Here is a 62,898-nt window from a genome sequence, read left to right on the forward strand (position 1 = left end):
CAAAGGCAGAGGATCCCCAAATCTGCCATGGCGTCCTTGATAATAGGATCTTCCTCGATGTCTTTTTTCATACCCTCCGCACTATCGAGTTGAACAACATTACCTACGGCCTTTGCGTACATGCTAATCGCATGTGAAGATAGTGCCTTGGCGGTCTTTTCTCCCTTATCGTGGAGCTCTCGTTGAACATAGTCGGCGTACGCTTTTTTGATAAACTCTTCTGGAGCTTTGTCGGTAAGAGATGCTGTTTGCCTTTGCGTATAGCATCCTTCAAGGCTTGACGTTTGTCGATAGGTTTTTCTTTGGGTTGAAAGGCTTCCGCAGGTGTGTCATAAAATATAGCTGTAATCTCACTCATCTTTATTAGAAGCCTTCTATAACGCAAAAAGCAGAGCACGATCAAGACGTACGGAAGAATTATTGCTACAGTGAGGCCTATGTCGTTCATCATTTTTATTTTTCAAAAAACTCTGGACGGGGAAACCTCACTTTTTTTTACAGCATGAGTGGGGATGTGTGTACGCCGTCCTCGTGCACGACTCTTTTATCATAGAACGCCAAGAGCTTGTTTTGTTCGTACGTAACCATCCCCTGGTTGCGCACCCGGAAACCTACGTTTTTCGCAGTGTTAATAGAGCCATTCAACGCGTTCTTATACCTCTCCCATGTCATAGCGTTCTGCTTCTTTGACATACCCTTACATGAGAACTTTGTGCCCTCTTTCCCTTCCACAAAGTAACACTTGGCTGTCGTGGCAATCATTCTAAATCCGATAAATTCCGGTTTGAATATCCCTCCTGTTCGACTTGAGTACTTATCAGTGACGAGCCAGTTTTTCACGTCTTTGTCGTACTCGTCAAGCAGTTCAGGGCGAACGACATCTCGCAACTCTTCTCCAGAGATGGCAAAATAGCCACTGTCCGTATCCATGTAAATATATTCAAAGTCTCGACGATCCACGTACTTGTCGATGAAGTCGTAGTAAAATTCCAACATGCGCAATTTGGCCAGCTGGTACACCGCAATGCCGCACTGGTATGCTCTGTCGATATGCACCTTGTGTTTGCCTTCTCTGATCTCGTACGCATCTCCTATCTCTTCAAGGTCTTCGAGGTATGGCGATCTCATCGCTGCATCGACCTTCCTTTCATCTCTGGTAAACGTAGTATTAGCGTGCCTCGCTAGATCTTCGATCATTTTCCCATAGAACGAGTTCCCTTTCAACTTGGCTGTATCTCCCGCAATACGCTTGTCAGGGTCTTTATCCGCTTGTCGTCGTGCATCCGCAATCTCTTTCGGAAACCATGCAAATGGCTTACCTCGAGTGTACTTGATGAACTGGTGAAAAGCAGTCACTTTCACGCCATGGTACCACTTTAGCACCGGAGTGTACAACAAGATCTTTTCAGCTTTCATCAACCCTAGGAGCTTACGCGTACCTGAAATACGTTTGCGCCCTGTTCCTTTTAGGTACTTGTGCATGTGCTCTGGAATCCGGTCTGAGGGTATCTCCTTGACCACGAATAGCGGAGCCATCTCGCTGAATTTGTCATACAGTTCCAAAGGAACCTCGATGTTGACCTGCGCAAAACCGAAGAGGGATCCATTTTGCACACCTTGTGTTAGTAGCTCGAGATTGTGTTTTACTGTCGGTGTAGGCACCTTGATCAGCTTCTCCTTCCCACAAGGACAGTCTTGCATCAACGTACTCGGGTACAGCATGTTCGTGTCAAGCCCCAGAACAGTTTTGCACTTCCGTGGCTCCTGGTAGATGTGAGATCTGATACCCGTCACGTCTCTCTCGTGGTACCTACAGAACGCGATGGCAGGCCCTCCCACCATGCCCGTCTGCAAGATCTCGTAGGCCTCATTCTTCGTGCACTCAGTGCAAGCCTTTTGCACCTTTTTGCACGCCTCGCACTTCTTGTTGAAGCAGTCTTTATTACACTTATGCTTACAAGGCTCTCCTGGAGCGTATAGCTCTAGCTTTGGATTCAGTCGTAGAGACTTGTTCAAGACGTAGCGCATCGATACGCCTGGAATGCTTACCGCGTCTTTCAAAATGTCTATCTCGTCGTCGTAGTACTGCAACCTTGTCTTGTCCACGGCTTCGATAAAAGGTTCCACGCCGGCTAGATTGTACTCGCGCAACCAGTTCATCATGGTGACGCAGCCTCGCTTGTAAAACTCTGCAGGAATGTTTCGTACTCTTCAGGAGAGAGGGTGTCACTAAGACTGTTATAGAAATGTTCGTACGCCACGGGTCCGACGTGGGTTAGCTTGTCATAGCTCGACAGCCACTCGTATGGGAACACTAGCTTTTTGAGCTTGCAATCCAGAGACTTGCACCATCGGTCGTAGCTCATACTAGGAGCGAGAAAATTTTTGATATCGAGAAATTTGAACCTCGAGGTCGTGAGGAACATGTAGTCGTTGTCTTTCTTCGCCACGTTGATCTTTTTTTCATTGTCTTTGGCAATTTGATTGACAAAATACCGCTTTATCATGTTCAGGTCATACTTTCCGCTGTTGAAGCCGATCACGGGCACTTGGCCCACCCACGCGTCCCATGCCTTCTGAGTCTTGTCTGGAAGCATGTCAAAATCGTCAGGTCTCGGGTACATCCTTTCCACTTCATACACGATGTGGGCGTGTCTCTTTTCGAGCTGCTCCACAAATCGTTCAACCAAGATTTTTGGATCATCGTGCTCCAAGAACGTTGGATCTCCATTCAGACTATCGTGAATGGCGACGCTGACCGGTACATGCTCCAAGATGTATGTTAGATCGGATGTTTGCCGCTGGTGTAAAGGTGCTAGGAGGGCCTCGAAATCAAACACGATGTAGTGAGGGTAGGGTCGAAATTCTTTCTTGAAGTACCTCTTGGCTTTGAGTGGGCTCTCACACTCCCACAATGTCACGAGGTTGTAGCCAAGTTTTCGGATGCCTTCCTCCTTAGACTTGGTGGCCGTATATTTATTCGTGTTTGTTCCTTGGCAGGGGCATCCGTGCCACTTGCACCCGTGGTACTCATAGACTGTCCTGGTCTGAGGTTCATAGCCGTCTACAAGGTAGACTTGGTTTTCCTTTTTGCCATAGCGTATGACTCGTTCTCCTCCATGCCCACAGAGTGCGTGATGGATGTGTCTTCCCGATTTTAGCGACATGTGCTCGAGCCATTTACAAACGTCATAGCTGAAGCCCTCATCGTAAAAGACCTTCTCTGACTTGCTAGGCATGCGCTTGACCTTCTTGCCTTTGCAGATGATAGTCGGCTTTTTTCCCTCGCACTCGTTCTTTGTGTGCCTTGTTAGGTTTTCAGCTCTGGTGAATCGCTGTTTGCAGGCTTTGCATTCCCAGTGTTGCGTTAAAACATCTATCTTTTTAATGTAAAAACAGTGTCCATCCAACATGCCGAGGTTGATCGTGTCTAAATCTTTTTTGTATTGATTCTGACCGTACACGAGTCTCCAGGGTGCCTTTTCAGAGTTGTTTTGGGTTCAAAGACTCTGATGTTGATCTTGAAACGCTTCGCTATGCCTTCAAAGGCAACGAGCTTCGTAGCACGTACTTCTTCCCGCTCTAGTTGGGGATTCTCGTAGTACTCGCGTGCTAGTGCGAGAGCTTCTCGCATGATATGTTTTTCACGCTGCTTTCGCTCTCCCCGGTAGTGTACGGCTACACATCGCCAGACACACAAATTGTCGGTTCTTTCATCCTCCTTGTCAAAGCTGTAGATGCACCTCTTTTTTCGCAACCAATCTGGCAAAGGTCCACATCCAAGGAAAGGCTCCCTTGTAGAGATGATCTTGATCTGCACATGCTGGAAGACTATTTTCCCTTCGTACGACCCTGGGGTCTCGATTGTTCTTTCTGGTGGCAAGTACGCCTTCCCCCAAAACTCGTTATCTCCTAGATCTAATCGCTGAATTTCGCATTTTTCGAAAAAAGCTTCGATGTCAGCTAGGCTCGTAAGCGATCCTTCGCTTCCCTTGGTCTTGTGATGCGGAGCCGTGCCACCTCCTGCTTCGTAGATGGTGCAAGCAAAACTGTAGACTACCTTGACTCTCATGTCTATGCAGGGCGTAATTTTTCGCATGATGGCCTCCGTTAATGGGTGATTAAGGTTCTTGGAACTATGTTCCGCGTTACTGTTGAACCGCCATGTCTTGACACGATTTCCGTCTTCCAACATCTGTGTGTCATTTTCGTCAAAAATGTGCTGAATGTCTTCGACGCCTTCGGATCGGTTTTTCTCTTGTGGGAACATGTGCTTGATGTCTTCGACTCCGCTGTATTCGTTTTGTATGTCTCCAGCACCGTAAAAGTCCTCTTGCGCCTCGGCTTCGATTTCATCGTGCAGCGTTGCCTTTCCAGCAATTTGCTCCCTCGCCCTGTTATAATAATGCCTAACAGTGTCTCGTACACTCTTCAGGCGATCGGCAAGAGCATCGCGAGTTGCTGATACTGGCGCTGAGACAGCGCTGTATAATTTACTGATTGCATTCTTGAACCAACTCATCTCTCTTTATTATAAGTACATTCAAACTTCAACTAACACCAGTCGTAATTTGCGTAGGGAATTTCCCTTTTCTAATCAAACAGATTTACGCATGCGCGTTTGTTGATGTCAGCAGTTTTGTCGAGTGCCGTCATTTTTGATGATGTCAGCAAATTTGTTGAATATCACGTGACTTGTTTACTCATTTGAGGTATGATGAAATCTGTAACGTCACAGATTTTTTTAGGGGTCTAAAAGCAGCGTTTTTTAATGAGGGTTTGACCGTGGAAAACCTAAACGTACTTTAATTACCTCCCTACTCTAGCTGCTACATATGAACAAACTGGTGGTGGAACAATCTACATCTAATCATTTTTACAAATCATTAAATAGAAAACCGTACTGAAGTACAGATAATAGAAATTGAGGCTTTCAACTAGAGGAGAAAGTTCAAACAAATCATGGTTTGATTATCGCTACGGTGTTATCACAGCTTCAGTTTAAACCGTAACATCTCTGCAATAAATAATTCAGTTGCTAAGATATTGGGCTATAGCTACACCAGTTGCAAAGTCTGCATTACTTTCAAGGAGTAATAAACATGAAGTTTATGCTAGAAAGAGATATACATAACAAGAAAAGAGTTTGCACAGAGGTTTCCCTTGTAAAGATGCTGGTCTGAGAATACATCATGAAAAACTTATGCTAATGGTCTTATTTTTTGTACATGCGGTTTCGGAGCTTTGGATATAAAATGTCCTTATAGTGCTCCTGATAAGGCATAACTCTTGCATTAATGTCTGATACATCTAAGGTTGTCTATATCTTAAAACCTGGCCATCCTTATTTTACACAAATTCAGCATCAAATGTATTTAACTGGAGTAACTTGGCCTTTTAAGTGCATTGTAAGGGCTTCGTTAATTTAAATTAGGATATTGACGTTACATTAATGTTATTAGGCCGTGCTGTAACGTCAGAAAATTTAACATTTAAGACATAACTTTTTCGGCTACATCAAAGGAAAATGAACATATCCACTTTGCCTTTTCCAGGCAAACACACAGAAACTCTGAGTATGAGACAAATGTCTTGTTGAATTTTTCTTTACATCATATAAACTTTTTTGTAAGAACATTTGTTTTAAGAATATAATCTACAAATAAGACTGAAAGGGGTCAAAAAATAGGAACAGCGAACCTCGTGCCAGATTTTATTGCTTCTTATAAAAAAGCATGTGTACTGCTAATAACAGAAATCTCAAAACCCATGGAATTCTTGTTTTCAGGTGGATATGTGATATTTCTTTCACGCGATGTTACGAACACCATAATTCTGTTTGTTTTTTTTATTTTATTGGACAAAAATGAAGTATATATATTTGTTGCACTTTTCTAATTCTTTATTTACACGTTAATACGTAGTGGTAGTGCAGCGATGAATTTACAAAGTTTGGAAGTTCATCTTCAAAGAAGACAGCGTTATTTCGACGAGCGTTTCGCGGGACGACATTATGTTAATAATTTTAGAGAATGTGGAGTTTTATGCACCAGGAACACAAGATAGAAATCATTCAATTACCAAAGAAGCGCGAAGTACTGTTATTTGCTACTATTAGACAATATGGATAAGAAGATGAGGTGGTTTGGATTATTACGACAGTTTGTCAGCTTCGTTTATTTCGTCTTATGTTTTTCTGATAACCATTATTTTTTCTTCTTCCTCTAATCATGGTAGGATAAAAAATATATGCGTTTCCCGGTTTTTCATGACTTTTATAATGCAAGTCAAGTTCGTAACTCACATGAGAACGCTGTCATTTCTACAAAATTTGTTTTATTTTGACTAGCTAAATAGTGTGACGTGTTATCATTTTCTTTTTCAGTATTTCCATATAAAAGTTGTAAACAAGCACTGCAGTCTGAATACTGGTTGATTTTACCTTAAACCAGTTGGTCACGTAGGAATCATGGAAGCATACTGTAGAGGAAGAGGAGACCGAATATTATGTTAACGCCTATCGTGTCAGCGAATATAAAGGTCGTGGGGCATATTCCGGTCAGCTTATACACAACGCTACCAACTTGGATGCGGTGATACTATTGATCGACCAATCAATAAGTTGAAATCAATATGCAAAAATGCCATGTCACGATGCTCAACCTTATAAAATAGCTATCCCTGTCACTATTTAGAAGCTCAGTGCTATTTCATACTGGCCTGGTAGCGACACAAACAGCTGCTGTGCTTGTGGAAGAACAGGAAGTTGTTATAGTGCGCCACAGAAGTGCCACTGCGACAGCTTAAGTAGCACTGCTTGAGAAGATTATAAGAAAAAGAGAAATTGCCATTAGTAGCTGTTCATCAGGGGCGTAGCCAGAAAAAAATTAACCTCACTCGAACCATGGATCCTCAGGGTCAACATCGCATCGCAGGTGCGATAATAACCAACTGGGGGTTTGGGGGGCGTTGTGAGCCCCTCAACGGGTCCAGGGCGGAACCCTTGAAGCCAACGCCGTTTTACACCCTTTAAGCACTGAAACGCCATAAAACCGACTCTCTGACATACGCGATAGACGTTAAGTATTGATCGAATTGATCGAAAAAGGGGAATAAATGACAACATAAAATACATTAAAAGCTTTATCATCAAGGGTGTAATCAAACCAGCAATAAGACAACACAACACAATCATAATGTTTTTTATAGATTGAAAGTTATTAAAGCAATAATTAAAATGTTCATTCTTCTTTCTTCATATTTAGCACTAAAATTTTCTGCAGATTGGAGGTCATTAAAAAATAACCAAATCAAAATCTTCTTTCTTCATAAATATAATAAAAAATTCAAAAATATAATGAAATGGAACCATGGACAAAATGCCTTCATGCAAATCATTGAAAACCCTCGTGTTAATAATACGTTCCACACATCGTGTTCCAAACATTAAAATTATGGGCATAGTTGGGATTATTAGTTAAGTAAGGAACATTCTTGCATAAAATTTTTAACCTACTTTTGGAAAATTTGTAAAAATATGTTACGTTTGATTCGATTCATCGTGTTTCAGAAATAATGTACAAAGCATGAATTACAGACAACTAAATTTAAGCAATGAGAAGAACAAGGATATGTATAAAGCTAATCTGTTTTGCTTTAAAATGTTAGCATGACAACTATTAAGTTTAACAGATACATCGCCAGCATCGCCATAACATCGAACTTATCTATTCTGTATATATATCAAGAGAAAGTTCATAAGGTTTTTAAAATGACCTTTGAAAAAGACAAACCTGAGAGCCTTCACTACAATGAATTAACCTTTAGACGTCCTCTCGGAAAGTACAATGGGAAGAATAATTGTAATCAGAGGTGTAGAGCTTGTCGTAGTGAGTGCCTACATTATATTTCCCAATACCGTTAATAGAACCTGAAGGGAATGAATCTACAAATGCTCTTCAGATAAAACTTGTTTAGGTTTAATAGGTTTCGATTTAGAAATCCCTTTGACGAAAAAGATTAAAAGTTAAAGGTTTGCTTTTTACAAATGGAAGAAGTCTCGTCATTAGTGCTAGAAGTACCACATTGATTAACTAACGTTTGTGTTAATACAAAAGGAACAACTTCGAGATGATACACACATTTCCTTTTCTTTTTCTTTTGCTTTGTTATCATAACGCATGACAACCTAGCTTAAAATATTCAGCAGAACGCTTTAACGTAGCTTTACTCAAACTTAAAGAAACTGAAGGGATTAAGTTTAAATTGCCCAGAATGTTTGTCATTATCTCAAAATAAAATAGATACTGGTTGTAAATTTTTATTTGAATGCAGATGAGGAAAAATCTTCTGATTTAAAACCGTCTTGAATCATAGCTGATCACAATCAGGATAAAAAGTTAAAATATTTCTCTTAAACTGTTATAAAGGCTTATAAGAATAGCTTTATTCTGTATAGCTACAAGATCTGCTGTCTACACAGAGTTACAGAAGAGGATAAATAGCTAGCTAACTGAAAACTTGAAAGTGCTTTCTACACAGGAAAACAAATCTGAATATTTACATACAGATACAAAAATTGGATGGTTCGAGTATAGAGAATTTTCATGAAGCTCTATACAAGTTATAAAGCTAAATACGGATTCACGTTTGACAGCAACATCATGCTTTCTTCACCTTCACAACTTCGCTAGCCTTGTTTTTTTTTGCTTTTTTTGACTTTCTTGCGTATGTTCTATAGCCATATATGGAGCGAATTTTTAACCTCTCTGCGAAATTTACTAGCTAATAGGATGCGTCCAAAATGACCATAAATGGAAGACACAAGACCGTACATAGGCATAATTTTTGCAGATAATCCTGCGAAAAAGACTATCTGCGAAACAAAGTAGAGATTCAACACCTCAGCCTGCAAAACAAAGTGGATACTGCTAAATCCTGCGAAAACGACGTGCAAGCGCGAAGCTTGTGTGCGCCGCCCGAGAAAAGATTTGTGCCGGATGCACAATTGGTGCGCCCATCCTTGTGTTGGCGGGGGCGGTGGAAAAACGATGTGTTGAAATGAAAAAAGAAGGTCAGTCGATCGCAGAGCCTGGCTGACGCTGGCTACGCTCCTGTTCATTATGGCGATACAGGAGGTTCGAGTGAATTGTTTTATCTGGCGGTATAACAAGTGGTTTGCAAAGAAATATAAAATAAAGTCTACTCACGTATCATGCCTGTCGCGTCACTTGATACAGTATCATAAAAATACGTGAAGTGAGCTTGGATCAAAACGAATTAAATCAAATTTTTTTTTTCACAAACAATCAATTTTAAGTAGTTATAATTTTTCGTCCTGTTTTTGAGTTGAATGCAGCCCTCAGTTACTTTTTTCTACATATATTTTAACGAAACGACAAGTACGCTTCTACACATATATTACAAATAAGAAACATCCTGCTATAAGGGCTCTTTTATATGAGAACCGGGAAACTCGCCTATCGAGTTTCCCGGTAGAGCGGGATAATATCAACTCGGGTTTATATGTAAATTTGTCATTTTCCATCCCGGGTTTATATGAAGAAAAATTAGCGGGAAATTAAAAGTGGCGGGGTGAGTATATAAACAAATATGGCTTCCATCAACAGAAAAAAGAAGATAGCGATACTGTTGATGTTTGAAACAACTGTGCTATCACTGTTAATACAAATCAATGGATTTATTTGCTCCTCTCAAGCTTATTTGAAATTACTGAATAACTTTCAGATAATTTTACTATCAAAAAAACGAAACCAGTACTTACAACGATTGAAAAGAAAAATGATACAGAAGTCTTATCGAAAACCTCGTGAAGTTTGGTATCGTGTGGGTAGAACAGAAATGTGATGGATCAACACCTTGAATGCTAGTGTGAATGAGGAAGAATGGCAAAAGAATTTCAGATTTGCTAACTCCAAGCTAAACAAAATGATGAGGTCAAAACAACTACCCATTACTTATCAAAAAGTGCTACCTAATCGTACCAAGGTTGGAAATTATTTGATTAGTGACCCGGCATATCCATTAACACCACATTGTCTCAAGGAATTTAATAGCTGCAACAATAATGAAGAGGTTTTGCTTAACACTATTCTACGTTCTGCAAGAAACCCTTCGGCCGAATAAAAGCACGACGGGGGTTTCTCTCTAGAAAAGTGGAGCTAAAATTGGAACACATACCAACTGTTGTTTATGCTTGTTTCACCTTACATAATATATTTGAAATAAATAATTGTTACGTAGATCCACATGATGTGAAACAACAATGCATTCTTCATCAAGAGAATGAAGAAAAGTACAGAGATGTGCCTGACCCAGTGTTTTCTAATAACCTAGACGAAGGGGCAGTTATTCGAGACATTTAACTACACATATCAAACAAAACCTTCCGAACCATTTAATTAACTACTAACTTTTCGAAAAATGTGAAACACTTTGGAAAAATGTTAAAGATTTATGCAATCGTACACATATTTTGTAGAATGATGTATGATGTATCATTATGTTTCTTAGATTAACTTGTACATACATTGATCTTATGTGCATAAAATACACTGTTTTTGTTTTATAAACACTGTTATATTACATGAAAAAAATATTTATACAAAAACAAAACATATAAAGTGTTTTTTCCTGCACATATTCACAAATAACATAAGTCATGCCAAATTGCAAAACTGAATGTAAAATAAGGTTTCCATAGTCTCATAGTTCATTGTTGATTATTCAGAAGACTTTGTAATAGCTCAACTTCTCCACCATCAGACTGGAAATATACTTGCTGGTGTTGTTGTGGTTGAGTGACGGCAGGTGGTGCTGTCAAAGCGGTTGCTAACATCTCCATAGTGCGGCCAAGACAATTTGTCATTTCTACTATTGAATTACTTATGTTATTAAAAGCTTGGGTGAAAGACTCAGTTGAGTCTTTCAAAGCCCCAGTTAGGTCTCTGCGAAAATTTCTATCTTCTTTTGCTTCTTCTAACAACAAAGCATCGCGTTGTGACGCGGACAACTTTCGTTCCAGGTGCTTACGTTTATCATCGATCAGTTTAACAACAGCAGACTTCTCACCCGTTGTTGATTCAGTCGAATTTGTGTGTTCTCCTGATGAAGAGTTGGTCAATACTTCTGAATTGGTATCATTTGTTGTCAACGCATTGCCTTGAGAAAAAATAGAATGTGAATAAATATACCACTTCTTTACCAAGAGAAATTTGTCGGATTCAAACCATTTCAATATTTCTCACAGGAATTTAATTTCGAAAAAATCTTGTTGTTTTAAGCAGTGTAATTCACTTAAAAATGATCATTTTAAGACTGATGACTGAACATTAAAAATATGATGTTCTTACCTTCATCGTCATCATTGGTGCTCATGGGGATACCATGCTTGCCTCCGTCTCTAAAGGTAGCTCCTTTCTACTGACATTACTATTATCGTCATTATTTGCAGTTTTAGAATATTGATCAGTATTGAAATTGTTTATTGTTGCTGTATCTAAACCAAAGTTCATGAGTTGTGTATTAGGACAGCCACCCCAAATCAAAATCATCTGGTCACAGTAGTCAAAGACCAATTTCCCACTACCACTTCGGGTTCCTGCGACAACAGCCTTTGAAAATCCTTGCCTTAAACTTTTAACCTTCTCTATTATTTATTATTTTTATTATTATTATTATTATTATTATTATTATTATTATTATTATTATTATTATTATTATTATTATTATTATTATTATTATTATTATTATTATAATATTCCCGATTCCTTATAGGATAGCTGCACAACCGTTTCATATCGGCAACCGGAATACGAAAAGTTCATGCTCGAGCTTTCAAAATGTGAAATAGGGACCTAATGCACGAAACTTTTATTTTTTAATCAATACAAGAGACAAAAACTGTTGTAAATTGATGTAATAACACTTGTCAAATATTGATAATAATCTTGTCAAATTTGAGAATTACTGTCAAATTTGACAACAATATTATTAAAACATTCGGCCGTAAGCCGAAACAAAAATGATTTTTAATATGTTGGCCAACATATTACGCAAAAATATAAGGTGGCCAATACATCTAAGAGAAAAAATAAGTTGTGCCATATGTAAAGCAATATATATAATTAAAAACTACTGTAAAATATATATCCGATTTTAAATAAATTAAACAAACTAAATTATATAAGGGAAAATACAGTTGCCACAGTGCTTTCTCATGTTAAAATAAAAACGAGTTTCCAATCCCGATGTTATCAGATATTATCGCCTGAATCCTTTTATAAAACATCCCATATAAAAATCAGGGTGATTAGGGTGATTATGAGTAGTGGCAACCTCGTCCCCAGGGCATCCCGGGGTCAGAAAAGATACAAGATGGCCTTGGGACGAGGTTAGAGTAGTCCTTGAAAGAGGACATTTCTTAGTGAAAATGTACGGAGAAGAAATATCCCTTATGTTTAAGGTTGCTATAGTGAAAAACCATCAAAATTTTCATTTGGTTAAAAACTTTTCAGGGAATTATATTTTTGCGCACGTTAATCTTTATTCCTTTTTAACCTGCTGGATGATAAATTTAAATAAAATGCCTTTTTGACCTTATTGTTTTTAAATGGCGTGATTTTTTATGCAAAATCAATGACGAAGAAAGATATCGCGCAAGATAATTCCTTGTTCTGGCCCTACGGTTGAAATACAAAAAGTATGTATGGAAGACACCACTAGTATGATGGAACGGTTCTTTGAAATAAAAAAAATATTATGACTTAAAGGTTTTAGTACAAATGTATATTGGAAATTCAAATTGACAGAAGAAATTGGTAAGTAGCACTTGTTATTTGAAATTTTAATCTGGCTTACTCTCCATAGACAAAATAATTAAAGTATTAGCATAATTCAATTAGTTTCTTTCCCAATCAGAGTGTTGGTTTCAAGGCTTCACCCAAATTTTCATTTTGCTTATGGTAAGGGAAGTCCAAAAGACAGAAAATCCAAAATACAGAAAACTTATGAAGTTTTTGTCCGAGTAACAATGAATAGGTTAATAAGAGAGAATTTGAGAATCCGAAATCTTGTGAAAACAAATCTGAAAGTCAGTGGCGGATACATACCACGTCAAAGACGTTAAGTGACGAAGGTACATTGTCCTGTATAACGGACCATGTCAATCGAGAGGGCACAGTAGTACGTAAAGTTCTTTTTATGTAAAAAACGTGCGCGGACAAGCGGGAGTTATTATAAAATAGGGGACCGACAGCTCAGGGTGCCGCAGGGCCAGGTCTGGGCGTTGTATCTATTTCAATTTGCATGCTGCGTGATTATTTTGACGAATATAGCCTGTGGTCTGTTAAGCGGTAGTGTTTGTTTTTCAATTGTTTTTCGATTGGTTGTCCCTACTCTCCGGTGAAGGATTCCAAGTATCGTATGTAGAGAACGTATGTGTGTGGGTAACTTCTGAAGTTTTGTTAATTTGATTTCCAATTTATCTGTAATCCTTGTAGCGGAAATCCCCTCGTTTAGATTTTGCAATGAAGGCTTCATACACTATTGATTGTTTTAGTAAAGAAGTGGTAAGATTTGTGTATGTCTAAAGAAATTTTAAAACACATGATAAACATTTTTTTTATTCATTATTTTCAATATACACAGTCAAATAGAAATAGGCCTTCAAGAAGAGTCAAATAAACCGATGCTAACATCTTGTGGTATTTTATCATAAGTAAGTTTATCAAACTTAAATAGGATACTTCCGTGTGTCTGTCTGTGACTTTTGCAAAGTGGGTTTTCTTTTTCGTACTTCTCTTTAACAAAGTCTATACCACACCACCTCTAAAATTCTTTTGCAATCTACCGATTTTTACGTTAAAACGATATCGACATCAGAGAAAAGTATTAAGGTTAGTGAAGGCATTGTATTGCACTGTTAAGTTTTAGAAGTAACTGACTGGGTAAAGGGACTACCTAAAACTAACTAAGGACTAATTTTCTAAATCTGAGTCAACCCACCTGATTCAGAACAGGCCTGCCTAATGACTTCATCTATTTAATCACCATATGGAATGTCTCTTCCCGTTAGTCGAAACACAAATTTGTATATATTTTCTTAATCAGTCAAAAAATTTTTGTGCATTGGTGGGAAAGTTTTTTATTTTTTATAATCCTATATCTTTCTTTGCTGATAAAAACTGCGCAATCAAATACATTACTTTGTACAGTAGCTTTTCACCACACAATAAAATTGTAAAAAAGCTTTTTTGTGCATCCATAATTCATTGCTGACGGCATCAAAATTCGAAAGACGTATCATTGACGTTTATAACAAGACTGGCGTCAAGGTTGTAGTGTATTAAGATTAGTGGAAACGTTATACATCACAGTTTTAATTTTAAGCCTACTTGAAGAAACGAGTGGAAATAACTGACGCCATCTCCTGTGTGTGTAGCCATTCGAAAAAATTTTCTAAAGCTTGGTCAACCTAACTATTTCGGAACAGATAGCTAACGACGTCATCAAAAACTTTTCTGATCACGATATCAGTTCAACCGTTCGTCAAAAACATAATATCGTATCTATTTTCTTGATCAACATTTAAGGCTCTACACAATAGAGGCACCGGTTGAGCATATTTTTCAAAAAAATCTTTGTAAAATAGAAACATTGCTGATGTAAGCAACAATTCTTACATTTCTTTAAGTGCTAATCAAAACCGCGCGATCCTATAGATTAATTTGATCAGAGTTCAAAACTCCACACAATACAGGTAACACCTAAAAATATGGGTTTTACATCGACGGGTCATTGCTAAATGTCATTAAATGTCAAAGGGCCGATCTTTTTCCTAAATGAGATTTTTTCATGGGCCTTATCAACTAGTTTTTATAAAACTTTATGGAACCCATCATTCATTTTCGCGCACCAACATTTAATTCCATTCGTTAATCGATCAATTCCTTAGTGAACGCTTAGCATGGATTATTACGCACACGTTCCTACTACTTTTATCCATTTATAACTCCCTGACATTACTCTTGACACGATCATAAAATATATTTTAAGTCTAGTAGCTAAAGTCCCTCGTTCAGATTTTTCAATCGAGGTTTCATTTTAGGGGGGGGGGGGGGAGACGTTCAAAAAAGAGGGGTCTTTATTCAAATTTTTACACTTCGTCTCTATTGCAGTTTTTTAGGATACCTTATTTTACCGATGTATCAAATATGAGAGATTGTGTTTAGTTGTATTAACGAAATTTCTATATTATAATTAAATAAATCACCAATGAAATTACCTTTTAATAAAAAGAGCAAACAATAGCAGTTATGGATTTTTTATATACTTTTACTATCGCCTCGAATAAACGCAATTAAATTACGTACACGTAAAGTACTATTCAAGACAACTAAATACTTGTAAAAATTAATAGTATCTTTAAAACAAAAATCACGAAAACTCGACACTTTAAAGAAGAAATTTAAAGAAGACTAGATGCATTACTGTAACCACAATTTTAGTGTTGAGGAGGGACCTATAATGACTACCCGAGGCACCCCCATGACGGGCGCCGAGTAAAAAATTTTTAAATTTTGCATCTCTAGATTGGCCGAAAATGCCCTTCCAGACTTCAACGCTCTCATGGTTCAATGTTAAAAAAACGATGAATATTTCGATATTTTTGTAATTTAGAAAAGCTGCATTGTAGTTGCATCAAAATGTCGATAAAAATTTTCCATCAGAAGCCGAAAGATAGAAAGAGATACATATTCCTTTTTTTAGTAGGAAAGTTATTATGCCCCCTATGATTACATAGTCTTTCCGATTATTTCCGGACATGTTATTTTTACCTGAAGTTATAAATGACCTAACAACAGCCTGGCAATTTTCGTGCACAACTTAAATATTTGAATTTAAGTGAACGTAAATTATACAGACATTGTGGGAGAAGCTGAAACATGCCGTCGATATGTTGTTGTTAATTGTCCAAAATCGCCCACACGAACAAGATATGTATGGAAAGTCGGTAACAGTTGTAGAGCTAACATATATATCTCAACATAAGAAAAAAATTCATACTGCATTGATAAAAATATATAAACAAATAAAGGAGGAATTGGCAAGCTTCTTTTTTAAGGTATTGAAAGAGACGATTTTCCTATTTTCAGTAATAACGGTGCAGCTATCCTACATATTACAAAAAACAGAATCAAATCCATACATGTGCAGAGATAATTAAAATAATTACCGGTTGTGCGGCTATCCTACATATCGAAAAGATAGTAAAATGCAATTAAATCCATACATGTACAGAGATAATTAAAATAATTGCCGGTTGTGCGGCTATCCTACATATCGAAAAGATAGTGAAATGCAATTAAATCCATGCATGTACAGAGATAATTAAAATAATTACCGGTTGTGCGGCTATCCTACATATCGGAAAGATAGTAAAACGCAATTAAATCCGTACATGTACAGAGATAATTAAAATAATTACCGGTTGTGCGGCTATCCTACATATCGAAAAGATAGTAAAACGCAATTAAATTCATACAAGTTCAGAGATAATTAAAATAATTACCGGTTGTGCGGCTATCCTACATATCGAAAAGATAGTAAAACGCAATTAAATCCGTACATGTACAGAGATAATTAAAATAATTACCGGTTGTGCGGCTATCCTACATATCGAAAAGATAGTAAAATGCAATTAAATCCGTACATGTACAGAGATAATTAAAATAATTACCGGTTGTGCGGCTATCCTACATATCGGAAAGATAGTAAAACGCAATTAAATCCATACAAGTGCAGAGATAATTAAAATAATTACCGGTTGTGCGGCTATCCTATATATAAAAAACATATTAAAACGCAATTAAATTGATCTAAAATATTTAAAATAATTAGCGGTTGTGCACCTATCCTATTTGTCGAAACGATGAAAAAAACGCAATTAAATCGATAAAAGTACCGAGATAATTAAAATAATCAACGGTTGCGCAGCTATCCTATATGTTGAAGCGATGAACAAAAGCAAGTAATTAGCGGTTGTGCAGCTATCCCATTTTTAAACATCAAAGTAATTATTTTTATATCGGTAGTATAGATATCCAAGAAATTCAAGTAGTTCTGTTAAAGGGCCCAAACCCCCATAATTGTGATTTTGGATATATTAAAAAATGAAAAAATCAGGAATTTCAGAAATCATTTGTCTCTGAAATATTGAACTTTATATTACGACGTACAAGGTTTCAGATTAATTATTGTATGATATACAACTATAGCTATACTGATTTATATCTGAGGACAAAAAATTGTCGGCTGGCGACAGATTATGCGCATTGGAGACAATATATAATGTATAAGCGTTGAAGTACGTTTTCTTGAAAGTCACAATACTTGTAACAAAAAAAAGGTTTAACAAAAATTATAAACAACATAAAACAGTCAATGGAAAATCTGACAACAAAAGTAAGTTAGAAAAAAACTTCAAAAAATAAAAAAAATATGCAGAAATACACGTTCCAAATAAGAAACGTTTATATCCTGACATATACTATACAACTTGTCAAAACTTCTTCTAAAAAACAATTTTAATGCGTGTCAAGAGCAATGATTTTAATAATTTTCAGAGGCACTCTTTGTAAAGTTAAAAACATTGACGTAAGACCAAAAGTTTCTTATATAAAAAGCGTATTAAAAGAATTTAAAATCACATGATAACTGAATACGAGACGGTATAAAAACAACAACTTTGGTGTTTTTACGCGTGAATGAGGTGACTACGTGACTACGACAACGAACGTTTTGTAAATTGGTGAAATAGTTGCAACGGCTAATAAAGTCCTTATCACGATAATTTAACAAAAATAATAAAACTAAAAAATCTAATAACATCTTGGTTTATGATATGAATGTTCGAACCGTGCAAGCAGGTAGTCGTAAATCCAAATATATACATCAGCTAAAGAGAAATAAGATAGTAAAAATTAGTTACCCCTGATATAACCACACGTTTCAAAACAAAATGTGGAAAAATTACTCACCTTATTTTACCAGCCTTTTCTTGCGTTCATACATGATTCGTGTTCGAATTTGAGTAAAACTAAAGTTTTCCATCAAATTACATTCTCTCAGACAATCCCTTACTCTCTCCTCTGTTAACGCACCTCCTTCAATTAATTTACCTCCATAATGCTTTAATATTTTTATATCTTCATTGGAAAATAAACTTCGTCGCTTTATGGGAGAAAATGCAGGTTTACTCATACGACGAAGCTTGTCATACATTTGTCTGGGAGAAGCATTCAGTGACGACAGGGAGTCGCTCTTTTTTTTCACCTCACTTAGACTGATCTCATTTTTTTCATCAAAAGTATGTTTTAATACTTCGCACTCTTTTTCGGTCCAAGTCTTTTTCTTTGTTGGCGTTTTATTGATGTCATCTGTTCCATGAAACAAATTCGTTATCGAACTTGTTCCAATCAACGAAGACTTTTCTATGTTCCGTAAATAATAATGCTGGTCAGCGGTTTTTATACTATGGGACATTAAGTTTGCAGCATCGTCGATATGTGCGCTTTTTGACTCTCTCAGGCCTGTGCTTGCAGACTTTCTGACAATGTTCGACGAGAGATTTTTCCGTATTATCTTGTTTTCAAAGTTTCCTACTCGCTCCCATAACAAATGGAGTCTTTTACTTATATCGCCCGATTTCACTTTTCTTCCAGACCAGCTTAGGAACACTTCGGTGCACCTTGGATTAGTTTGAATCCTGGCAAAATCGATGTATGTTTTCAGACTATTAAAATTATCTTCAGATAATATGACTTTAGCTGGCCCATAAGTCTCGACTGTTTTATGGTTCCATACATCGATAATCCACACTCCGTCTTTCTTCTTTGCATTCAGGAATTCATTCATGGTCATGTTGGCAGTAACACCTGATCGCTGTGCCAATGTAAAGTGTATTGTAAAGTAAATATGATCTCTCACCATACAATAATCAGTTTGACTTATGGGGTAAGCACCATACTGTGCTAACTTTTGAATAATTTCCGTGGCTTTTCGAGCCTGATTACTGTTTGTGTATTTCAGTACTTGATCTTTAGTGACCAACATTTCCTGATCTTCAGACATTCTTTCAAATCGCGCTAGCTTCTCCTCCTTTCTAAAGTTCTTTCTCCATTGTTTGAGTTTACCAATCATTGTTGTAATGTCGTGGCTGGAAACGTTTGGTAGGGCAACATCTTCTGCGATTAAGAATTCGCATAAATCAATTAAAGAGTAGAGGTATTTCTTCACGCTTGTTGGCTTCGTTTTTTTTTGCTTGCAGTATTGGTTCAAATATATTTCTCTAAAGTCGTTACCACCATTTTTAAAAACTATACTCACGTCATCTTTAACATTTATAGCCCGAAAAATACGTCGAATATCTCCAGCGATTACGTACATTGAAGCTTCATCTCTTTTGCGATCAGGACCAACCATATACTCCCTAAACCGTTCTACAAGCTTTTCCACGTTCTTACCAAGAGCTTGGTCGCAACAATCATCATCACCACTTCTTTCTCCTAAATATTCGCCGCTAATGTTACTTTCATCCTCAGTAGTATCATCTGACTCCGGCACTTGTTCTTTTGCGGGCATCTCATATCTTACTTTTGGCCGTAGCCGCAACTGACAAAATTCATTAACATTAGAAGATTGATGCATTGATTCAATGACGCAACTGGATTCCTCATTTCCCAACTTCTCTTGATCGTCGCCGTGTACAAAGACTGTTTTTTTGGTCTCTTTGGGTACCACATTGCTCTCTAATGAATTTGGTCTCGATGAGTAATCAAACCTGCGTTTCCTGTTTTGCGATATATCGGCGTTATCATTACTACTTGCGGCCTCTGCTTTCTTGACGAGGATGTCTTGGAACGATTTTTTGGGAGACTGCGAAAAGTCCTTTGGCAGATACGATTCTTCGAATTTTGGCGCTATTTTAAGCATTTCGTAAAATTTGGGTCCTTTCTCTATTTTGTGAAACCTTGCTAGATGATCAGGCAAGTTTGATCTTACGAGAAAGCAGTTCGGGAATGGACACATTCGACTGTAATGGTAGTTGCTACTCTTCTTGTCCAACTCTTTAATGAAAGAAAAGACGAAAATATATACGGTTATTCACATATGCTTGTAGAAACGAGGAATTTATTTTTGTGCACAATTAATTTGCCAAGAAAGTCGCAACTTGTCCTAAAATAGTCTGACTGCGTTTTATCCCTGCTTTGAAACTAACATTTTAGAGGCTTGTCCCAATGAAATAAAAATTGGCACATTTATATTACGAAGAAAACAGAAATGTCAGCAGTTTTTCTGTGACATTACCGAAAGCTGGAAATTTATTTATAATACCACTATCTGAAAGCTAAATAAAATTTATTTAACATATATTTCGGTTTTTGAATAATTCGCCTAACAAGTTATTCTGATTTCCAAATTTTGTCGGATTTTACCCGAAAATTGGAAAAAACCTGGTTTTTGGGTAAAATACGACAAAATTTGGAAATCGGAATAATTATTGTACTTAAGGAAACGAAGTGGTGATGTAAGTTTTTCATGCTCTAAGGATAATCCTAAAAAAAGTTATTAGATTTGATAGAGATTTTTAGGAGTAGTTTCGAGTAATAGCCAATATCTAAGCCTCCTAGAGGTGTGGGATCAAAACATTTGGCATTTGCGTGCCTAATAGATAATTATTGAATCTCAGTAAGTTTCATTGCCATACAACATGGCATAAGGAAGTTATTAAAGGAAAACAGTCTGAGGCGGAATCCGCCCCCGCCCTCCCGGGACCGAATAGGTTTCAATGATATAACAAACAAACACACCTTTCTTCTGGCTATTTTTCAACCCGAATTGACTCGAAGCTGCAGCTGCACTTTCCCAGCTCCATTTATGCGCTCTACGTAAATGACGCGTAATATATTTTTGACTAATATTGCAAACTGGACATTCCTTAACGATGCTACCAGATTTTCTTTTTTTAGGTTGTTCCTTTGTATTTGTCGCATTGGCTTCTGTGGATTGAAGAAAAACTTCTTTCTCACTTTCTATTTCAGCATCAGAAACTTTCGTCGCTTCTGTTGCTCCATTTGTGACTTCAAAGTCTATTTGTGACCTTTTGTTTTGAATTTTTGAGTGCAATTCTTTAATAAAATTTTGATGATTTACCATCCCACGTTTGATGTGCTGTTGGAAAGTCTCGTCTTCTTTAAAAGTCATATCGTTATTCTCATCTATGTACGTAAGATATACTTTGAAGTGCTCCTCGGTTTTTGCTTTTGTCCATTTCATTACTGTAGAAAACAAGCATATAATAGCGTCCGGGAGTAAAACCTTTATGATGTAATCTCTAATGTAACCGTTTTCATAATGTTCTCCAAGAATCTGCCTTATTTGCTTCTCTATCATGGACATGATCTCTTCAGGTACCAATTCCAATAATTTTGTGTCATCAAGATCCTTCTGAGTTCTACCACCATTGGCAAATGCCAAGTGCCTCCAACAGTCTTCATTGCCCTCCATAGTACCTTTGACATAGCCACAACTTATGACAGTTACAATCAATTCTGCGTTAAACATGCTGATTCCTTTAATGGTACAATTTTCAGTTACTTCGTTTTCATTCCTTTTATTGACATTACTGATCACCCGATCCAAGCTAGCGTAATTAGCTCTATCAGATATATATGCCGTGTGTTGCTCAGTTGATCGATGAATCTCGAGATCTTCGAAATGTACTGCGCATATTTCACAATAACCATTTTCCTTTTTAGTCACGTCTTTACAGTTCGAATCCAATTGAATTTGCGTATTATCTCTTAATTCCTTTGGTAAAGGTTTACAAGATACAAAAGCTGGTCCCTGATCGAGGTAGTTAATAATAGGTAGAGAAAGTTCTTTACACACAACGGGTTTATATTGTTTGTCTTTGTCTTCGAATTTTATGTATCTACCGTCCAGTATTTCAACTTTATTAAACATTCTTTTCAATTGCTTGGCCTCATTCACTATCTTCTTACTTTCCAATTCTTCTTTTTTGGCGCTTGATTTTGTCACATTAACTAATTGCAAAGTCATCTCTTGCTCGGTAAATTTGTCTTTGCTCTCTCTAAATTTGCTCTTTGACGCTAAAATATTTTTTAAAAGTTCCGTTGCCGTTGATGGGTTCTTTTGCTTTGTTCCATCTTTGCTCATCCCACTCTACGAAAGAGATTACCCGCCTTTTAGACATAATTATTATAATTGAAAACTTTCTGAGAAAACATGTTGTATTTACACGGCAAAACATGCTTAAACATAAGACAACGCCGCCGGCAAAAACTATATAGCACTAGCAAAAAGGTCATGTAATTTACATATATGTAAATAAAAACAAACTGGTTGGACATTTTATGCATTTATATTAGTATTAAGCCTCAAAATGACTAACCATTTAAAATTATAACCAACCTTTTTCTCTATATCCGTATTCCTCTCCGTTGTCTGATTCTTTACGCCCGTTGTACCTTCCATTACTTTCAAACCTATTGTGAAATTAAAAAAGTAGCAAAAAATAACCAGTTGTACATAATAAAAATTAAACACCGTAAAGATCCGAATAAGCGCGCAGTATTTATTAAGCGCCCCTCGAATAAGCGCCCAGGTAGTTTCCTCAAAGTTCAATAAGCACCCAGCACTTACTAAGCGCCCCCTCGAATAAGCGCCCACCTGATGAAAGCGCCCAGCGTTTTTAAGCCCTCCCTCGATTAAGCGCTCTAAATATCTGAAAATTTAATAAGCACCCAGGGCGCTTGTTCGGATCATTACGGTATTCTGGTTCAATCTTGGGGTCAGTCGAGAAAGCTGGAATAAAAGTGTTAAATTGAGAATCTTTGTACTATCTTAGATAGAATAGTGCATATAAGGCGGTTGCAGATGAAACTGATAAATGGAGGATCACTGTTTTCATGAAACGCCCCTCTTGTCTAAACGCCCCCATATTCTTATCTTTTTAATTTAAAAGCTGCCTTTAATAGACACCCCGCTGGAATAGCGCACATCCAGCGGGAGCATTTATTCAAACCAAAAGGAAAACTCTCTTGCCTCATTCGTAATAAGAAATTATCTATGTACACTTTTTTCTCAACTTTAACTTTGCCGTAGGAAACGTTTTTTCCTCTTAGCAAGTTCATTTTTAAAAACCTCAGAAACTAGTTGATACTACTAACTAGTCCAACTTTTATTTTTAAAATGGTAACATACATATGTCCAATAATAACATCTCTTTTGTAAAGGCTTATCGAATATTTGTCGTAATTCCTGGCGTCTTTCCTTTCATCCGTAATTAAAAAAAATACTAAGCTCTCACTCACAAAACTTAATAAACGCCCTGGGCGTTTATTCGAAACATTACGATATGGATTATTAGAGACAAGACAAGAGGTAAAATAAAAATCACCGTAATTTCCTTATAAATGGTGTATGGATTATCCCGGAGAAATGGGAACAAAAGTGGTAAAAAGAGAATCATCGTCGGTTATCCAATATTTTATCTATACGTAATCCAGCTTTTAGTCCCTGGCGCCTTTTTTCTTATGATGGTCAAGAGTGTTTATTATCAGAGAGTGACTTCAATACTAGTATAGTATATGGAGGAAAGACAGTTTTCGTTTTAAAATGCATAATTACCAATACCTTTATCAAGCTGTATCCTAACCAAAATTCTTCTATTTAACTTTAAATCTTGTGTACAAAAAATCGTTTTCCAAATCAGTGATCCAATTCGTTATTTTTACTCTCAAATATAAATCCCAATTAAATCGCATAAAAGTGAAACAATTAAGGAGCACAGTTATACGTCTTCTTCTCTACGCTACATTCATTTGTCGGAACGAAAGTGCGAATGGTTAAGGCGAAATGCATAACAGGTGTTACGTTTTGTTAAATACTTAAAACAAAAAGATGTCACCAGTGTATTCAATTTAAAACTGTAAGATATCTTTATCTTTGATCCCTGTACCCTTTGTCATTTCGATATAAAGCTACGTTAGCAAAAGGATCTAGGAACGAGTTTGTAATAGCTTAGGATTGAATATTGAAAAATCTGGCAATCTTGCAAGTGAGGTACAGGAATTTATTAGTCGCAGCAAAGTCGATAAAAATATATTGCACTTTTTTTAATTGTAGCTTAAAGATTTCGAGCGCGATTTAGAAATCCCTGACGAACCCGGCCAGACCTCGCAGACAGGCAGTAGTAATGCGTTTTGTTAATTAGCGTACGTTTGAGAGAGGCGTTTATTTTAAATGCGAGCCTTTTTCATAATCGAAGGATGTTTATTAGTTTCTTAAATTTGTTGTTGCTATTGGTTATTATTAAAACAGATTTTCAGGCTATTTTGTGTAAAAAACAAAAAAATGTTAATTTGGCTGTCGGAAACTTCAAATATAATGTAAAAATTCGCCTTAAAACTTAGTAATTGATTTTTAGACAGATAGTTGTATTTTGGACAAATTTCCAGCTTACGGTGACGTCACAGTAAAAATCCTGACAGAGTAAAACTTGTCGCCCTCTTTTTCTTATATGACGTAAAAAAAGTGTGTTAAATTTTATTTATTTTGTATAAACCTATCAAAAGTCATGCATAAGGCGGAATCCGCCCCCACCCTCCCTGTCAATAAAACTCTCGGGTCGAATAGGTTATTAACACTTGCGCTAAAAATTAAGCAATATTCTACTAATGCTTGACTCTGGTTGCTTATAGATCAGATCCTTAACTCTAATACATCAAGACCCCGTTTATTTGAACATTAGGCCAAAGTGAGTTCAAGTTTACCGTTGTTTAGGAAAGTAAGAAAATTAGTAAAAAAAGAAGAATATATATTATTCCAATTAATATTAGGGTTAATTACAGAGCACTAATCAACAGTGTCATTTTCATCCAACTTGAACACATTACTGTAACAATGCAGCACTCCATATATGAATTATGTGTGCTTCTCTGTACTATCGTTAATTTTGTGCTGTCGTAAACAAGCCGCCAAAGTCTGAACCAATGCTAATCCAGTGTATCACAATTTTCTAGAAAAAAAAATTACATCCTACATGGAGAATCACTGTCATATCTTTGATAAATATTAATAATAAAAAGTATATAAACCAGAACTGTAAATAGAGAATCACAGAATCATAGAAGGAGTTAAAAACTAAAGTAGCAAAAAAGAATCACTGTAATCTCTTTGATAAATTGATGTATGGATTATGAGAGGGGGTGGAAACGAAAGTGGTAAATACACAATCACCGCAATTTATTTAATAATATAATGTATGGATTATCAATGAAAGAGGCAACAAAGAATCACTAATTTTTCAGATAAAATCATGTATCGATTACCAGAGGGAGTTGGAAACAAAAATGGCTATCAAAAAAGTGTGTCACTTTTTGGACAAATGATCAGGATTATAAAGACACATTTTTATTAGAAACACAAGAAACTTTAAGGTTGACAGTTGCCTAAATTGTTAACAAAACAGGATAAAAAACATAAATCAGGTATTTTTGGCAGTTATAATGACATTAATATGATAAAAAAATCAATTATCATCTTTCATTAAAAGAATTGCAGAGTGCAGGAAAGATATAATAATTAAGATATCTTATAAAAAGAATGTGTATGATTTTATGTACAGTACATTCCAAGTTTGTTGTATAAAAATTTTCTTACCTACAGTAATTGTATTTTGTCCAGTTCCCATACTTAATTTCAATGACAATCAACCTATTTGTGACTTTTCTGTCTAACCTTCAGCATGTTGTTGTTGAAAGCTTCCCTACTACTGATAATTTTTGTGTCAGTCTAAAACTATAAAACATTATATCATAAAGATTATTTAGTTCTTGAACAAGTTTGAAATCATAGCTCTTTACATAATAAGGTCACACTTTATGTTAACTGTATATAACCCAAACTCCATATGATTTAAAAAATGAGTAATTTCTCTATTTAATTATTACATATCTTTACATGTTCCTCACATCATTGTTATTTATATTTTCAATACTACTAAATTGAGAGCTCTCAAATAAAGTCAAATACCATACTATGTATAAAAACAAAAGAATCCATTCCAGTCGAAATACTCGTGTTTTAGGGATTAGGGATTATATATATTGTAATGTTTAAGTAGTTATATTATTTCTCAACAAAACATTTTTGTCAGGTTCACAGTAAAAAATGTTTTGGAGCGATAGCATTACCTTAAATGTACATTATATTATTTTGCGAAAAGCTTTAAAAAATTGTGGCTTACTGGACTCCAAAAACGATAAACAGGATTTGTGCTTATTATCGAGCATCTCGTCCAACCCTAAATATTCCTCAAGTCTCTGCTGCATCACCAATAATGGCAAACACAAAATCCCTAACAATGACTTTATGTATATTTACAATATACAAGGTATTAAGATGCCCCAGAGTTGGAGAAAAGTGACAAAAAATGTTTCTTAATTCGAAACATTTATGTGAAAGGGGTAGGGAGTGGGGTTGAACAAATCTGTTAACAAATTTTATTAAAACCATATATACTTGGCTTATTTTAATTGATCTTGATGTAAACATTTGGTTGAAATTAATACGGTTTCTCTTAAAATGCCTAAATTAAAGAACTCGATAATTATAATGATAGGTATATATAATAAATATTTTGGGGGAATATCGTCACACGATTTTAAAACACACCATTCCAAGTTTAACATCATGGTTTTTATTTTTCCTAAGTTTAAACTTTAACAAAAAGATTGAGCTTTGTCATCAACATAAAAATATCCACCCAAACACAAAATTTACTTTCACTGCACACTTTTAACAACGCTGTGTCAGTAAAAACAAGATTAAATAATAGTTATAGAACATAGCTTGAATTTTTTCTATATGTTTTCTATATGTTATTGTGTCATCTTTACATTAAATATTTCCATATTTTTTTATTATATGTCCTGTGTCTCTGTCTACCATCTTGTCTAAATGTCATATATCTAGTCCACATCAATGCCTATAAATATTGGTTATTACATCTTAAATGTACATATCAACTGCCCAAGAATACTTTTGTCAAACTTCAGATAAAAAATTTTTACTTTACCACACCAAACATAACACCGAAGTATATACAGTAAAAAAATATACTTTACATATACATTACGGGCTCTTTTGTAACTTAAAATCTTAGAAAAATAAACCACAAATGAACTAGAGTCAAGTTGACACTTGGAAGTTATAAAAATAACAAAAAATTTAAAAAATAATCTAAACATAGATCAATTTCAGGTATATATACCTGTTACATTATACTTCATTTTGATGCTTCAAATTTAGGAAGATTCATTTTAACTTTATTCATAAGTTGTTGCGCATAAAAACTTTAGCTTGAGCACTTTGCGCATAGAATGCTCAAAATATTTTTAAAATTTATAGCTATATACAGAAGCATCAGGGAAAGATTACTTTTCCCACTTTGTTTATTATTAGCTGTGCCATATTTATTTATCCATTTTAATTTATATATAATGGATAACAAGAGAGTTTGGCCAAACTAATCAAATATATACTGATATCAAGTATACTGATACACACACACACACACCTTTTTTATTTGTTAACCCGTACAGAAGTGGATATTATTTTATATAGAGAAAAAAATACTATCCAAAAAGGAAAAAGTTTTAGCTTTTATGGTTTCTGCAGCAATAGTGCATGGTCCCCGAAATACTGAAATCATCAAAAAAATTTGCTAATGTTTTTAAAATTTTACAAGCATTTTTCATGCAATTATCATGAGAGTTGAGCTCTTAATTTTCAGCCCTTAAATAGCTAGCTAGCCCGCATTCATTTTCATGTTTAATCAAAAAAACTTTCAGAAAGATTTCCTGATCAAGAAATCTCAAAATTTTTACAGCAATAATTTTCAGCTTCAGAAATAAGTTTGTGGTAAGGAATAACTTATAATTCTGCAACTATAATCAAACTGTTACAGCTAGCTATAGCTAGCTAAATTATTGTATATGTAGCGATAGCTAGCTAGCTACCTACCTAGCTACTTTCAATAAAGTTCAAGAAAAAAATAAATCTATAAATATATATAGTTAGCTAGCCAGCTAGCTAGCTATCATAAATTATCAGCAGAAGACATTTGATATTTTGCATATATCCAGACAGATCTTCCCATCACAGCTGCAAATACTTAACAGAAGATTAAAGCTACCAGAAGTGTAATCTGTGATTAAAAATTAGTAACCCTTATTTCTTTAAAAGTTTAAATACAACAGCTTCCGTTGAACATTAAACAAATGGTTAGCTACAGTTGTTAAACTTTTCGAATACACTGGCCAGAGTCATCGCATGGCATCCGCTTGGTAGCCATTTTTTTAATGAAAACATGATAATGTCACGGCTGCCGAAGTGGTTGTGCGGCTATCCTAAGTGGTTGTGCGGCTATCCTAAGTGGTTGTGCGGCTATCCTGTATGGTTGTGCGGCTATCCTGTACGGTTGTGCGGCTATCCTGTCGGTTGTGCGGCTATCCTAAACGGTCGTGCGGCTATCCGAAAATGAATTAGGAATATTATTATTATTATTATTATTATTATTATTATTATTATTATTATTATTATTATTATTATTATTATTATTATTATTATTATTATTATTATTATTATTATTATTATTATTATTATTATTATTATTATTACTTACAAATATCCATCCCATTTGACCGGAATCCCGGGTCATTTGCCTGGGATTTCGGTGGACCGAGTTTCCCGTTGTAGCTGGGGCGAGGAGAATATGCACCATATAAACACGATTTAAATTTTCAGCGTTTTTCCGCAAATATCCGAAATCTCAGTCATGCGGGATATCTCAGTGGACCGAGTTTCCCGGTCTCATATAAAAAGGCCTTAAACATTGTCAAAAAATAATGTAATGGGACTTCATGTAATCGCCGTGATTAAACTAACAAGGTTACCTCGTTCCCAGGGTGTATTTCCAAGGACCGTTTACACGGGCCGCCACCAAGTTTATAAGCCAAGATGTCCCGTGAAAAAAAATGCAAAAAGAAGGAAAAAATCACCGCATTTTTTTTCTTACTTCAGAGTTTCGAATATTTAATTTAAAAAAGAATCGGCAAAAAGTATTATACGGTATAAAAATAATTCCAAAATAATTAATTAGTAAATAATAAAAAAGGTATAATTAAAATCTACCTAAATTTAGTAATTGACATATTTGTGTAACTATTTTACTTCTATATCGTCAAACTATAGCAAATGTACAAAAAAAGAATTTATTTTAGTCAGATTGGAAATATCTTATTTTTGGGATTTCGACAACATCAGTAAAATGAAAGAATGCTGAAGGTGGGCATATATTTTTCAAAAAAAAATTACGGCAGAATATATAAATTTTAGAGAAAGTAAAAAAAAGTAAGGACCACATCCTCATCGGATAGAAAGTTATGTAAAAAAAATGAAAGGTGAAACCATTTGGTCCTCCCCCAATTGAGATAGGGTTAGAAAGGTCAAAAATATTTAGTCACTATAAGTTCATTTAGTCACTTCCGACTTTTACACTATAGTAACTTATTTAAAATAAACATTTCTGAAAAGTTTTCTACGTCGCCTTTTTCACACAAAGCAAACCAATCGTTATAAAGTTGTTTTATTTTCTCTCGTTTATTGCAAACCTTTTCAATAAAAACAATTTTTCACGCGGACCATAAGTCCTGATATTTTACAAAATACGTACATGTAATTTAGCCTAAAAATATGTATTTGAACTAATTTTAAGTTGCATGCGTCCTCTTCCCTAGGGCTTGTTAGGCTTTTTATATTTGGACTGAACCTGTGTGCGTTGAGTGTCTTAAGCAAGTTAAGTAGAGCATGGCGGAATGAGACACGGCGTCATTTTTGAACGTTTCCCGCCCTTTCTCTTTGTGTTTACAATGGACTTTTTTAAACCAGTAACATCGTTAGTAATATGCAATTTCCTGGGTGTTTTCAGCATATGACTTTTCTTGTAAGTTTCCTCCGTGTGCACATTGACACGAATATTGTCATTATGTGTAGCTACTTTTTGGTCTGTATAATGTTCGGGATTTTTGATGTATACTTCAAGTTTACCTGATTCCGAATTAACAGCTGTATAATTATGGTCAGTGTGAACATGCATCGCACCGGATTGAGCATGAACCCTCATTTCTTTATCGACGATCGATTTCTTTGATGCGTTTATATCGTGTGTTTTAGATGTTTTCTTTCGATGGATCGCATTTTGTTTAAGTTGAAATTTTTTAAAAGATTTTCTTTTGCTACTCGTCACTAGTTTGTGAGAGGTTCGTATTTCATCTCTTTTGGCAGAGGATACAGAGTCTTGTGGGATTTCTTCGGTACCAGGATCGACTACCATTTGAACAGAATCTGCAGTAGCGGTTATCTGCGAATATGAATTTTTATACCATAATTAATTTTTTACATGCCGTGGCACAAGCCAAAATAGACGTGTGTTTAAAAAACGTATTTAAGAGATTTACCATACCTTAGCCTGCGTTTTTGTAGCATGGATACTCAACGTCCCCTGTTTTTTGTCATGTACTTGAAAATGTGCTTTTTGTCCTTCCGCCGAGCCAGTAGCTACGCATTGAATGTAGCACTTTATCAGGACTAGTAAAAGAAGCATATTCGTTCCCTTCATGTTGTTTATTTTTTACTTATAGTTTCTATAAGAAATATGCATATATATATATTACTTATTCTTAGCAAATTTCAAGTCGGTTACCACACTCATATGGAATTTTAAAGGGAGCTTGGATAGATTTGTGTCAGATCTACATAAATTTGATTCATGTCACGTAATGATGACTGTCGGTATCTGTACTCTTAAATTTTCTGTTGGAAAAAGCGCAGGCCTATCCATAATATTCAGAACTTCTGTAGTATACCATCATTGGGAGCCGGGTAACATGGTAGACGGACCTCTTTATTTGCATATTCTGACTCCAACATTTGCATCCGACGAAAATGTAAATATTGAAAACCGTCCACGGAGACAAGATATATGAAATAAATTAATAAATTCATAACATCTCGGTGACAAAAAAAGAATTCAAGACATAAACAGACATTTTTTATAATATTTGATCCACAAGAGTATCGAATGCTTGATTCGTGATGACCCATGTCTGTACCTAATCTATAAAACAAACTTGATTTTCAATAGGAAGAAATTTATAAAATAACAAAACTAACGACATTATAGGTGCAGAAACTTTTATAGGCCCAAACCTTCGCGAATGGGAAAATTCGTGAAGTTGCTTTGTTTCACCAGTATAAACTTTTGCGATTGAACCTTTTTAAAAGAGTTTGCGAACATAAGTTTTCGCGAATCGATGGAAAATATGCGCGTCTTCCACTTGGTCAAATTGGTCAAAATTCGCGAGAGTTTCTGCCCGTGAAAGTTTCTGTACTTAATGTAATTTTCGCACAAACATTTCATGCGAGTTCATAGCAGTGTTATTAAAGTAGATTGTTCCTTAAGGCTGTTTACACATTGTGTACTGTTTTATTTACACGGAGAAAGCTAGATACCCCACAGCGAAAATTGTGTAACAGTTAATAACCACAACAGATATTCCACATCATGGTGAAACTTAATGCCATGAGGAGATCTTCTCTGTCTCACTAATCTCGTGATCACATGTGAACACCACTTTAATTCATACAATTGCAAGATCCAGCGAGTTCAGTGTTCTGGAGAGAATACTTTCCAGCATTATTTACTGTTAATTATAAGCACGTGTTCAATAAGATACCATCTTTTCACGCTTCAGTGGGTTTTTGACACTAAATTGATTCGTTTAAACATTCTAAACATGAAAGTGTCGTTTTCTTGTTTTAAACTGGTTTTTACCAGAAGTGATTCAGGTATTTTTGTGTGCAAGAGACTACGCAAAATAGATTTTAATTTAGCGTGCGTTATACCAAAACGGCTCTTATTCCATTTTCCTCTGTACAATTTTGGATAAAATGCTCCAATATTTTAAACTCGATAATGCATAACACGCGCTTATAGAAACCACCCACAACAGAAAATCTGGCATAAAGTTAATGAAGCGAAGCGAATCAGTTGAATAGTTTTAAATACTAGTTCCCAAGCCTGTAGTTGCCAAGAAAAGTAGCCATACACCAATTTAGCTTTCATTTTAAGCAGACGCGAAAAAAGGCATGGGTCGAGTTTACAGAGAACAACTTTTGATGTGCTCATTGATGTTCACTGTGAATAGCTGGCTACTTTACCTGGAATGATAAATATGGCAGGGGGAAATTGACGCAAGTGGAGAAAAATACAATCTTTAAGTTTACATTACATTTTTTACAATATACCAATTTTTTTTAGTTCAATTCCGTTTTCCGACTCTTGATTTTATTGCAGCTTTGAGGCATGCATAATGTAAACGTTGCACCGGCTGACGTTAAAATATCAAAATAAACTTATATTTAGCTAGATGTTTTCGTTATATGTTAAAAAATTAACTTCAATTAGAGCACATGCTTATTGCATATTAACACCACATGGAAACCCAGCTTTAATGGCAAATATTTCTAGACCAATAAGAAAGCAATAAACTGGGTGAGGGGTAAGCTAGAGCTTAATATCATCAGAAGATGTTGTCAGTTAAATTGTTACTTTATCTTCTATAAAACTTTAACTTGTTTTAAAAATAGACTAATGTTTTTGCAGCTGACCGCTACACAACAGTCACACCAAACATTGGCACCATCTTTACTAAGTTGAAGCACATCATGAGCATAAATACAATCAATTATACTGATTATTATAAACAAATATGGCAGCTGCTTAAAGTGTGTTATTGCGGGGTGCTCTGTTGTTTTTGTTATTCATTTGTTGAAAGATTTGTTTACAACATTTTTATTTAGCTATACTTATACTTTAGAGAAAAATAATTTGAGTAAGTACAGTTTAACTCTTTGGGTCGTGAATCAGTGAAATACTGGAAATATAAACAGAATATTGAAAAATATTGCATCATACTTTTTGTAGTCTGCAAAAAAATGTGTAGGTTTTTCAGAAAATGGTAAACGAATAAGTTTTTAAGAAAATCCTAATCTATATAACTAGTCGGTAGCCCGTGAATACCTCCACGGTTCGTCGTTGTTTATTAATGTATTTTGTGTGTCTCTCTACTGCTGTTACCATTTTGCGTGACAGACAGACAGACATATACAGGTATTATAATATAGACTAGCCGTTAACCCGTGGAAAAATCCACGGGGTCGCCCGTCCTTTATATACCGCATTTCGTGTTTCCGTAACATGACGCGGCTTTCGCGGACAGACAGACAAAATACGGCTATTATATTAAAGAGATAATAGATAATACAAAAGTTGTGTCCGTCTCTGCCCAGCAAAGTGAATATTATTTTTGAAACCCTCAAAAAACTGAACCGGGGTACCTCAACCCAACCCATTTCGGAATCAAAACGTTGATGACGTCATCACAAGTCTATTCATTTTCTTGATCAGTGTTTTCAGATTTTTACGATGAAGGAAACGAGTATACATTTTTTTTTCTTTGGAGAAGAACTTTGCTGACAACAGCAAAATTTTAAAACCTGTATCTATATCTCATTAACCGTTTGTCAATAGCGCATAATCCGAGACATTTTCTTGAACAGAGCGTCACGCTATACATAGATGCAATAGGTAAATAAATTCTGGATAAAGTTTTGTGTACATTGGCTCTTTTTTACTAATGTCAGGAAAAGTTTTAAACCCTTGTATCTTTTTAAGAGTTTACAGAAAGCACATGATCATATAGTTTCTAATTTTTTTTCCTATATGGACGGGTCATTCAGGCCTTTTAGGTAGAGCCTTGCAATAGCACGCTACACCTCCACACACACAAAATGGGTTAGGCGTGCTATTGAAAGCACCTGCAAAATGATAAATTTTATAAGAATTTAACCAGTGCACACACCCAAAAGCACACCTAAAATACTTGAGGTGTATTTTTTGGCACACACGTATCAAAATTTTCATGAAACGGCCTGGTCATTGCTAACCCGAAGACCAGAATATGTAGGGCCGGCGAATTCGTAGATTTCAACAGGCTAACTAGTACTTTGTAAACGTTTTTGAAGGTATAACTTATTTGGGAGTGGAAGGTAAGCTGTAAATGCAAGTTTTAACAAATTTCTACTTTTTAACTTGATTTTTTTATGTTGTTTATATATTTTGTCTATGTGATGCGTGAGGATGGCAAAACTGAAAATCACAACATGTACGTCACCCCACAACTCATGTCTGCCAGATGAGATTGAATACCGTGAGGTCTTGGTATTCTATCTAATCCCGCAAACAAGTGAATTTAAACATACCTTGTCAATGAAATAAAAATTACAAGGAATTTAAATTTGTGTGTGCAGCGATTTTTAAGAATATAAAATCGCCGCTTAAATATTTACTCATGAAGAAATTATGCACGCAATGAATCAGTTTTTCTTATTTTTAGGTTCGAAATTCACAACCAACACTCGACAGAGTACAAAAGCTAGATATTTAGACAATCAGATATTCAGACAATCAGATATTCAGACAATCAGATATTCAGACAATTAGATATTCAGATTTATTTGGTAAACCTATTGGTGAACTTACTGGTGAACTTACTGGTGAACTTACTGAAATTATTAAGCCCGCTGAAACTATGTGGTTATTAAATAATATCACAGAGGATTCTCTAGTTTTTAAAGGTTGTTTTTTTTTTTTGGCCACACGCCACCACTGCTATTGTGAACCATGCGTATAGAAACTGCCGTCGTATGGTTCTTTTACTTTCCGGTGATGTTGAAACTAATCCTGGGCCTTACTCTGTTTTAAAGTCGGTACAGGGATCTTTTCAGCAAGGGGATGTCGGGCTTGGAACTTTTATTGGCACACAAGGTATGTGTAATTCCCTGTTTGCGATCGCTTGGTCGGTTATTAAAAAGGTTTCTTTTTGGAACTCAGGTGATCTTGATCATATCCTCTGCGAAGGAACAAATTGTACACGAGCCTAGGTTACACAAACCAATACTTGAGTGCAAGTGACCTCCCAAATAGTTTGACTGTTGAAAACGAGGTCATACAAATACAAGTTTAGAAAATATTTCTCATATTGTTACAGATAATAACACTACTTTACGTACATTTCATAATTCATCACGTTCCGATAAAGGACAAGGAACGTTGGGCATTATAAGCCGCGTTAGTTTTGCTATAATTTGGAGGCACCCACAAATATATTTATTTGATCCTCATAGCCGAAATAGTTTTGGACAAATAACAGAATGTCCTTTTAAAATTTGATTCATTACAAGAAGCGGAAAACTACATACGCGAAATATACGTGTCCCCTGGTCAAGGAAGGTGTCTTGAAACTCAATATTTTAAAATACTGACAACTGAACAGATAACTGATAACATTATGCTTTCCGTTCGTAGAAAGAGAAAACTAGATCAAAACAAAAAGTACCGTAAATCCGAAAGAGCTTTCGCGCAGGACAGATCTATGTTGCATTAAGTCGAGTCACAAGCTTAGAGGGTTTATACTAAACGAGGACATTTTCCAGATCAGCTGTTAAATCAGACACACGAGCAACCGAGCAATACAATTATATGCGAGAACACTCAAATTTGACATCAAAGGATACTGGCATAATTAGTGAAAACTCAATCATAGTAAGTTTGCACATAACATAAAAATGATATTAAGTCCGATCGCGTTCTCATGGAAAGTGATTTATTATGTCTAACAGAAACTCAGATACCATTTAATTCATACTGCGACACAAAATAGATTACTGTACTTTATTTCCAAACAACAATGTGGATAGGTTTTCTAGTCTTTTAGTTGGTCATAATGAAACTATAAAATTGCTTGATATTGTGAAAATTCCAGGAGCAATATTTTTTAAAATGACGAAGAAAACGTTTCAAAAGAATGCTGTTAGTTTTCTACTTCTATATCGTAAAAATTCACTTAATCGAAAGAGTCATTATACCCTATTCAACATTTTTTGGAAAACGAAATCCTTGATGTTATACACGGAGATTTTAATTTAAATGCATTTAGTGACAAAAACTATTTCCTTGATTTTCTCAATGAATATAAACAGGTTGTAACCTCTCCAACTCATATATCCGGTTCACTTATTGACCACATCTATGTCCATAAGAATGTTCTAAACACCTTTGAAGTCGATACGCTCGTCAAAAATTTCAGTGAACATGACGCAGCCAGGCTTAGACTTTCTCTAACATGATGTTTACGAAATCTTCTAGAAGGGCTACTTGAAATCAGTTTCGTCCTCAAAACGACAGATATTTACGTTGGGTTTACTTTATTGTTTTCTTTTTGTTTTAAACTTTGGTTGCATTGCAGATAACAGGCATGGCGTTTTTGTTCTCTGAGGATGGTCTCGCACTATATACTTATTATCTATGCTGATGGCGGAAATCTTCAAGCCATCGGGCTTCTTGTTTTAATTACATCAAAAATACTTGCATCAGCTTCGTTCCGGGATTAATTTTCTCATATGATTGCTCCATAAAGTTTTACTAACACGCATGCGTCTTCATTTAGATTCTTAATAAAAATGACGATCGACAAAAATAAGGATGAATGAGCATAAGCCATAACTTAACCGTAAAATTAAGCTAAAAAATGACAAAGCATACTGAGACTGCGCTTAAAATTCTTCTTCTTCTTCTTCTTCTTCTTCTTCTTCTTCTTCTTCTTCTTCTTCTTCTTCTTCTTCTTCTTCTTCTTCTTCTTCTTCTTCTTCTTCTTCTTCTTCTTCTTCTTCTTCTTCTTCTTCTTCTTCTTCTTCTTCTTCTTCTTCTTCTTCTTCTTCTTCTTCTTCTTCTTCTTCTTCTTCTTCTTCTTCTTCTTCTTCTTCTTCTTCTTCTTCTTCTTCTTCTTCTTCTTCTTCTTCTTCTTCTTCTTCTTCTTCTTCTTCTTCTTCTTCTTCTTCTTCTTCTTCCCTGAAACAGGCTAGTCATATGATACAAAAATGCCAAGATATACTGAGCATTTTTGAAATTCCAGAGATAATGAGATGCAATTTGATGCTCAAGCTTTTTAACAGAGACCCATTAATACAATTTCCTGAGCAAGATCTTCTTCCATATTATTTCCAGGACCATCTCTCCAATTAACAAAAAGCCATATTTAAACTGTTCTGATAAACGTGGCTAACGAACATTTCAATAGAATACTTACTAAAATCTCCTAGTGATCTGAATACAGTTAACAAAAGCTTTTGATTAATAAGGTTACGTTTACCATCACCCTCTTTGGCTGTATCCTTCAACTTCTCAAACTGTCCCGCCTGATAGTAGATTTCTGCAATCCAATTTTCAAACGTTCTAAGAATTTCAACAGAGACTGAATATTTTGATTCGTTTACGTTAATAATTGGCATGGAAATAATGGTTGATTTTTGTTTCATGCATTCACTATGTGGGTGACGTAAATGCACTGGCAGCACGTTTTTTAAAAACTTAAATTGTGAAAGAAAATAAAATTTTCGAGGTGTCAGCATAATGATTCGTGAACATATGGCATAAAAAATTTGGTGACGCAGTACGTACACTTTTGATTAAATGAATATCATTAGACAGATGTTGTAATGGTATTCGATTTTCAATTAGATTACTTGCCATCATGTGGAGGCCGTTATTGTCAACATTTTTTTTGTAGCCACAAGCACCCTCATATCCAAGTTATCTGATGTACCACACAGAGATGCACCATTTCTGATAATATTAACAGCCTTTTCCATAAAATGACCACCTGCTAATTTTAATAAAACATCGCGCATTGAATTTGATAAGCAAAATCCAACTTGATTTAATCTTCTTTGGAACTATAAAAATTATATATGTATGTAATATCAAATAAACGACTGGGAAACCTCTAGTCTATCTAGGCCAATATAAAAATATTTTTTTAAAATTTTGATAAAGCTACTTTATAACACATTTTTTAGGTTTAGGTCATACTTTTTAGGTTTAGTTTGATACTTTTTTAGAACGGTTTAGAGTTGACCCCTCCTTTAAGCCTTTAAAATGCTTTTGCCAGCCAATTAATTTGATTTTTCAATTTTCCCAATACTTTGTGAGTTAGCATTTAAAATTGCCTATATAATCTCAGCCTTTTGTTTCATAATAAGTTTCTTATTAAAAAATTTGTGTACATGTGGTAAAACTTATTGCTGCTGTTATGCTATGTTACTATAATTTTGATTTTTTGATTTTTTTGTGAAGTTTAATTTAATTGTATATAGACTTTTTTATTATTGATATTTTGATTTGGATAAAAACTAAAGTATGTTGACATAGAGTTGTATATATAATATTTGTCTACTGCAACCTCCTTCAATTGCAAGAATGGTGTTAATTCTCTGTAGTCGACTTAATTCATGCCATCTAATCTGCATTAACACTGAATAGACAAAACAAAGTTTAACTTTTAAACTATTACTCAAGGGTTGGTGTAACTTACCAATGCTTATTAGCAAAATTTTTAACAATAAAGAATGATTTGATTTTAACTCTTCCCATAAACTTTCGAAATCAAATGTCTGTAAGCCATTGTAGCTTGTATCATGTAAGTATGGTGGTTTAATTCTGCTACAAAGTTTTGCAGAATCACTTTCAACCTCCAACAACATGTTACTTTCAAAGCCTACCATGGAATTTTCACAAATCACAGAGAGCAGGTTTATTTTCAAAAAGCTTCTTTTTTGCCATAGATGTGGTTTTACTTGGTGAAGAAACTGCACAACGTTTAACTGAAACATTTTGTCTATGTAAACTTTGATTTTTTGGCACTGACATCGGTATTCATGCATTTTTTGAATAAACTATATACATTTACGACATGTAGCATCAGACATTCCATCTTTTTGTGGCACTCTTATTCCACATGTTTGCTCAATTTTAAATGTTAGGTAAATTTTTCCTCCACTTTTTGAAAAACATTTTGTCACGGTTTTGAGCAGTGACAATACAGCATAATCGACAAAGCACTTCATTTTTAGGTAAAGTGGCATGTTTAGTATATATCTTTGTTGGTGTATTGACAACTTCAGCCATTACAATGTGAAGATTACATTGATAAAAGTAACTCCAAAACTGACTTGCACCATTTGCACTGTTATCACTACTAACTTAGCAATATGTAGCTAGCTAAACTAAAACAAAAAAACAATATAGTTACTATATTCCTATGTACACTCAACATAAAGTAGTTTAAACATAGTAGGCTGTTTCATATACAGAAGGGGAAAAAAGGCTTATTACTTATTGCATTACTTTAGCGAAAAGGTAGCTAGCTACCTTTATGTCTAATCTGTTACAACGTCAACAAATCAGTAAAGCTAGTGACATTTGCATCTTTATGTCTGGTCTGCTACAACAAATCAGTAAAGGTAGTTATATTTGCCTGTATTTTACATGCAACTAAAAACTTAAACTTCTATCTATTTCTGGTGTCTTATGTTACATATAATAATAATAACTAGCTATATATATATAAATAATATCACAATCTTTTCTAATGTTGAGTCAATTTTTTGAAGCTGGAGACCAACAGCTCAGCTGCCATGTTTTTTGTTACTGCCGCAAAAGACAACTATGCATAAATTATATTTTGGGTATAATTATCATAAATTATAAGCGATCATGTGACCAGCTTGTTCCAGGGCCTTTTCGCCGCTATCAGCTTTATCAACAAGGCAAAATATATCCAACTTAACCTAGCTCCAGGGGTCAGTTGTTATTTTCAAATGACCGTGTTCAAGCGCGCCATATTGATTATACTCCAGCTTGTTCACCACGCGGCAAAGCGAAGTTATGTTTTTGAAGTGAAAAAAAAAATTTGGTTGGGTTAGTATAATTATTCAGCTGCTTATATTTCAGTTCTGTCAACATTTAAGATATTCTCTTCTAGTGTCTAGTTTTGCCAAGTGGCTTTCTTAAACCCCTTTCTTTTGCCAGGGGTCTTCTGAATTTCGTTGTGTTTCAGGTGGGGCACAAGGTCTTTTCCTTCCTGTCAGTTTTCCCCAAACTGACCAAAGTAAATTACTGAATACTTATTGAAAGAAAGAACATATTGAATGAAAATGTGTATTGAATGAAAATACATATTGCAACTATATAACCGAAACTTGAATACACAACATTCCGGTTTCAAAAAATCATACGCGCGCATCTTCAGAAATGACGAAATTCATAATGGTAGAATTTTGGTAGGTAAACACTGCATTTCACCAGAACACCAAACTTTAAAACCCTTTTAAAAACATTTAGCTATATTGGAAAATCATACTTTAAAAGTTCATCAAGTTTAGCTGTAATGTCTCGACACTGTGCCGTAACAGGATGTAATAATGGCGATTATTTATTAACAAAATGGCGTAAATCAATATGCAACGTTCATAAAGTATGTCATAGTGAAAGTCAATATTCTTGCGAGCCACCTTTTACGTGAGCATTTTTTACATACATTTTTAGTATTTTATTGAAAGAAACTGATTGAAGTTAAAGGAAAAGGAGTGTTTTATTTCTATTCTAGCTACAGCTAATGTATAGCAGCTAGCTAGCTTACTAACTGCATAGCCATCATAATGCATATAAACTTTTATTTTTAATCGATTGTTTCCATTTCCAAACAAGAAGAAGTATTGTATTATGAGGAAAATCTGGCTACAGATGATAAATGGTATGGATGCAGTAAAAAGGAACAAGTTGTGGTCTCCAGGAAAGTCTTCTAGAGTATGTTCTAAACACTTTGTTTCACAAAGTCCTACGGATAGTCACCCATTTCCATCATTGCATATGAGTTACAATTGACAGTTATGTCGCACTGTTGAAAATGCCCCGTCACAACATAAACAGGAAAAGTTACTGTTGCAGCTGACTATTAAAGCCCTTCTTAACAAGGTCAACATTCTCAACAGGCTTAATAAACAGCTGGAAGAGAAAGTAAAAAACTGTACATGCAAGAAACCTGTTAATGAGCTGCTATTAAATTCTGATGAAGATGTTATGTTTTATACTGGAATTACTTTCAGAATATTATACGATAAACTATGTTCATATATTACACCATATGTCAAACGTAAATGGAGAGGACTTAAAGAAACCAATATTACCTTGGTTAGAAAAGTATAAAAGGACACCAAATAAATCTGGTCCTAAATAAACGTTATGTGTCAAAGATGAGTTCCTGTTAATGCTAATGAAAATTAGGCTTGAATTATTAGGGCAAGATTTAGCTCAAAGATTTGGTATTTCTGCTACTATATCTAGTCGCATATTTGCAACTTGGGTAAAAGCAACAGCAAGTGTATTGAAATAATTGGTTTACTTTCCTGATTATAGACATTTTACTGCTACAAAACCTCCAAGATTCAGAGATGTTCAAAACCTTCATTCAATAGCTGATAGTACTGAAATATTCATTCAGACCCCCCAAAATCATATAGCACAACGGCAAACTTGGTCTAGTTACAAGCACCATAACACTGCTAAAATATTAGTTTTACCTAATTCTCATATAGCATTTATATCCAAAGCATATAGTGGTTGCATTTCTGACAAAGAATTACCAATGCAATCTAATACTTAGACTTTGTTGAACCATATACAGATGTAATGGTTGATAAAGGATTCAATATTGCTGATGAATGTGCAGCTTGCTGTATCAATATAAAAAAAGGTAAAAGAGGTCAGAGCCAAATGTCACAAGCAGATGTTAAAAAAACCACTAAAATTGCAAGTTGCGAATTCTAGTTAAAAAAGTTATTTTTCATTTGAAAAAGTTTCACTTCATTGCAAAAGAAGTTCCTATAACTCTTTTATGTCACTTAGATGACATCATTATAATTTGTGCAGCATTATGTAACCTCAAAAAGCCGATATATGGAAAGTAACTATGTATAATAAATAACCTAGCTATATAACGTATATACACATTGTTTTAGAATTTATTTACAATTTGGACGAAACCACTTTTCATCTTTAGGTGGAACATTTCCGATTTTATTTGAACACAGAAAAAGTGATACGATAGTGGACATTTATCACAACCAATACTGTTTTCGTCAATTGATTTAGGTGCAAATGGGAGTTCTTTTTTGCAGAATCCACAGTAATATTTATTTTCCACTTTAGGTGTCTTGCTGTTGTTTTTGTTGTCACAGTTATCTTTGTTCTATCTTTTCTTTTTGTTGGTACTAGTTCAGTGAGATTCTTTTTTAATCGTTTTTTTGTTGTTTACATTTATGACACTTGTAGTTGATATTGTTTCTTTTGCTGCAATAACAAAATCCACTTGTGATGTTAATATTGTATTAGTTTTTACTTTTGAATTAGGAGGTTCTACTTTTATTTTATTGCAATCCGCTGTTATTTTATTGTTAACATGCTCTTGAAAAGTAGGCTCTGATTTTTTCATTTTTCTTTTTGGAGTTTCTCCAGTAATTAAGTTAGATGTTGAAAAGGACATAGGAATGATATTTATATTATTTATGGAGGTGGTGTACTCATTTTTCTTTTGCTTTTCGTCATCTTCACTATTTTTCGAAGTAGAACATTTAGTTGAAACTTTATTGATAATATTTTTAACAATTTTTTTCAACAAATGGAAATCTCTCTTGAAAATATCCATGGTGGGTATATACAAAAAAGTCACAGTAGCTCCGGCCTGTTATACCCATTTGCCCTTCAATTTGAAAATAGTAACTGATGTTCTTTTTTAATGTCATCCTAGTTCCTAATTCGTCTGTAACTTGTAATTAAGAGAGATTATTGCTAGTGGGAATTTGACCTTTGATTGAGAACGGGCAATTTATTTCTAGTAACCCTGCTCCACAGCATTCACATTCTACAACAAATCAGGAGATGCACCTATATAAGTATATTGCTTCAATACAACAAGACCAGAGTCTTGTGTTTTAATTTTTTTATGTTTTTTTTTTATTTAAAAGTTGATATTTTCTTTTTGCATATGGCTCTAAAGATGTTCCATGTTTTACTGCATGTGTTGTAGGATACTCTGTGGAAATTCGATGTAGTGATTCGACCCTTTCGATGACTGTGCCATTCTGAACTTTGATTTTGATTTTTTGTTGCTTCATTGAGATATCTAATATGTTCGTCAGTAAACAAAGCTTTTTTTGAATGAAGTAATATTTTGGTCGCCGTTTAGTTTCCTAGTTTCTAAAAACGTTTCTGCTTCGGTGGGTAAAGTTAACAAAGATGTTTTTGAGTTCATTTTCTCTGCCTCTCTAGGTATGCTAATACCTTCCATATATATTCCCACAAGGTACTGCCCTTAATGTCGTCTTTAATAACTGTGTTGAATTGACCATGTGACTTGAACACGTGACCTTTACACGTGCGCTCACTTTTGTATATATTTTTCTGTTTATATTTTTGAAGAGCTTAATTAGATTTTACTTCTTGTTGAAAAGGTTGTTCTCTTTGGTTGATACCCCCGAAACCTCGTATTCTTATTATACAGTCCTCTGATTATAATTGTGGATAAAACATTGGTCCACCGAGCCGGATTTATTGTTGGATATAATTATTGATCGTTGGTTTATTTAATCGACAGTTGCTGAATATTTACTCACATAGAACTTTTGAAATTATACACATAAACATTAGAACATTTTTTGAATTTACAACACTTACAATTTAGTTACTTTTGAAATTATATACAAACATGCACCCGTTTCTGTTAACTGTGGTCTATAGACATCGGTAACAGTTGCGTACTGTGATACGATTGTCATCGCTTACAGCTGTATGTCTGTATCTCTGGAGACAACTGATACCGCTCCCCATCGCTTTACAGTTGAACCAAGTTTACTGAACAAGCTTGATTCCGGAAATTATACATCTAAGAAAAGTAAAGTAAAAAAAGATGACAGCGATGCTACGAACAAACCCATTCCCAACGAGCGTGTTCAGTTTTATTTTCCACATTTATCTGCCTTAATTTACTTTAGGGATTCGCTTTATCCTCACAACTATAGAATAGCTCGATGCTAGCTAGCTAGTTAGACTATAACTCTTTAAGAACCTCTTTCCATAGGTTTTCCACAGGTTTTGCAAAGTTGGTTTAGTAGGTTTGGTTTGGATTCTCCCTCCTCCCTCTCTGCTACAACATATTAGGTGCTAATTACTTCTTATCTAATGTGAAGTGGATGTTTACTAATGTGCTTAGGCAAGTTCTAAATTACCATTTCTTTAGGTCTAGTACTGTGATGTTCAATTCTCAGCAGCGGATTGGCATTAAATTTTTAAAAATGGAAACAAGAAACTTTCGGAAAATGAGTGGCATATTTTAGCTAGCAGCTAGCTAGCTAGCTAGATTTATCAGCAAAAATTATATAAAAAAGGAACTCTGTTTACTTCAAGGGTTGTCTTTTATTGTGGCCAACTCAACAGGATTAAAAGCGCCATTTTGCATTTCGGGAATAATTTAGGAATGTGTGGAAATGTTTGGAGAATTTTGGGTGAAAATCATAAATTTTAGTCAAAAAGTTGCCCAAACTCTCTCTTATGCGGGCATTTGGGGCTTATCAGCACCCTCGTAATCATTATGAAAGTTTTTCGTCACCGACTCCTAAAGTGATAGTTTATTCAAAGCAAAGGAGGTTATACATGAGGAGAGTATAATTATGATTGGGAACTTGGCTAAAAACATATTCTTTAATAGTGTGCAGTATAAAAAATTGATGTTGGCTGACATTATGAATAAAAAATACCTTTTTTTTCCTAGCGATCTATGTTAAATATAATATATATACATTATTAACAACGCCATTTGCAAAAACCAAACGTAAGGGTGCTAGAATAGTTAGCAGTCGGTTGCATAATGGCAGAGTTAAAAAAGTTTATAAGAGTGCACCACATCAGCCATCTACCAACAATGATATCACAATAAGTCAACCTTCATCATCTAGCAACAATATTTTTGATGCAGAACTTCACAATGCTTGTGAGTTTCTAATAAGTGGCGAAGCTGTTGTTAAAACTGGACTGTACGAAAAGACCAAAGAAAAGGAAATTGAAGAATGGAAATTAAAAACTGAAGATACTATATTGGCATATGGAAATAAGTATCATCTTATGCTTTCATCCAATTGTGTAAAATGTGGTGTAGATTTTTCAAATACAGCTTGTGTATGGTGTCAATCATGTGGTTCAGATGTTACTTATTGCAGCAGTTGTTGCAAAGAATTTCATAGCAGTATTCCATTTCATTGCATGAAAGAAATTACTGTGAGTTATTTCTATGATTTATTACACAGTGTTTACTCTCAGCCTTTTACATGCAAAACTAAAACTTTATTTTAGGGCTGATATAATAGGTTTATATTTTTGGTATGGATGCAACTTTGTGGCTTTGTGTGTAACAAAAAATATCTACTGATTCTTTTCATTGGGTTTTAGAATCATTTTGAAGTAAAAGAGTACAAATACTCCCGAACGTTGTGCAGCAAACATGTACAAATGTGTTCGTCAAGATATACTCGTAATATGACAATTATTGGTGAAAGTGGTTAGTATATATATACATATATTTGCAACAATTTGTATATATATACAAGACTAAGCAACCGTATTTGTAGTATATATATATGTTATTAAAATTAAAACATAAATTTTCTCATTTAGGGTATTTGCATGAATGTTGTGTGTATTTTTGTTCATGCGATGAAGAACTGAATTCTCTTGTGCAGTACAATGTGTGGCTTGCAACTCCTACAAAACCACTAACAGCTGTATCTATGGAACTACTTTTTACCTTCATAGCTTTGCAATTAGAAGGGAAAATATCACTATTATCTTTTTGTGATGCACTTTCTTGGAAAAGTGGAATTCTTGATCACCAGTTGGTTAGTCGGTTGCAATACTGTGTGTGTGAGTTAAATGTGAGTCAAAGGAACATTTATAATAATTAGAGCTTGTGTAATTTTAATCATTTTTCTAGAGAAAATGTCTTTATCGCTTTTTGAAAACAGATGCAATTGACCAATTTAGACAATTTCGCTATGGCTTACTTAATTTGAAGACAGTAAGTCCGAATTATTCTGGATTTAGGAAATGTGCAGCTTGCCCAAAGGTAGGAATAAGCTTATGTAGCAATTATAAACTTTACTACCAACTTTAGGATCTTGTTAGAATAGTTTATATATATCTAATTGTGAATAAATCTAGAAAAATGGAAGCTTGTTTTATTGTATGGATGCCAATTTTGGGTTGGTCTTGAAAAAATCTTCTTCTAAATCAAAAAAGATGCCAATACGGTCAGAGCAGTTGTTTGTTGCAGATACTGAAGTTGTTAATTTTATGGAGAAATACGACGATTCATCAGGGGAAACAAAGAAAGTGAGTATATAATATATATATTTAAAATATTTGTACAAAAACACTTAACTTTAATCAACAAAAATGTTATTTATGTATGTGACATTATGTGCATATATATATGTATATATATGTGATATATTTTTTAGGATTGCAGTAATTTTCAAGCTGGCAACAACATCCGTTCTAAGCGGAAGACAAATAAGCTCAGTGTTACTGGTGTGTTTGGCATGTCGTGTCGACATGAATATCCAAAATTATTTTTAAATATGTGCCATGGGGAAAGGTGGGTTAAGCATATACTTATTTTTGATTAAATTGTGTAGATATGTTCATGATTTTTATATGATGGGAAATTTTGTTTTTTTCATATAAGGAAAAAACTGACATTTTTCAGGTTGGGTTATGCTGTTATGCTGTTAGATAAGATTTTGCAAGAATCTAATGGAAAAGAATTAGATGTGCATATAGTATACGATATAGCATGTGTTTTAAAGCGACACTTAGAGGTTAGTTACAAAAACTTTCAAATATCAAGTGTATGAGAAAGCGGTTCTTTAACAGAAGAGTGATAAAACAATGTTTAATAATACAATTTTTATACAGAAAAAACAAACCATGACGAAGTACAAACATTTCAATTTTGGTATACCTTTGTTTCATTCGTATGGTCACAACGGTAATTGCCAGGTAGGTAATTATTATCACTTGTTTAAGTGCTTAAGATCATAATATTGTTACTTCAATGCAATGCATACCTAGATAAAGAACTCCATTCGAAGACTAGAGTCATTTGGTCTCATGGACGGAGAATTAATGGAAAGACTTTGGTCATACTTGCGCTCGTTTTCCAAAATTACTAAAGAGATGACCCCCGCTCATCGCATGGATTTACTGGGTGACGCTTTAATGCATTTTGGATCAATCAAAATGGGCAATATAGGTATACGTAGGTAGAATAAGCAAAAGAGGTGAACATGATTAAGTAATGTAGTATTTATAAAAGGTTTATTAATTTAGGAAATACATTGGTAAATCTTTATGAAAAAGCCAATAAAACGATGAAGTCGTGCTGTGATGAACTTGATGCAATATGCTCAAAACTTCAAGGTATGTGCATATTTTAAATCGTTATCTTTAAGAATACTTCTGCGTCAAACTTGCGAACGCAGAAATATATTTAAAAACCTTTTTTTGTTAAAACATCGAGGGCAGAGAATTTTTATTAGAAAAAGTACTTTTTAAAGCCTATATATAATTTGTTTGTCAATTGTATTCTTAGTAAGTATCACATCAGACGTGTTGAATGCTTGGAAAAGCGAGGAGGATGAAGCGGTAACAAAACAGCCTTCAAATGCGAAAGGTAATTTTTAGTAATTTAAACGGGCGCGCGTAGGCGAGAATAAGCGAGAGTCACTATTGATTTCAAATTGATCTAGATATTGAATGGACTCAGTGCTACTATCGAAAGCTCAAAGAATTTTGGAAAGAAAAGCGCCTGTCACTGATGAGTGAAAAGCTATCAGATCGAGCTTGCCATATTTCTAGAGCAGCAAGGTTTAAAGTTTGCGCTGTTATATTATATAAGAAGTAATATAACACCGTCAAACTGTACGAAATTGGAACTATCCATATTATTGGATAACATGGAACATATAAAATTTTTAGGTATAAACATCTTTTCTTATCCATTACAGAAAAACAGTTCTGTTTTTTTACATCATATCATACCTAAGGGAATTATTTTTGCGGGAAAATGTTTCGAAAATAAAAATGCAAGTCCTTATATTTTTGCGAGAATGAATTCCCTAAAAATTAATTCCCTTATGGTCAGGTCAAGTGCCAAAAATAATTTACCGCAGTCTAAGTCGTTTGTTTATATTTGTCATTTAAAAAGATTTATGAAAATAATATTTCTTCAAGAAAAGAAACTTTGCGGTTTCGCGGTTTTTGGCATTTTTACTGGGAAAGTTTAGCAAATTTTTGCCAACATTTTTACAGATTGGCAAAAATTTGCTAAACTTTCCCAGTAAAAATGCCAAAAATCGCGAAACTGCAAAGTTTCTTTCCTTGATGAAATAAAACCTTATTTTGCCATAGTTATACAGCGAAAAAACCAATCCCACCAGGGTCACCAGGTTAGTCTCCAACCTCCTACCGACGCAGTCGTAGAAAATAGTGAGGTTGTCAATGAAAATATGGAAGCTGCGGTGACTGAAATTTTGACAGATCCTGTTCCCTCAAATGTTAAGAAAAGAAAAAAAGGGAGTCATAAAAAAATGAGTCAGCTTGACGACAATTGTCAAATGCTTGAGCTGACCGATAAAGTCCCGAACTCAAGAGGCCTCGACATAACCCTTCAAGAAGTAATGTCCCAAGCCAGTGTTGATGAAGGCTTTGTCGATTACATCCTGAAGGATAGAGAAAGAGAAAGTGGAGATCAAAATATTACTGAATACCTGATAAAGTGGATTGGTTATGAGGTACCAACGTGGGAGCCGGAGGAGAATGTAAATTCGGCTGATGTAAAAAGATATTTTTTGAACAAAAAGTAAAGCGTGTATTTTTATTTTAAAACAACAAATTTATTTGCGCCTTCGCTAGTTTCTTATATTGCTTTCTGCTCAAGTAGTGAACGATAAAAATAAAACTAATCGGGCCGCAGGATCGTAGTGGCCTAGGAGGCCGGGGGCCACAGCCCTCTTAAAATATTTGTCAATCATGGTTAATATGAAGGAAAACGCAGAGGATGCGTTTTTACCAATTTAAAGGGTAAAATCTTAAGATTTACATCCGTTTCTCCCTGTCAACAACTACATCAAAAAATTAGTGTCAGTTACGGCCCTGAGTCAATGTAATCGCCTGGGTAATATAATTGTACAGGGGACTTGAGATGGTAAGGGAAATTATAATTTAATGCTAAATTGCACATGCAAAATTACACACATAATTTTTTTCTGTTTTACTTTACAATACTTTTACATAAAATATAACTAATTTGGTTTATCTATTGAAATCGAAACCTTTCGCAAGATGCTGACCGTGCAATGAACTCCCCTGAAAATCCATTCACGTGACTTATTGAAAAAATAGTCAAAACACTGTACTCCAAGGCAATTGAGATGCTATAAACTATTCTTAACTCGAGCAAATTATAATACATGTATGCATGCCTAACAATACAAAACCCTCTCAACCTTTCTAGAAAAAAAATTATGTGGGGGACGCAAACCAACATGATTATCCATACATTTAAAAACGAAACGTTCAATGCGAGCTTCAAGTAGCGCATCTTTGAAATTCAGAGGTTTTAATTCCATAATTGTCGCAATAGTAAATCCAAACGCGTAAATATCGGTCATGTATGACACGCCGCTTCCCCTATACAATTCTGGTGCCACGTGATGATGGTCGGTTAATTTCTTTAAAACGTCTTTAACGTTAGATTTCGCACAAGACGCTCGACATGCGAATGAAAACCCGATAATGACCGGAGTGAAGTCACTACCTTTCACAATGACATTTTCAGGAATTATGTTGTTGTGTAACACTCCTTTATCAAATAAAAAAGAGAGTGCTTTAGCTAGCCCAATAATCATTTGTTTCATTATGTCTTCTGTGGGAAATATTACCTTCCGCTTCAGCAAAATTCTTATGCTGCTATCCTCTTCATAGCTAAGCACAGAATGAAATTTTCCTTTGGCGTGTACAATACCAAGGACCTGTACAATATTGGGATGATTCCCAACAAACTGTAGCAGTCGTGCTTCGTGGCTAACATAAGCTAGGTTGCGCAGAGATGTTTCCTCTTTACCAAGTGCTAAGTAACTTTTTAAAATTACAGAATCTCCATCGTCAAACACAGCACGGGTCACTTCTGCGAAATGACCAGAAAATATGACATTGGAAGCCAGGCCGGAGATTACCTCACTTGTCAAAATTGTGGGCGTTTGTTCTTGTAACAACGGATCGCCATTATGGAAAAACGATGAAAACAACGATGCATCAACCATTAGTGACGATCGAGAATGTCCAAGCTGTTCAAACATCTTTAGCTTTGTGAAATCCGCACATTGCAGCATCATCGAAGCATTTTTCTCTCTCAGAATGTGTATAGTCTTCTTTTGACTCGCTACGATCTGCTTGTATCTTTCAACAGCTTCTTTTGCTTTATTCAATTCCATTTTTAACTTTTCGTTCTCTATGGGCACCGGAAAGGTAAAGGTAAGCCGTTGTTATTTTGAGTCACGAGAACAATCCTAAGTAAAATAAGCGAAAAAGAAAATTAATGTTTATTAAAGAAATTTTTGAGCAAGAAAAAACAACATCTATTCTGCAGACTTTTCCAACTCATTAGTTTGTACTCCAGAGTGTAAATCATTATGTACTTCGGCTATGTCGTTTTCACTTTGTAAATAATTACATTCAGTTGAGGAATCCGCCTCTTGTGAAGGTGCCTATGTATGTTAAAATTGGAAACAAAGTGATGAGCATATTATAATTGCCATAGAAGTGGAAATATGGAAATGAAATATCTCCTACCAGAGTACTTTTCAATGCTGCCATACCAAGTGTTAAATGAAAGTCAACCTGAAGGTAAACAATAGTAACAGCCGAGTTATACACAAAAGAATTTTCTTCTTAAAAAGTTGAACTAATATTCTCTATAGTATTTGCTTTTCAAAACTGTGTAAAACTCGATAAATTTTGTCTTTAAGCCATGTCATTTTTAAATTCAACAAAATCGTTAACACATAATTGTTGCTTTAAAGATTTACCAAGTCAAAGCGTTTGGTCAAATCCTCTTCGATATGACGAAAGAAATCTTCTACCAAGCATGTCTTTAACATACATTTAGCCTTTCGCTGAAAAGAACAAATTGTATATTGTATTGCAAAAATAGTTGTTTTAAATGCACAAGAATAAAGCTCTTTTATTGTTGACAAGAACTTTCCCAGAGATGTACAGCAAGCATTCTTTCTAAAAATATATAAACAAATAACTAGTGTTACAATACCTCCAGCTGTTCCCGAAGTCTTCTTAACACAGGACGCTTTTGTTTGGAATTGCCTTTAAGTACGGGAGCTACAGCCATTCTGACTTGATTCCACGTGTCTAAAAAAAAGATCCTTGAGCAGGATTAAAACCACCCAAGATAGATAAAGGAAGCCTTGTCGACTAACTCTTAATTTGATAATTTAATTTTTATAACACCTATCTTATCAGGTAATGCCAGGTCAATTCAATTATGCTTCTTATTTTACCCTACCTTACCTTAATAATTAATACATGGTTAAATATGGTTAGACTTAATTATTAATTATTTAAATAATATATAATTAATATATATATATAATTAAATATTGTTAACTCCATACATGATTGTGCTTATTCGCATCAATATCAAAGAAAGAATTTTAACGACAGAAATATATAGTAAAACACATTATTCAAATTTAACAGAAGGTATTCTAACTAAGGGGTTGTTAATCTCATGTTGGGATTTTCCATCAAGAATAATTCAGCTGCAACAAATTTCTTCCAAAATATGCCCAATCGGGATTTGAACCCGAACCTCCTGTGATCTTACATGTATAAAACGGGCCTTGAAATTAAGGATACTTCATGTGAGAGCACGAATTAAGTTTAAAATTGCGTATTTTTTAGACATGCACCCACACACATAAGATTCAACAGGTGTTCTACCATTACACTATTGGGCAGCATTTCTTAAAGTCTTTTTTCAAACATTTAAATTTGAAAAAATTCTGTATATATGTATATATAAAGATTTTTTAGTTGGCATCATGTGTGAGAGGAAATCGTGTCCTCTGCACGTTTCGTTTATAGCATTGCAAGCACACAATACTCAATCGTTATCAAAATACAAACAATTATAAGGTCAATTTTTGTATAGGCTGTTAAATATCAGTAATTCTTGATTAGGACACCTAAATATACTTTAAAGTTCTTTAATCAAGAAGCACCAAATTTAAAATTTATTTAGTGAAAAAAAACTGTGTAAATCCGGTGGGAATATGTACAAGTTATAGACATAAAAGAGTAATACAATTGATAAAAACAGTTAAAAGAAAGACGTATAAAACTATTTGTCCAGAGAAACAGATTTAAAATTGTTCAAATAAAACTTGTTACTATGACGACACTTCGATATTAATTCTGTTCTTTTGTTTAGCAATTTCAGTTTGGATGTTATTATATGGTATTAAAACCTTTGTTCCATGACAAAAGACTAAAATTGCTTTGGTTTAACAATAAATTTCTTTTTGCACTTACTTGAGATATTATATAAGACAAAGTTTTTTGTTCACTTACTCACCAAATTTAAATATATACACTAACATTTATAAGGTGACATACTGGAGAATGCAAATAAAAAGAAAACCTAAAATATTGCAACTTAATGAATTAAATAAGATAAACTTCTTTTGTTACTGGAGCTTTGAACAGATGGATGAAAGATGCTTTTAGTTGTTTTTAACATGATATATATAAATAGTTGGCTTTGTAGGGACGCTAAGCTACAGCCCCCCACCCCCTCCCCCCTTCTCCCCCCTCCCTCTTAAAAAAGGCTCACCCGAAAACAAATTGGCTTCCTACCGCACTGCCTTCATGCTGAAAATGCTGTGATTTATATTTTATTTGATTGGCATCCATAATATAGTTTAGCTAGCTACCTAAAGCTCAGTCGATACAGTGCTTGTTTTGCTTTGCAGAAATTTGTGGCTTTTGATAGCCACTCTACTGTATAGCTATACTGGCAGAGCTTCTTTCATTGCCTAGTGTTGCCTAGTGGGAAAAAATTCCAGATTACTGTAGCTAGCTTAAATGGGAGCTTTAAACACATACTCTTTAAGGTCTCTCTTGGAAGCATTTGAGAGAAGGTAGATTGGTAGTTAGGTAGTTAGGTAGCTAGCTAGCCTATCCCTTGAATGAGAAGAGGAGAACCTAAAGAAGCCAGCTAGCTATAGCTAGCTAGCTATATATACATCACACCACCACTACCTAGGCCATTTGCCAACAATTTGATGCTTAGGTCGTAGAATAAGGAACTCGCAAATTAAGTTATTCTTCCATCATAAAGATAAAGGTCCATATTAACCTGAAAAATTACTTTCCAAGAAGCGTGTTGGATCACTTGCATCTACAGTCGCCATTTTGTTTTTAGCCTAACAGGCTGAGACCGATAGCCAGCGTTATCAGCTATCTCCAGAGATACAGACATACGGCTGTATCCGATAAACAACGCGTCACAGTGCACAACTGTTGCCGATCTATATCGCATACAGTTAACAGAAACGGGTGAAACATGACTGAAGATATCAGTAAAAAGAGAAGAAGTCGTGGTGCTTATGTTGGTGTTTTTAAGAAAATTGTTAATGAAACTGTGAAACCTATTTATGAAAGGTTTGCTTTGAAAGATCATGGTGCGGTACTCTTATCCAGTTATAATTTACTGGAAGCTAAATTATTGAACGTAACAACTATTCAAAATGAAATTAATGACTTAATTGAGCCAGAGAATTTAGCTAATGAAATGATGTCACACTTGGAATTTGAGCAGTATGCTGCGAAAGAGTTAACAACATTGAAAAAGTTTCTTGACAAGCATGTGTTTGAAATTGAAGGTAATGTTTCTGTTACTTCTTCTGATGGGTCTGGAAACTCCAGCGTGAGGGATCGAATTAAACTTCCGAAACTTGAGCTGAAAAAGTTTAACGGTGATCCTTTGCAATGGAAGTCCTTTGACGAATCTTTTGAGTGTGCGATACATAAGAATGAATCTCTTTCTTCTGTCGAAAAATTGACGTATTTGACAAATCTTTTGTCGGGCTCGGCAGAACAAACAATCAGCGGTTTATCGTTATGTAACGAAAACTATGAAATTGCGCGAGATCTTTTAAAAGAACGATTTGGTGATCCACAAATCACTGTGTCAGCTCATATGAACAAACTTTTGACTCTTGAAAATGTAAAAAGTTCGAGAGATATTAAATCTATGCGAAAACTTTACGACCTAATCGAATCTCAAGTGAGAAGTTTGAAAGCCCTGGGTTTTAAAGCAGAAAACTATGGACCTATGCTTATTCCTGTTGTTTTGTCAAAATTACCGAATGATATCAAATTAATAATAAGTAGAAAATTTGATGAAGATATTTGGGACGCTGAAGCTGTGTTAAAATTTTTAAGAAAAGAAATTATGGCACGTGAAAAACTTTCGAATATAAAATTAGAAGAAGATGAGCAGCGGGAGTTCCCCAGCAGTGGAAGTTCTTTGAATGCACAAGCTGCGCGAACTGGTACCCGAAAGTTATTCTGTTCCTTTTGTTCTGGTGAGCATAAATCACATGAATGCAGAACTGTAACAAAATTAGAAACCAGGAAAGAAATTGTTTTGAAAAATGGACGCTGTTTTTTATGTTTAAGAAAAGGACACATGAGTCGTGAATGCAAAGCAAGTTTTCGTTGTTTTCACTGCAAAGGAAAACATCACGTAGCCTTATGCGAAAGGAAACATAATCCAAATCCTCCTCCTAGTCGTAGTCCTAAGAAAAATGAAACCGAAAATAAAGATGCAGAAAGTGAAGATTCTTCCTCGAACGTTACACCTGCTAATATAAACATAGCTTCTGATCGAAATAATGTTTTGCTGCAAACTGCTATGGCTACAGTTACATCATGCGATGGAACTTTTTCTGCGAAATTACGCATTTTATTTGACAGCGGTTCGCAATTGTCGTACATCACACCGCAAGCGAGAAAAAGGTTGAATTTAAAAACTGTTTCAAAAAAAAGAACTGAGTATTAAAGTCTTTGGAGGTGAACACTCTACGAAAAAACTTGATCTTGTCAAATTTGAAATTAAAAGCACAATATCGAATGAGAGCATTAATGTTTCTACCTTTGTGAATGATATTTGCAAACCTGTTTCCGGACAAACTATCAATTTTGCTGTTGAAAATTATGAACATTTGCAAGGCTTACAATTAGCTGATCAGAATTTTAGCGACGATCTACACGTCGACATATTAATTGGAGCCGATTATTACTGGAATTTTTTCACGAAAACTGTTTTACGAAGTTCTAGCGAAGGTCCTGTTGCCATGGGATCAAAACTTGGATTTATCTTAAGTGGCCCAGTTTCTACTGTCTCTACCACTCCTGTTACAGCAAATATGGCTTGTACTCATTCGTTATTAATTATGAAAGAAACTCAATCAGATTATGAGATTCTGAATGAAAACGTGAATAAATTTTTCAACTTGGAAAGTTTAGGGATTTCCTCCGAAGAACCTAGTATTTACGACAAATTCACGGATGAAATAAAATTTAAAGATCATCATTACGAAGTGAGGCTACCAGTGAAAGGTGATAAAATGTTCATTGAGGATAACTATTCACTAGCTAAAGACCGCCTCCGATCACAGTTTAATAAATTAAAAAACAATACCGAATTATTGAAAACATACGACGATATATTTAAAGAACAATTGGACAGCGGTATCATTGAAAAGACGACAGAAAGCCCTGGTGTTGGGGAAACCCATTATCTCCCCCACAGAGCTGTTATTAAACCTAACAGAAATACAACGAAAGTACGTATAGTCTTCGATGCTAGCGCAAAGCATAAAGATAGTCGATCGCTAAATGAATGTTTATATACCGGTCCATCACTGAACACTTCATTGTTTGGAGTGTTGTTACGATTTAGAGCGTATAATATCGCAATAACTGGTGACATTGAAAAAGCCTTCCATCAAATATCGGTATCACCTGAAGATCGTAATTTACTCCGATTTATCTGGTACGACGATGTGAATAATTTTGATGATCAAAAGTTTGAAAATAACGCGCTAGCTGATTATAGATTCTGCCGAGTAGTCTTTGGAGCCACTTGTTCTCCATTTCTTCTGTCTGCAACTTTGATTTTTCATTTACACGGTTATGTTGAATGTGATCCGCAATTTGTGCAGAAGTTACTTGAATTTCTGCATGTTGATGATTTGACTGCGGGTGGCGTTAATGATTCTGATGCTTTGTGTTTTCACACGAAGTGTCAGGAGAGGCTCAGTGAAGGAGGGTTTAATTTGAGAAAGTTTAACTCTAACTCCAAAATGCTTGAGAACATCGTCAATAGTACTCAGGATGAAACTGAAATCAAATTTCAACCCACTATTAAAGTTTTGGGACTTGAATGGAACAAACTCTCTGACGAAATTAATTTCAATTTTTCTGACATGCTGAAGAACATAAAATTGCCTACTACGAAGCGAAATATCATGCATTTTTTAGCTAGTATCTATGATCCACTAGGGATAATTAACACTATTGTTGTGACAAATAAAGTATTGTTCCAAGATTTGTGTGTTGCAAAATTTGACTGGGATCAACCTTTAGAAGGTGAATTTTTACAAAGATGGAATGAAATTTGTACTAGCTTTGACACTGAAACTTTAAATATTGACAGACTTTATGCTTGTAAAGATGAAAATGATCAATTTGAAAACATTGAATTACATGGATTTTCTGATGGCTCTAAAATTGCTTATGGATGTTGTGTATACATTCGATTTACTTACAAGTCTGGTAAAGTTAAAACTGCACTTTTGAGTTCAAAATCAAGAATTAAACCATTAACAAATACCACTATACCACGAATTGAACTTTTAGGCACTTTGGTGCTAGCTAGATTAATGGACGTTTTAAAAAAGGAATTATTGAATGTGTATAATATTGACAATATTTTCTATTGGACTGATTCAACTATTGCATATTCATGGATTAAAAACGATAACAAAGATTATAAAACCTTTGTTCAAAACCGCTTAGAGGAAATTAGAAAACTGACTGCATCTGGCAAATGGTGTTTAGTACCATCGAAAGACAACCCTGCAGATATAGTATCTAGGGGTTGCTCCCCCTCTGAATTGAATTCTTTGTGGTTCAGTGGACCCACGTTTCTAACTTTACCAGAAACCCACTGGCCACACCTTAAACCTGGTGATAAGTTTATTAGTGATGACATGACAAAAGAAGAAGTTAGAAAAGAAGAAAAAGTCCAAACATTAAATAATGAACTAAAAAATATTACTGTGTCTGAAAAGCTATCTATTGTTTCTACTAATACTGTGTCTGAGAATGTTTGTGATAATGTTATGTCTTCTACTACTCCTGTGTCTGATGAAGTGTATGATACTGTATGTGATGTTTCTACTGCCAATGAAAATGTCTCGGATAGTGTAAACACGAATTTCCCAATTATACCGGGTATTCGTAACATAATTGATATAAAAAAATACAGTAGTTTTGATAAATTAGTACACGTCACAGCTTATGTGATGAGATTTATAAATAATGTAAAAAAGAAGAAAGAAGATAGAAAAAATTTTAATTATAAGAGGCTATCAGCCGAAGAAATTGGTCATGCAAGATTGGTAATCATCAAAGATGCTCAAGAAGATGTGAAAAGACACAAGAAATTTAAACATTGGGAAAAGAACCTGGATTTATTTGAAGACACAGATTTTTTGCTGAGGTGCAGGGGTCGGTTAGGAAATGCTCCTGTACCATATAACTCCAGGTATCCTATTCTGTTAGTACCAGACTCTTATCTAACAAAATTAATCATTCGACATGTGCATGAATCTGTGAAGCATTATGGCACAAAAATAACACTCACAGAACTTAGAAGAGAATTTTGGATTCCATCTGGTAGAAATGTTGTTAGAAATTTTATTCGTACATGTCAAAAGTGCCGAAGGTACGAGAACAAACCATATCCGTACCCAGATCCTCCATCATTACCAAAGAGTAGATTAAAAGATAACATGTCATTTGAAGTAGTTGGCATCGACTATGCTGGTCCTTTATTTGTAAAAAATGTTTTTAACGAAGAACCAGATATGTATAAAGCTTGGATAGTTCTTATAACGTGTGCGAGTACTAGAGCTATTCATTTAGACTTAGCTTCGAATTCTTCTGGACCTGAATGTATAGAAGTTCTGAAACGATTTATTGCTCAAAAAGGAGCACCGAACTTCATTTTATCTGACAATGGTAAATGTTTTATTAGCGAAGACGTACAAAACTTTGCTGCTAGTAAAAACATTAATTGGAAATTTAATATTGAGTCTGCCCCTTGGCAAGGCGGATTCTTCGAACGTTTGGTCAAATCAGTCAAAAGACCACTGAAGAAAGTTCTGGGCAATAGTCGCCTGAAGTATAACGAACTTTTAACGATATATATACTAAATAACAGACCATTAACGTACATATATGAAGAACTTAATGAAGAACCATTAACACCTAATCATCTTATGTATGGAAGAAAATTAAACACGAAAGCAGATGAGAACAACTTAATACCTGAAGATCTCTCGGCTGATATGAGTGTCAAACGGAAAGAAAACGTAAACCGATTACTGACACACTTTTGGAATAGATGGCGTGACGAATACGTCACAGAATTACGAGAATTCCACAAATTGAAGAATAGTCGTTTCAATAAATGTTTAATTCCAAACGTTGACGACGTAGTTGTTGTTGCTGATGATAGAATGCCACGATCACTATGGCGAATTGGTCGAATAAAAGAAACGTTGAAGGGAAAAGATGGAAAAATACGTGCAGCGATAGTACAATGCAAAACTGATCAAGACAGACGATCAAATTTACGGCGACCGATCAATAAATTGATACCGTTTGAACAGTGTATTATTCCAAACGATGAATCAACAGAACCAGCAATACAATTTATTGATGAACAATCAGTTACACAAAACGATCAGTTAGCTGAATCAAAGATAACATTTGTTGATGAAAAGGATCTTGAGATTGTAAACATTTGAGATGACAAGTTTTGACCTCCGTCAACTGGGGGAATGTTGAATTGACCATGTGACTTGAACACGTGATCTTTACACGTGCGCTCACTTTTGTATATATTTTTCTGTTTATATTTTTGAAGAGCTTAATTAGATTTTACTTCTTGTTGAACAAGGTTGTTCTCTTTGGTTGATACCCCCGAAACCTCGTATTCTTATTATACAGTCCTCTGATTATAATTGTGGATAAAACAAACTGCGAATAGTTCTGTTCTGATGTTATCTTTATTTTAAAGCTTTTTTAGACGACTGGGATCAGATGGTGAAAATAACTTAAATTTTGCTTTAGTTTCGATAATTTTTTGACTAGCCTCGTGATCGTTCATGTAGTGTGGTTTATCGAAATGTAATTCACTAATCTCTTCAGCTTTTGTATTTACTTTCTTTCCTGAAGGGAAGTTTCATGTACATAATGTACTGGTCTTGCTAGGATTAGTCATGCCCGCTCTTACTGCGTTTTTAATGCGAAAACACATAGCTGTTATATGATTACATGCACCATTAAGCCCAGCCGTACACGAGTAATAAGCACTTATGATTTGTCCAATATCTTTTACAATTATTGTCCAAACAAAGTAGGGTTTGTTGTTGACTCTTTGCGAAGAAACTACGCGACATTTCAACATATTTTGAGTCTTCGCTTATTGTATTTATAATCTCTCACGAACAAACTGACATGCGAAATATGTGAAAGATTTCCCTTGCTTGTAATCACTTTGCATACGCCTTAGAAAATCAGGCTGTTTCAAGCCGATGTAGTTTGCGATGTCAAGATAATTTAACGAAGGCCACGAGTTAATGCCGCTTTTACTGTGCTCTCCAATCCACCCGTGTTTTAAAACAAGGGGTTCGTCAAATACGGTATCTTTCAACATCAGTTTACTACGACACTTCTCCAAAACGTCTCTCTCTCTCTCTGTTCAAGTTCAGGGTCAACATGTTATCACACCAAGCTGCATAAGCTCTGAAATCATTTAAAATACGCTTATAAGAAACTGAAAGAAAAAATTTTACTGAGTTTGTAAATAGACGAAAAAATAGGGAATTACCTGGCAGTTAGTTTTTCAAAGGATCCATCAGTGATTTTGTTCCTTACATGTAGAAAAGATTTTAAGGCGTTTGTACTCCCCAGTTTAAATTTACCTAGGGACATATCCAAATTTATATCATCACTCATGTCACAAGTGTTTATAGCTGACACGTGAATTCTCAAAAGAGTCACACGTGAAGTTTGTTTTGAAAATTTTCATTTCGCTCTTCAGCATAATTTTGGTTATGTAAAAAGCGCAATCGAAATCTTATTTTGTTTTGAAAAGCGAAAGCCGCAAAGGTTAGAAATCATTGATACGCCGGTGTAAAGTAAGAGAGAGTTTTTTGATACTTGCATTGGTCTAACAAAAAATAAATTCTATGGGCTAAAGCACCATTAGTTCCTTTCACATTATAATAAAGTAGAACAAGATCAGGGTCGGATGGAGGTATAAGCAAGATAAGCGCGCGCTTACTTTCAAAAACGCAGAGAAAAAGCCCGCACGCGTTTCGCGTGTGTAGTTTTCATTGTATTTTTTAGGAAGTCTGGTAAGGAAGTTGTGTTTTTGCTTATTGCGCTTATTCACTCTCCCAAACAAAGTAGATAGTAACTCCTCTGAGCAAGCGAAACGAAAAGCAACTTTGCTTTCTCGCTTATTTAAGAATAAGCAAGTAAGCGTGTCAAAGTTGATATATTTGCTTTTTTGCATGGAGAGAATGCGGAGATGAAAAACTACTTTGCTATCGCGTATAAGCAAATAAGCAAAAACAAGGCAAGGTAGACAGAATTTCTCAACCGTAGCAAAATGAATGCAAACAGTCCACGTTGTTCGTGTTTATAACCTTGGAGGAAAGAAACCAATCAGCCAAAGATGGACGGTAGAGGTAGTGTGATACTTTTAGGTTTCTGGATGTCTTTTTTACTATTTCTTATAAATTTCAAGTACCCAGTGTGTAATAGTATGTATAGTTTATTCCCTAAGCTAAAAAATCAGAATTTTTTTTTGGCTTGAGAAGATTATGTTAAAAGGTTTCTCTCTGCAAAAGTATCTATATATATAGCTATAGTGAATGAGATACTTCTTTATTATTCACTATAGTAGTTGAGAATGTGTGTACACTAAGTTTTTTCACTGATCCTGTTCTGTATGAAACTTCTGGTGCTATATTTTTTCAACAAAATGAGTTTGTAGCTACTGCTTTATTTTCTATACTCAAACCTCCCCACCACACAAATAAATAAATCAAAAGAAAAATACACTCAAAATAATTCTGAAGTGTTCATGTGGTGCTTCATTTGTTATTTTATACCTAGCAAGATACACTGGTGGTTGGATTTTGAGAGAATATTGAGCCAGTATGATAGTGGAAACAGAGCTGTATTAAGGATGGAAAACGTATCCATCAATATGGATAGAAAAAATCTTACCAATCTTACTAATATTTTTTATTTCATAACTGCCTATTTATCTGATGTATTTTTTTGTTATGCAGTGTCAGTGGAGATGGTAACTCTCTTTACAGATCTATTTCTGTGTTGCTTATTCGTGACGAAACCCTGACTTTTGAGAATTTTGATCAACTGCTTGAGAATATTTTTGTGCAATGTTTATTGGATGGTTGTGATGTGTATACAAAGAACAAGTCAAGAGAACTGGCCATAATTGAGTAAGCAAAATGTGTTTCAAAATCTTCATTTGGTCATCATTTATGTGCGTTTTATCAATTTTTAATGTTGTTGAGGTATAATAATGTTTTACCATAGTCACAAGAAAAAAAGATAGTCTAGTTGCGTGGACCGTCGGCATTGTTTACGCGAACTATCCTCAATCAGCCTGGGACGGCCCGCTCATCCTGCACAGAAGTTCAAAATGGCGGCGCATGCAGGAGGAGACTACCTTGCAGGCGAAGATCTTGATGATTTATTTGTGTTACTTGAAGGCGGTTTTCTTGATGAAGATGTGGATTTTAATGTGGAATTAGATGCTGTGATAACGGAAGTGGAAGCTTACGAAGAAGTTGGGTATCCTTGTCAGGATTGTGATAAAATTTGTAAATCACAACGTGGCCTGACTAGACATCGCAAAAAAAAATATGCTCAAAAACTGTTCTGTACTTTCCAATTTCAAAAGTTCCTGTTATACCATTGATCCACAAGTCAGTAAAGAAGTCAGTATGAATCTTCTGGAACACATGCTTACTATGTTTACAAGAGTTCGCAGCTTTTTCTATGCTAGAGACATACGTGAAAAACATAAGGCTGCTAAAAAACTTGCAAAGAAAAGATCATTGAGAACTGAAATTAAAAAAGCCAGTAGCAGCAAAGACATGGGTCACTGATTCATCTAGTTCCGGGCATGAACTATAAAATCTGCCACAATGGCTATTTTTATAGCCACACATGTGATAAAAAAACATTAC

The 62,898-nt window shown here is 34.9% G+C and overlaps 3 protein-coding genes and 1 long non-coding RNA gene across 4 annotated transcripts; 1 reads left to right on the forward strand and 3 right to left on the reverse strand.

Annotated features, from left to right (window-relative positions):
- Positions 1-24,905: 24,905 nt before the first annotated feature.
- LOC130623519 (uncharacterized) lies at positions 24,906-28,596 on the reverse strand. Its single transcript, XR_008981147.1, has 2 exons — positions 25,768-28,596; positions 24,906-25,123 (listed from the first exon to the last, which is right to left on the reverse strand). It is a non-coding gene; the product is annotated as an uncharacterized LOC130623519 (long non-coding RNA).
- A 1,201-nt stretch (positions 28,597-29,797) lies between these two features.
- Positions 29,798-30,812, reverse strand: LOC130623517 (uncharacterized). The gene is made up of 2 exons (XM_057439003.1): positions 30,632-30,812; positions 29,798-30,529 (listed from the first exon to the last, which is right to left on the reverse strand). The coding sequence occupies exons 1-2, from the start codon at positions 30,785-30,787 to the stop codon at positions 29,966-29,968; spliced, it is 720 nt and encodes a 239-aa protein (XP_057294986.1). The 5' UTR covers positions 30,788-30,812; the 3' UTR covers positions 29,798-29,965.
- An 18,904-nt stretch (positions 30,813-49,716) lies between these two features.
- Positions 49,717-50,519, reverse strand: LOC130623185 (dual specificity testis-specific protein kinase 1-like). The gene is made up of 2 exons (XM_057438669.1): positions 50,510-50,519; positions 49,717-50,420 (listed from the first exon to the last, which is right to left on the reverse strand). The coding sequence occupies exons 1-2, from the start codon at positions 50,517-50,519 to the stop codon at positions 49,717-49,719; spliced, it is 714 nt and encodes a 237-aa protein (XP_057294652.1).
- Positions 50,520-53,873: 3,354 nt separating this feature from the next.
- On the forward strand, positions 53,874-59,412 carry LOC130623186 (uncharacterized). Its single transcript, XM_057438670.1, has 3 exons — positions 53,874-55,330; positions 55,434-57,882; positions 57,964-59,412. Exons 1-3 carry the CDS (start codon positions 53,874-53,876, stop codon positions 59,410-59,412), a joined length of 5,355 nt encoding a protein of 1,784 aa, XP_057294653.1.
- Positions 59,413-62,898: the final 3,486 nt, after the last annotated feature.

The sequence above is a fragment of the Hydractinia symbiolongicarpus genome, chromosome 13 (genome assembly GCF_029227915.1).
Source record: "Hydractinia symbiolongicarpus strain clone_291-10 chromosome 13, HSymV2.1, whole genome shotgun sequence".
NCBI classification, from domain to species: Eukaryota; Metazoa; Cnidaria; class Hydrozoa; order Anthoathecata; family Hydractiniidae; genus Hydractinia; species Hydractinia symbiolongicarpus.

Coding starts and splice junctions, on each gene's coding strand:
- LOC130623517 (XM_057439003.1), bottom strand. CDS start 30,787: ATGAAGGGAACGAATATGCTTCTTTTACTAGTCCTGATAAAGTGCTAC. Junction 30,530..30,631: donor CTACAAAAACGCAGGCTAAG/GTATGGTAAATC, acceptor TCATATTCGCAG/ATAACCGCTACTGCAGATTC.
- LOC130623186 (XM_057438670.1), top strand. CDS start 53,874: ATGACTGAAGATATCAGTAAAAAGAGAAGAAGTCGTGGTGCTTATGTT. Junction 55,331..55,433: donor ACACCGCAAGCGAGAAAAAG/GTTGAATTTAAA, acceptor TGAAATTAAAAG/CACAATATCGAATGAGAGCA. Junction 57,883..57,963: donor ACAGTAGTTTTGATAAATTA/GTACACGTCACA, acceptor TTTAATTATAAG/AGGCTATCAGCCGAAGAAAT.